A 72,089-nucleotide genomic window follows, 5' to 3' on the forward strand; every position below is an offset into this window, starting at 1 on the left:
CTGAAAAGAAGAAATGCTGCTCGCACAGACAGAAAGCCAGATGGTAAAATTCAGTTTAGCGGTGAGAGAGAGGAAATTAATCTTATTTACGCCCAAGTTCAAAAGGTTAAAACATTTTTGGGAGAAGGAAATCCAAACAAAGAGCTTGTGGACACTATCTTGTGCTTTTTTTTATTGACAAAAACATTGAAGCTGATTTATTAGAGCGCCCTGGTGCCCCCGCGTCCCCAGTGCACTTTGGCCTGTTCGTGTTTACATCGCGTGCCACGCGTTGTGCTATTTTTGCTAAGCCCCGCCCCTTTTTCTGTTGCATTATGGGAGAGGCCGGATCGGCCGTGACGTGTTTAAGAACAAGCAAAACTGAAACTGAAAAGAATCTCCCAATTTTGCGACCTTGACAGAGTTTTTTTTTCTCCATATGACATCAAAAGAGAAGTGACGCACAAATGTAAATGTCATCAGATTATTTGGCCCGATTATTTTACACCAAAGAGAAGGATGAGGAAATCTTTCGCAAATAAAACTTGGAAAACAGTTCCCGCCAAAAAAGTCGCTGAACCAATCAACGGAAACCACTTTGACAGAGTGAGACCCGTGGATGATGACAGATGTAACTGCAGTGTGCCCGCTCCCCTTCTGCAGAGGCATGGGGCCAGAATTGACCTCATGTTGTAATGCATGTCAAAAGCGATATTTGAGTAGTGCCAATTTTAGGACAAAATAAAAGACATTGTTGAAGATTTGAGATATTTGGAAGCTCTCTCTCTCTCTCTCTCTCTCTCTCTCTCTCTCTCTCTCTCTCTCTCTCTCTCTCTCTCTCTCTCTCTTCCTTTCAATCCCCCCCCCCCCCCTACTTTCTCTCTCTCTCTCGATCTCCCTCTTTTTAACTATGTCTCTCTCTCTCCGTCTCCTCTCTTTATCTCTGCCTGTCATGATCAGTTTGTCTGTGTCTCTCCTCTCTTTCTATGTCAATCAATCAATATGAGGCTGATATCGCGCGTATTCCGTGGGTACAGTTCTAAGCGCAGGGATTTTTTTGATTTTTTCTGTAGTTTTTTTAATGCAATTTATATCGCGCACATATTCAAGGCGCAGGGATGTATTTATGCCGTGTGAGATGGAATTTTTTTGGCACAATACATCATGCATTCACATCGGCCAGCAGATCGCAGCCATTTCGGCGCATATCCTACTTTTCACGGCCTATTATTCCAAGCCACACGGGTATTTTGGTGGACATTTTTATCTATGCCTATACAATTTTTGCCAGGAAAGACCCTTTTGTCAATCGTGGGATCTTTAACGTGCACACCCCAATGTAGTGTACACGAAGGGACCTCGGTTTTTCGTCTCATCCGAAAGACTAGCACTTGAACCCACCACCTAGGTTAGGAAAGGGGGGAGAAAATTGCTAACGCCCTGACCCAGGGTCGAACTCGCAACCTCTCGCTTCCGAGCGCAAGTGCGTTACCACTCGGCCACCCAGTCTCTCTCTCTATGTCTGTCTGTCTTACCTCACCTCCTCTCTCTCTCTCTCTCTCTCTCTCTCTCTCTCTCTCTCTCTCTCTCTCTCTCTCTCTCTAATGCAGCTGATGGTCTCTGTGTCAGTGTCTCAAGTATGTATGTCAGTGTGTGTCTCTCTCTGGATCTGCACATTATCACGTCAATGACTTTCATTTGGCGGGAAGTCTTTTATGGGGCCTCAAACTAAACTCTGATCTCCTCGGATAAGATCAATTTTTTCTACTGAAATTGATCTTATCCGAGGATCGGTTAACGTGTCCCTCGGATAAGATCACGAATTTTTTTGGTCCCAAGGGGGGTCACCTTATCCAAGGAGTACTGTATGTGGCAAATACAGCGGATGGTTAACCATCTCCAAGCCGCATTAATCATTTGTTGCCATGGAAACCAAGGACTTTCGGGCAGGGTCGGTGTCTTAACGGAGCAATATCCCTTTCCAGAGGGTTTCTCGGTGCTTAGCCTTGATTATATATGCTCTCTTAGTTGACTTGGAAGTATGAAAAAGAATTCACCGGTTACTGTCTCATCAGATGCCATCACCTTTTTAAGGGCAATTGACCCCGACTTTCTTTAGGTGGGTATAACGGGAGCCAGTCGTTTCGGCCCAAAGACGTTTTGGCCAAAGTCGTTTCGGCCCCAATTTACCAGGACATTTCGGCCCAATGGGCGTTTCGGCCCTAGGACGTTTCGGCCCTCATTTACAAATTTTGTTTTTTCTTACAAACTCATTTACAAATTTTGTTTTTTCTTACAAAAATTCGCATTTGCGATTTTGCTGTTGTGATTGGAAGACAACCCCTACCGGTGAACTCATTGAACCCCATGCAGTTTCCTGTTCCGGCGCCTCCGGTCTGCCATATTTGAAGTGATGTGGCACGGCAATCTTGTTCCATCAGTATCGGCTAAAATACCGTCATGTCGCACAATGCCATCATTGGGTAAATATTGTTCAGTTTGTTTCCATTATTAATTTTCTGTTCAGGAATAAGTACATTAGTCTTGTAGTAGGGAGTTTAGTGTTTTGTACGGTTTTTTGTTGTTGTTGCTTTAGTTTGATCATGTTATGTTTCAGTGTTCGCCATGATGTGCATACTTTTTGAAAATTTCATTTCACGGGTTGATTAGAGTTCAGTGTGTCAGATTCCAAGTAAGAGTGGTATTTTGTACATGTTTGCCTTTCATTTAAAATGTATTGAAAGTTTTGCACATTCTCAATGCTTCTCAATCATGACTGATGTTCTCAACCAGCACTGACTGACTGAGGCCAACGGTATTTGCCTCATGCCTTGACAAATCATGGTTGATAAACATTGATACAAATTCATTGAGGAACAGAATTTCCTCCACTCAACATTATTATTATTCCCCAGTGAAATCAACAGACTGTTTGTTGTGTGTGAATCGCCATATATGTATTTTGTGTATGATTTGAATATAGGTGCAAGGGCAAAGGGAGTTAATTTGTTTACGTCTTTGTACCTATCTTGAGTGCTGTGTGTGTGCGTAGTGCGAGTGAATTAGTAAACAGAGATAGAAGATTTCATGACTTTAAAATTAACAAAAAAAAACTTAAAATTTAACCCGACATTGTTGTGACCGGCACGGTGGCCTAGTGGTAAGGCGTCCGCCCCGTGATCGGGAGGTCGTGGGTTCGAACCCCGGCCGGGTCATACTTAAGACTTTAAAATTGGCAATCTAGTGGCTGCTCCGCCTGGCGTCTGGCATTATGGGGTTAGTGCTAGGACTGGTTGTTCCGGTGTCAGAATAATGTGACTGGGTGAGACATGAAGCCTGTGCTGCGACTTCTGTCTTGTGTGTGGCGCACGTTATATGTCAAAGCAGCACCGCCCTGATATGGCCCTTCGTGGTCGGCTGGGCGTTAAACAAACAAACAAACTTGCCTTGACTTGATCAGTGGTTGAGGCACATGAGCTAGGGCCTGTTCACTGTTCTAAAGTTGATGGGGAATGAATACAGACTGGCTCAGGAACCGGCAAGTCGGTTGTGGAGCCCTAGTACCATCTCAATTTTGTTAGTATATTTTAAAAATGTGTTTAACTCTATTTTGTTCCTTTTTAACACTCCTTCCTTTTATTTTGCACTAAATCTATTCCTTTTTATTCTGAAGCATTTTGGTGATGGCACTGAGATTGCAACAACAACTGTGATCACTGCCTTTCGTCCTAGAATCAGCAATAAATTGGTTTCAGTTGTGGTTAGTTGTCGTGCAGGAACGCAGAAGAAGTTATGGTTAAACATGTAAATCTGCTTCGCATCGAGTTACTCTGCCAGGATCTCTGACAATTGCGAACCGCATCTCTTGATGTACTGTCAGTCGCTGCCTAGGGATCGCACTGTTGATGAAATACAAGTCTTTCTGAGTCTTCTTCTTCTTTTTCTTCTGTGTTGTTACAATTGAATTTTTGAAGAAAATCTTATTGGACGGCAAAAAATATAGGTAGCTTGTGGAGAGTGCGGGTCTCCGAGCCTGGGGGGTCTGCAGCCGACTTTGTGGTTGTCCAGCCTAGGGGCTCCGTAACCGACTGGCTGGTTCTCCAGCCACAGCTAAAAAGATATGTCGGTGTCACTGACACTCACCAAAACCGACTGGCTGGTTCTCCAGCCACAGCTAAAAAGATATGTCGGTGTCACTGACACTCACCAGTAGATCTCTATTCTCAGAATGCTCACTCTGAATGTAAAATGTGTATGGCATTTGTATAAAGTGCTCCGGACAGTGGTAATGGTATGTGTGGTCGAGAGTTCAAGTCTTGCCCTTGCTGATGTTTTTTTTTAAATTTCTGCAATTTATAACCTTTCTAATATTTGTACCTTCTTAACTAACTTTTATTATATTTTTTGCTCTCCTCTTCTTTAGTCCAAAGCATGTATTCCAATGTGTTTGGGTGGTTTCTACCAAAGTGAGGCAAAGATCGCTAAAACAAAGCTCACGAGTGCTTGCCAAAAAAAGTTGTTCCTTTCATCAGTTACATAGAATACAAACATCAATTTTGATGCATTTTTTGTTTGTTTGCGTGTGTGTGTGTGTGTGTGTGTGATCGTATTGTTACTATACCTTCTCCTTTCTCTCTCTTTCTGGATCACCCACACTGATTTGTGACCCTCCACCACGAAATGAGTGAAAACAGAGATGAGTAAAAGTATTTACAGATAGTAACAATGGGAACATCCGATCATTTGTTTCTCAGGTAACTCGTAGCTTGTGTGGAAGAAGGTTCGGGAAACAAGATCTTTTTTCTTTTGGTGATTATGTTACGGACTCTCTCTGGACTCTCACACACGGACTTAAAGACATACACGTCTTTCTCTCTTCATTCCATCCAACAGACGACATGGCGACACTGAGCAGCAGAATACTGGCATGGCAAACTTTATTCCTGTTCGCTTCCTCCTCGTCTTCGCCTACCGACCGAAGCCGGTGGTTACAAGCCACAATACAAAGTTGACTACATCTTGTCAGTTAGTGGAGCACACTCAAAAATACGTCCACTCTCTCTCGTGTCTCAAAAGTTCTCTCTTTCTTTCTTTCTTTATTTGGTGTTTAAAGTTGTTTTCAACCATTCAAGGTTATATCGCGACGGGGAAAGGGGGGAGATGGGATAGGGGAAAGGGGGGAGATGGGATAGAGCCACTTGTTAATTGTTTCTTGTTCACAAAAGCACTAATAAAAAAATTGTTCCAGGGGCTTGCAACGTAGTACAATATATGACCTTACTGGGAGAATGCAAGTTTCCAGTACAAAGGACTTGACATTTCTTACATACTGCTTGACTAAAATCTTTACAAACATTGACTATATTCTATACAAGAAACACTTAACAAGGGTAAAAGGAGAAACAGAATCCGTTAGTCGCCTTTTACGACATGCTGGACAGCATCGGGTATATTCTTTCTCGTCCCAACCAATATGGGACTCCCCCTAACCCGCGGGGGGTAAAGTTCTCTCTCACACGCTAGTATGTACATACATAATCAAACTTTAGCTAGAGTCACAAACATCCAATCAACAGGCCAGCGGCAATTTGAGCTACCCGTCTCTTTCTAGGAGAGCGGCTTTAGTTCAAAGGATCAAAGACTAGTCAGCACATGGACAAAGACGGCTAGGCGCGCTTAGGATCTACCGGTGACTGGACATATGTATCTCAAAATTTAACAGATAATGGCATTACACAAAACATAAAGCGATCGGCAACATGAACTACAAACACTAGACTGGGCAATGACAAAAACGTTACTCTATGATTGTCACACTTGTATCACTACACTGAGATCACCATGCACTAGCTAAGATCACAAGCAGCTGAGATCACTAGAATTACCGAGATAACTTGTAACTGAAACATGACTACAGAGGTGCGTTGCATAGAGCGTTTCGATCTGTTCGCGAAGAGACAAACAGTTTTCATGTTGTAGGAAACGCTATGTTCGCGGCGAACTGTTCGCGGCGAACTCAATTCTACCCTCTCTACCTATTTTCAAGTAAATGGACCCATCTCTTCGCTGACAGCCGAGTCAATGCATGTATATTGGGGGCGATCATCCGAACAGTCGCTTTGTACTTGGAACAGCCCTCCCTACCCGCACTGACAAAAGTAGACGAGTCCAATCGCTTACAGCTCAGTCCATGAGTACATTTTAGGGGTGACGGTATGCAGTGGCCCTCAGGATATCTGTGTGTGTACGTGTGTGTGTGTTAGAGTTTCGTACCCCACGTGGAGAAGCAGGGCCTTTCCTTTTTTCTTTTGGTGGTCAGATTTGACAGTTAGATTTCTTGTCGAGTCCGTGGAAAAGCGTTGTGGTCTTCATTTCTATATATATATATGTTACAGTCAAAACGGGAAATCAGTCATTACGGGTAATGACTAAAAGTTTTAGTCATTTCCGGAAATGACGGTTTTGATCAGTCATTACTGGAAATGCCTAAAATCTTTAGTCATTACCCGTAAATGACTAAAAATATGCTCTAGACATTACCAGTAATGACTGAACATGAACTAAATGTTCTGAGATGAATCCCATTATTACAAAAATTGTGAGTCTTCATAGTTTGCTCCCCCACAATCATCTAATTTTTATCCAATTATGCATGATATTGTGTTTCCATACAATATTTAACATAAGTCAATATTAAACTTAGTAATAATTCAAAAATCAAGAAAAAACACATTAAATTTATTTGGTTGTAAAGGCTATAAAACACACAGAGTGGTAGACACGAAGGTTGCACCCGTGTGTGCGAAAGCCAATTGCTATAAAACGCGCACTAAATGCGTGTACTTCTCAGATCGGCCAATAGAAATGCTATATAGAACGCACTCCCTTCGCCATAAAGCGCTCAAACCCCGAACCGCATAATCTCTCAATCTATTCGCAACTCTGATGTTAAACATTTGTCAATCTTTTATTTCAAATACACATTAGATAAAATGAACAGAAATTTGGAATAAAGAAAAGATAAAATGAACAGAAATTTAAAGAAAATGGAATTATCTCTCTCTCTGTCTTTGTCTGTGTCTCTCTCTGTCTGTGCCTCTCTCTCTCTCTCTCTTTGTCTCTCTCTCTCTCTGCCTGTCTGTCTGTCTCTCTCTCTGTCTCTCTCTCTGTCTCTGTCTCTCTGTCTCTCTCTCTCTCTTTCTCTCTCCCTCCCCCTGTCAATACCCCTTGCAACTAAACCGTCTTGAACACACACTTTGACGCTGTAATGACAAATACACATTCGATAAATTGAACAGAAATCTGGAGTAAAATAGAATAAATCAATGGAAAATTGAAGTAAATGACACACACACACACACACGCACGGACACACACATGCACGGACACACACACACACAAACACACACACACACACACACACTTCATTTGTTGTGGCAGTTCATGCTTTGGTGGCAGCGACTGTTGCATTTTATCTTTGATTTGTAGCACTTGCACCTGTTAGTGCGACACTTTTTTGTTCCTGCACAGTTGCACTTGATATAACCCTGCCCACCACTCTGTGATCCGCGAATAACTGTTTCTCGCAGGCTCAGGATTGTGTCACAGTTAAGGTCTGCCGTATCCAGGAGTTTTTGTGGACATAGTTCAAACCCACTCCTTTCATACGAACCTTTTAGAATCCCATGTTTTGTTGCAAGAGTGTACGTGTTGTTATCTCGCCTTTTAGTCATTTCCGGAAATGACGGTTTTGATCAGTCATTACTGGAAATGCCTAAAATCTTTAGTCATTACCCGTAAATGACTAAAAATATGCTCTAGACATTACCAGTAATGACTGAACATGAACTAGCAGTCAGGCAATAAGGGTAAAAAATATTCACAAAGTTTAGTCATTTACGGGTAATGCCTAAAGATTTTAGGCAATTCCGGTAATGACTGATCAAATCAGTCATTTCCGGAAATGACTAAAACTTTTAGTCATTACCCGTAATGACTGATTTCCCGTTTTGACTGTAACATATATACGACTAGTGTCTGTGTGTCTGTGTGTCTGTGTGTGAGTTCGCGATGCACGGCCAAAGTTCTCGATGGATCTGCTTCAAATTTGGTGGGCATATTCAGGTACACCATGCACAAAAGCTGGTCGATGAGATATTTCACCACGTGCTCTCAGCGCGCAGCGCTGAACCGATTTTGGTTTTTCGCGCGCAGCGCTGAAGCGATTTTGGTTTTTCTCTCGATCCATTCCCAGTAACTCTTCCTTATCTTCTCCAGTGTTTTCAGCCGCGTTTGTCTCCCTTCCTCCGTGTGGTGCGCCGGCAAAGCCGGCGTACACCCGGCAAAGCCGGGTCCCAGGCTCTACTTCTTCCCGGCGAAGCCGGTACCCGGCGAAGCGGGTATTCATCTAGTAATTCAATAAAGGTGAATGTTTAGGAGTAAAAAGCCCGTGTGCGCGGGCTCTCTCTCTCTCTCCGTGTCTCTGTCTTTCTCTTTCTCTCTCTGTTCGTCTGTCTGTCTCTCCCTCCCTTTCTTTTTCTTTCACGATCTCTCAACCTGTCTCTCTTTCTCTCTCTCTCTCACTGTCTCTCTCTCTCTCTCTCTTTCAGTCTCTCACGATTCGTCTGTCTGTCTCTTCCTCCCTTTTTTCTCTTTCTCGATCTCTCTGTCTCTCTCTCGCCCCCCTCGCCCTTCCGCACAGACGCGCGCGTACACACACACACACACACGCACACACACACACATATATGTTTACATACACACATACACACGCGCGCACTCACTCACACACATTAACATAAACCAACAGTGATACACACATAAACACAAACAAGCACGCGCACACACACACACACAGCCATTGCCATACGCACACGCAAATACACCCACACACTTCATTGCACGCAGATATGAAGGTGGGGGAGGGCAGAGAGAGAGAGAGAGAGAGAGAGAGAGAGAGAGAGAGAGAGAGAGAGAGAGAGAGAGAGAGAGAGAGAGTTCTTTTCCTCTTTATGCCTCATCACAATAACACGCAAGTGTCACTATCTGCACACATTCTTCTCGCTCTGACTTTTTGTGGACGTCAGCCTTTTAAAACTTGACTCTGTCCGATCTCGTGAAAAAAGCAGACAACGCGATCTTGCAGCAAATACAAAACAAGTCGCGTAAGGCGAAAATACAATATTTAGTCAAGTAGCTGTCGATCTCACAGAATGAAACTGAACGCAATGCCATTTTTCAGCAAGACCGTATACTCGTAGCATCGTCAGTCCACCGCTCATGGCAAAGGCAGTGAAATTGACAAGAAGAGCGGGGTAGTAGTTGCGCTAAGAAGGATAGCACGCTTTTCTGTACCTCTCTTTGTTTTAACTTTCTGAGCGTGTTTTTAATCCAAACATATCATATCTATATGTTTTTGGAATCAGGAACCGACAAGGAATAAGATGAAAGTGTTTTTAAATTGATTTGGAAAATTTAATTTTGAAAATAATTTTTATATATTTAATTTTCAGAGCTTGTTTGTTTGTTTATTTGTTGCTTAACGTCCAGCCGACTACGCAGAGCCATATCAGGACGAGGAAGGGGGGGATGAAGGGGGCCACTTGTCAAGCGATTCCTGTTTACAAATGCACTAACCCATTACTTGTGTCCCAGCAGGCTTTAGTAAAACTAAATTAATACCTACTGGAAGATTACCAGTTTCCAGTATGTTAAAATAGGCTTAACCTATCTACTGCTGGACTTACATCAGAACACTAACAGATTAAACTATACATGAATCGCGAGACAAGCGGCAAGAGAAGAGATTTTTGGAAAAAATACAGGTGAATGAGCAAGAAGGCAGAAAAAAGAAAAGAATTCATGAAGAAAAAGAGAGCATGACAGGAAAGAGGAACCAAAAATCTACCTAACAGCAAACTAGAAAGCTCCTGCGGTTCCAAAAACAGGAGGGGCTTTTAATTTCATAACCGCAGTGCCCCACTGCGGGATTTTCAGAGCTTGTTTTTAATCCAAATATAACATATTTATGTTTTTGGAATCAGAAAATGATGGAGAATAAGATAAACGTAAATTTGAATCGTTTTATAAATCTTTATTTTTTTTTTTTACAATTTTCCGATTTTTAATGACCAAAGTCATTAATTAATTTTTAAGCCACCAAGCTGAAATGCAATACCGAAGTCCGGGCTTCGTCGAAGATTACTTGACCAAAATTTCAACCAATTTGGTTGAAAAATGAGGGCGTGACAGTGCCGCCTCAACTTTCACGAAAAGCCGGATATGACGTCATCAAAGACATTTATCAAAAAAATGAAAAAAACGTTCGGGGATATCATACCCAGGAACTCTCATGTCAAATTTCATAAAGATCGGTCCAGTAGTTTGGTCTGAATCGCTCTACACGCACGCACACACGCACACACATACACCACGACCCTCGTTTCGATTCCCCCTCGATGTTAAAATATTTAGTCAAAACTTGACTAAATATAATGACACATGCAGTAGCGTATTTTACTACCAAAACACACACAAACAAAATAATACACCCACACAATTCATTACACGGAAATAGGAAGGTGGTGGGGAGGGGAAAGAGAGAGAGAAAGAGAGAGAGAGGGAGAGAGAGAGAGCCGAGCGAGACAAGAGACAGAGCAGAGAGAGACAGAGACAGACAGACAGACAGAGCAGAGAGAGACAGAGAGAGAGAGAGAGAGAACCAAGAGAGCCAAGAGACAGAGAGAGTTCTTTCTCTCTTATGCCTTATTCTCTCTTATGCCTTATCACAATAAGCCACAGGGGTCACTTTCTGCACGCATTCTTCTCTCTCTGAATGTTTAGGGTCGGCAGCCTTTTCAATCATAAGTTCGATCTCGTGAAACAAGCAACACACACACACACACACACCCTCACATACACATGCACATTATGTTCACCCAGGAACACACACACACACACACTCACACAACCTCAAACACCCCCCCCCCCCGACACACACACATCCACACACACGAACATAATACTTTCACACACACACACACCACCCTTAATAGACACTCATATACACTAACGCACACACACACACACATGCATTTATTTATTAAGGAGATTTCTATAGCGCATAACTAAAAGCACAATGCACACACACAAACACACACACACACACACCCACACATGCACACGCACGCCCTCACCCACACACATTAGCGTACACGCACACACACACACACACGTGCATACACAAACACACATAAACAAGCACAAACACACAGACACTCACACATACACTAACGCGCACACACACGCATGACACACACGCACACACACACACACACACACACAAACGCACGCATACACGCACACACACTTACTACACACACGCACACACACACACATACATACTCGCACAATCACACGCGCGTGCGCGCGCATACAAATACACACAGACACACACACATGTATGCACACACATATATATACACACACACACACATGCACAAACACAAACAAATACACACACACCACCCTCAACACACACACACACACATACATACCAACGCACACACGGACAAACACACACGCGCGCGCGCACACACACACAAACATGCACTTACATACACTCAGACACATACACACACACTGACACATCCAGACGCACACACACACACATACACACACGCACAACCTTATACACACACACACACACCATAAAACACACACTAACACACACACACACGCACACACACGCAAATACACACATTTATGTATGTGTGTTTGCGCGCGCGCGAGTGTGTGGGTGTGTATGTTTGTGTGTGTGTGTGTGTGTGTGTGTGTGTGTGTGTGTGTGTGTGTGAGTGAGAGAGAGAGAAAGAAAGGGAGAGAAAGGAAGAAAGAGAGAGAGAGAGAGAGTCAACCGGAAAGCTCAGTACAGTGCAATAGTTTTTGGCGTGCCACCTCTCAGGTACGTTACAGAATGCTCCAGAATGCTCCCCGCAAACCCCCGTTTCCTAGACCATTCTCGGCGAGCGTTCGCAATTGTTACGCTATAGTACCGAGCGCTTGCTAACGCTCTCGAGCGCCACAACAAAACTATGCGTTGCATAGAAAACATTCGCAAACGTTCTGTGGCGCTCTGCCTATGCAACGCACCCCTGGTACCTCCGGTCATATAGTATCTTCGACCGCTAGTATAGTGGAAGCCCCCTTTTAAGACCCTGCCCCCAAATTAAGACCTCTTTCCACGAAAGGCTTCATATTTGTAAATTTACACCTATTTTAAAGGTCCTTGTCTACATTTTTATACCGAAATCGCCATTTGACCATTAAAATGCAGAGTCTATTATCTACAATTATCAACAATACACCCCCTTTCGATCAGGAAAGACGAAGCCACAGTGTAGCCGTTTGAAAATTCACTGTAGTATTCCAGCGTAGTACTCATGGTAGGATATCCTTATTTGGAAAATGCCAAACACAAAACTCCTCTCAAATCCCGTGCATTTCCTGCGTTTAAAAAACAAGAAGGGCAAAGCCCATACGACTCACATGCTTGACCTTGACCTTTACATGACCCTTCAGGGTCAAGGTCAATAACTAAACCTAGCAATGACATCATACACTAAGAACTGCTTTACACATTTTTCCTACCAAAATACATGTGACCTTGACCTTGGGTCAAGGTCATGCAACACAAAGCTGTTAATTCAAGACATAGGAAGTACAATGGTGCTTATTGGCTCTTTCTACCATGAGATATGGTCACTTTTAGTGGTTCACTACCTTATTTTGGTCACATTTCATAAGGGTCAAAGTGACCTTGACCTTGATCATATGTGACCAAATGTGTCTCACGATGAAAGCATAACATGTGCCCCACATAATTTTTAAGTTTGAAACAGTTATCTTCCATAGTTCAGGGTCAAGGTCACTTTAAAATATGTATACAATCCAACTTTGAAGAGCTCCTGTGACCTTGACCTTGAAGCAAGGTAAACCAAACTGGTATCAAAAGATGGGGCTTACTTTGCCCTATATATCATATATAGGTGAGGTATTCAATCTCAAAAGCTTCAGAGAAAATGGGAAAAATGGGAAAAATAGCTGTTTTTTTAGACATTTATGGCCCCTGCGACCTTGACCTTGAAGCAAGGTCAAGATGCTATGTATGTTTTTTGGGGCCTTGTCATCATACACCATCTTGCCAAATTTGGTACTGATAGACTGAATAGTGTCCAAGAAATATCCAACGTTAAAGTTTTCCGGACGTCCGGATGGACGACTCGGGTGAGTACATAGACTCACTTTTGCTTCGCATGTGAGTCAAAAAGCGTGGACAGCGCTCCAGTGTCAAACCGTTGCTGCACTTGTTTGGGCGTGGCTTTTAGTATAGTGACATGAATTTGATTGGTCAGTATTTGTAGGCAAAGCACATGTTCTCAGCAAACAGAAAACAAAATATTGGAAGCGTGAGTCACGCAACCCAAAAATACAGATTAACCCTTATAGCACGAGCTCGGATAGTACGAATTTCGTCATAACTCGACTTTTTTCTGGGGCCCTGCAAACTGCTCTCTTTCATAGTAAATAAATTATTGATAACTCGAAGCTTCATTAAGACGAATATATTGATAACTCGATGTTATTTCACGACCCCTTGACCCCAAAACAGCCCTCATAAGTCGAATAAATGAAGAAAATGAAAAAAATCTCACCAGAGTGACACCTGAGTAGTATTCAAATACATGTAGGCAATCAAATGCTGAATGGAAACAAACATCAGAGCCCACGCTTTTATACTGCTAACAGAGTGACACCTGAGTACTATTCAAATACGTACTGTACCACTAAGTACATGTACGCACACTGAACTGTCACTAACAATTTCGCTCAGGCTGAGCTTTTAGAGATGTTTTCATTTTCATTTTCTTCATGGCAGTATACGTGTGTAAAAGCCTGGGCTCTGATGTTACTGTAGTTTTCATTCAGCATTTGATTGCCTACACGCTACTGCCACATCTTAACATGGACGGAACACTTGCATCAGCCTCTCCTGCCAGAGGAGAACAGCCTTCTACCTCTGCCTCCCCTGCCACAGCTCCCCAAAGGCCAGCCACTCCTCGGCAAAGTCATTCTTGCAAAAGGAAATTGGACACTCAAACCCTAGAGACCAAGTACAAGGCAATCCTTGAAGTGGAGAAGGGGTTCAAGGAGAAAGGCCAAATTGCCAAAGAATTTAACGTCAAGCCAAACACACTCTCCACCTGGCTGAACCAAAAGGACAAGATCAAGTCCAATTATGAAGCCTCCAACTTCTCCCCAGCCTCTAAGAGGATGAGAACTGCACAGTACTCAGACGTGGAGAAAGCTCTGGACGTGTGGTTCAAACTTGGAATCTTCCCACCATACCTTCATGAAGCAGAAGAGCATCAAGGACTTCTTCAACCATTAGTTAAACGGTATTGTGACTTTGTATTGAAATTGGATAACTCGAATTCTTTCTAACTCAAATTAATTTCCCTGACCCCTGAAGTTTGAGTAAACGAGGTTGCACTGTAAAATCTTTTTTTACATATATTTTTGTTTCTCTAAATTTTTTCCCCATCTGACATAACATTTTAGCGAAATCTAACCATAAGATTATTGGAAAAAAGCAAAAATGTAGACGACCACCTTTAAAAATCCCTCCTTTTCAAGACCCAATTTTATCAGATTCTTTTTTTCTTTATTTGGTGTTTAACGTCGTTTTCAACCACGAAGGTTATATCGCGACGAGGGAAAGGGGGAGATGGGATAGGGGAAAGGGGGGAGATGGGATAGAGCCACTTGTTAAGTGTTTCTTGTTCACAAAAGCACTAATCAAAAAATTGCTGCAGGGGCTTGCAACGTAGTACAATATATGACCTTACTGGGAGAATGCAAGTTTCCAGTACAAAGGACTAAACATTTCTTACATACTGCTTGACTAAAATCTTTACAAACATTGACTATATTCTATACAAGAACCACTTAACAAGGGTTAAAGGAGAAACAGAATCCGTTAGTCGCCTCATACGACATGCGGGGTGCAGAGAAATAAGGATGTGGAAAAGAAGACTTTTGGTAAGTGAAATAAAGGTGATGGATCCAGTCAGGTAGAAATAAGACAACAAGAAAAGAATTGGAAAACTGCAGGGAATAGTAGGGAGAGTTTTCTTGGAAGGAAATATAGGTGAAAGGACTGGTAAGGCAGAAATAAGACAAAAGAAGAGAAGAAACAGAACCGTTAGTCGCCTCTTACGACATGATGCTATGCTGGGTAGCATCGGGTAAATTCTTTCTAGTCCCAACCAATATGGGACTCCCCCTAACCCGCGGGTTTTTTTTATCAGATCTTTAGGAGGTATTAAAAGGGGGGTTCCACTGTACATCTCCAGTAGCTCAGTCCCACTGTTTGTTTGTTTTTGTTTGTTTGTTTGTTTAACGCCCAGCCGACCACGAAGGGCCATATCAGGGCGGTGCTGCTTTGACATATAATAATAATAATAATAAATGAGCATTTATATAGCGCAACATCATAACTTTACAATTATGCTCTTTGCGCTTGACACATTTAAAATTAAAACACAGTTATACAAGCATTTACATCTACATTCATAGTCAACAACGCTTAATTAAAAGCATACACCTTCAAACATACATTACAAAAGATTCTTCCACTAACTAAATATAACGTGCGCCACACACAAGACAGAAGTCGCAGCACAGGCTTCATGTCTCACCCAGTCACATTAATCTGACACCGGACCAACCAGTCCTATCAAACACTTAAAAGGCATTCATTTCCAGGCAAATCAACAGTTAACACACAGTAACTCCTCAAGCCATGTGGCAGGATGCATAACTCATGAAGGCGTTAAAACTAATACTATTAACTAAAATACTTTCTTTCTTTCTTTCTTTATTTGGTGTTTAATGTCGTTTTCAACCGTTTAAGGTTATATCGCGACTGGGAAAAGGGGGGGATGGGATAGAGCCACTTGTTAATTGTTTTTTGTTCACAAAAGCACTAATCGAAAAATTGCTCCAGGGGCTTGCAACGTAGTACAATATATTACCTTACTGGGAGAATGCAACTTTCCAGTACAAAGGACTTAACATTTCTTACAAATGCTTGACTAAAATCTTTACAAACATTGACTATATTCTATGCAAGAAACACTTAACAAGGGTAAAAGGAGAAACAGAATCCGTTAGTCGCCTCTTACAAAATGGGTCTCCCCCTAACCCGCGGGGGTCTAAAATCTTTACAAACATTGACTATATTCTATACAAGAAACACTTAACAAGGGTAAAAGGAGTGACAGAATCCGTTAGTCGCCTCTTACGACATGCTGGGGAGCATCGGGTAAATTCTTTCTCGTCCCAATCAATATGGGTCTCCCCCTAACCCGCGGGGGGGGGGGGGGGGGGGGGGGGGGGGGACTTTTTGATTAATGGCGCCCACAAAGTAATGATATTCCTTCTCACACACACTCACACGATTATGGTGACCAGTTTCAGTTAACATCATGTTCAATTAATTAGTCACGCAAAGTTTTCTTGCTTCGTAACTACTCATGGGTTAAGGTTTGCAATTACCACACTGAGGTTGAACGAAAGCATGCGGTCCCAAAGTATGCACATAGATCAATCTGATCTCAAAATGGTCAAAATGATAGCGTTTGTTTGTTTGCTTAACGCCCAGCCGACCACGAAGGGCCATATCAAGGCTTTCTTTCTTTCTTTATTTGGTGTTTAACGTCGTTTTCAACCACGAAGGTTATATCGCGACGACCATATCAAGGCAGTGCTGCTTTGACATATAACGTGCGCCACATAGGCTTCATGTCTCACCCAGTCACATTATTCTGACACCAGACCAACCAGTCCTAGCACTAACCCCATAATGCCAGACGCCAGGCAGAGCAGCCACTAGATTGCCAATTTTAAAGTCTTAGGTATGACCCGGCCGGGGTTCGAACCCACGACCTCCCGATCACGGGGCGGACGCCTTACCACTAGGCCAACCGTGCCGGTGTGACTTTAAACTCCCTTTTTGGTAAAATGTTGCTGTTCATTGAGGGCAGGCATGAGTTTTTTCTCCAGTATGTTTTAACATGTGGTTTTTTAAACTCACCTTGTGAGCAAATTTGGCTGTACATTGTTGGCAGACATGTGGCTTTTCTCCAGTATGCCTTAACATGTGCATCTTTAAACCAACTTTCTGAACAAATTTGGCTGTACATTGTTGGCAGGCATGTGGCCTTTCTCCAGTATGCGTTAACATGTGCTTCTTTAAACTTCCTTTCCTAGAAAATGTTGCTGTACAATGAGGGCAGGCATGTGGTTTTTCTCCAGTGTGCGTTAACATGTGCATCTTTAAACTCCCCTTGTAAAGAAATTTGGCTGTACATTGTTGGCAGGCAAGTGGCTTTTCTCCAGTATGTATTAACATGTGGGTCTTCAAATTTCCTTTCCGAGATAATTTTGCTGTACAATGAGGGCAGGCATGTGGCTTTTCTCCAGTATGCGTTAACATGTGCTTCTTTAAATTTCCTTTCCCAGAAAATGTTGCTGTACAATGAGGGCAGGCATGTGGTTTTTCTCCAGTATGCGTTAACATGTGCATCTTTAAACTCCCCTTGTAAAGAAATTTGGCTGTACATTGTTGGCAGGCATGTGTCTTTTCTCCAGTATGTATTAACATGTGGGTCTTTAAATGTCCTTTCTGAGAAAGTGTTGCTGTACATTGAGGGCACACATGTCGCTTTTCTCCAGTATGAGTTAACATGTGGATCTTTAAACTTCCTTTCCAAGAAAATTTTGCTGTACATTGAGGGCAGGCGTGTGGCTTTTCTCCAGTATGCATTAACATGTGCTTCTTTAAACTTCCTTTCCGAGAAAATTTTGCTGTACATTGAGGGCAGGCATGTGGCTTTTCTCCAGTATGCGTTAACATGTGCATCTTTAAACTCCCCTTGTAAGCAAATTTGGCTGTACATTTATGGCAGGAATGTGGCTTTTCTCCAGTATGTATTAACATGTGGGCCTTTAAATTTCCTTTCTGAGAAAATGTTGCTGTACATTGAGGGCAGACATGTGGCTTTTCTCCAGTATGAGTTAATATGTGGATCTTTAATTTCTTTTTATGAGCAAATGTTGCTGTACAATGAGGACAGACATGTGGCTTTTCTCCTGTATGCCTCAACATGTGGTTGTTTAAATGTTTCTTGGCAAATTGTGCTGTATACCTGGACCCATCTAATTCGTAACTTCCTTCTTTCTCTAAAGTTCTACTTCTCGTAATGATGGTCAGTCCGAGCATTGCTCCTTTGTTCTTGGTATTCTGGCTTGTCTCTTTGTCCAGTGATCTCTTTGTCTTATTTGAAGAGACTACAGATGTACCTGCAGTAGCTGAACATGTTTCCACCTCAATTGATTTCACTCTTGCTATCTCACAGCCGAACATGTCAGCGGATTTCAAGTCACTGTGTTCCATACTCTCAACGTTTTGTGCTGAGTCTACTGGCTCTTGTTTGACTTGCACTTGACAATCACAGCCTGTAGACACAGGAGAGAATGCAACGTCTGGTTTCCTGTCCTGTTCATCTTTCACATCGCCAGAAACAATACTCGTGCCACGCTCACACAAACTTGTAGCATGGCTGTCTTCAGCATCTGAACTGCTCGTCTCAGTCAAAGCTTGGAATGCCTCTGTCTTGACCTCAGCTGCTGAATTGCTCGTCTCAGTCAAAGCTGGGAATGCCTCTGTCTTGACTTCAGCTGCTGAACTGCTTGTCTCAGTCAAAGCTTGGAATGCCTCTGTTTTGACTTCAGCTGCTGAATTGCTCGTCTCGGTCAAAGCTGGGAATGCCTCTGTCTTGACTTCAGCTGCTGAACTGCTTGTCTCAGTCAAAGCTGGGAATGCCTCTGTCTTGACTTCAGCTGCTGAATTGCTTGTCTCGGTCACAGCTGGGAATGGCTCTGTCTTGACTTCAGCTGCTGAAAAAGAGGCACATAATTTTTGTGTAATCCATGTGTGTCACAATGAAAAAAGCAACACAACCAGAATTTCCAGATGTGTCAATAAGAAACGCAAAAAAATGTGTCATTGCTTGATTGACAAAATCTCCAACAGTTACAGAGTTAAAATTATTAAACCACAAAAGTTTAATGAAGGCATGTTTGACCTTGCTTTTGTGTGATTATTTTGATGCTGTGACTGTTTTAACACACGGGACAAGCAGGTTTATTGTTAAACACATAATGCGCGCTTGCTGCCAGTCTCACTTTTGAAACAGCCAGGATGCCAAGATTGACACCACCAAAATGCCAGGTCGATTTGCAGCTGGGGGTGATCCAGAAGCGCTGGCATGTGCTTTAACCTTTGCCGTGCTTCCTGGGTTCACCTGTACCCAGAGAAACACTAAACTCATTGTAACTCTGGAACCATTAAAGGTATCGTTTTGAAATTTTAAGTATCTCTCACACACCTAATTTGCTCTCTGTCTGCAAATTTTTAGTGTGTACATGACAAAACATTAAAGTCAATTGATTATGATAATTTACATAAACACTACCGATGGCGCGGGTTCACACAAACCCATACTTTTAAAGAGTAGTAGTGATTGTAACTATCCCTCTGCCGACGGCGCGGGTTCTGCTACACCCATAATTACCAATAGAGCGGCGGAACAGTGTCTGTCTGCCTGTTTGTCTCCAAGAGACTGTCTGTCTCTCTGTCTGTCTGTCCGTATCTCTCTTGTCTGTATGTCTGTTGTCAGTTGCTCTGTCTGTCTGTCTGTCTATCCGTCTATCTGACTGTCTGTCTATCTGACTGTCTGTCTCTCTCTCTCTCTCTGTCTCTCTCTCTCTCTTAGTCTCTCTCTCTCTCTTAGTCTCTCTCTCTGTCTCTCTTTCTTAGTCTCTCTCTCTCTTTCTTAGTCTCTCTCTCTCTTTTTTAGTCTCTCTCTCTCTCTTTTTTAGTCTATCTCTCTCTTTCTTAGTCTCTCTCTCTTTCTTAGTCTCTCTCTCTTCTTAGTCTCTCTCTCTCTCTTTCTTAGTCTCTCTCTCTCTTTCTTAGTCTCTCTCTCTCTCTCTCAGTTTCTTAGTCTCTCTCTCTCTTTCTTAGTCTCTCTCTCTTTCTTAGTCTCTCTCTCTCTCTCTCTCTTTCTTAGTCTCTCTCTCTCTTTCTTAATCTCTCTCTTTCTTAGTCTCTCTCTCTCTCTCTCTTTCTTAGTCTCTCTCTCTCTTTCTTAGTCTCTCTCTCTCTTTCTTAGTCTCTCTCTCTCTTTCTTAGTCTCTCTCTCTCTTCGTCTCTCTCTCTCTTTCTTAGTCTCTCTCTCTCTCTCTTTCTTAGTCTCTCTCTCTCTCTCTCTTAGTCTCTCTCTCTTAGTCTCTCTCTCTCTCTTTCTTAGTCTCTCTCTCTCTTTCTTAGTCTCTCTCTCTCTTTCTTAGTCTCTCTCTCTCTCTTTCTTAGTCTCTCTCTCTCTCTTTCTTAGTCTCTCTCTCTCTCTTTCTTAGTCTCTCTCTCTCTTTCTTAGTCTCTCTCTCTCTCTCTTTCATAGTCTCTCTCTCTCTTTCTTAGTCTCTCTCTTTCTTAGTGTCTCTCTCTCTCTTTCTTAGTCTCCCTCTCTCTCTTTCTTAGTCTCTCTCTCTTTCTTAGTCTCTCTCTCTTTCTTAGTCTCTCTCTCTTAGTCTCTCTCTCTCTCTTAGTCTCTCTCTGTCTCTTTCTTAGTCTCCCTCTCTCTCTTTCTTAGTCTCTCTCTTTCTCTTTCTTAGTCTCTCTCTCTCTCTTTCTTAGTCTCTCTCTCTCTTTCTTAGTCTCTGTGAGTGCACATGCATTTTAAGGAAGGCAGACCCTACGTCACAGACTCGCTTGCAGGAGGTACAAAGGAATAACTCACGAAAGAAAGAAAGAACAAGAAGATTTATGGTTGTTTATTTAGTTAATTATCCAGCCACCATTTCTATGAACTTAAATTCGTTTCGATATTCGGTAAAAAACTGCAAATACACACAAAAAATACACATATAAGTCACAGAATATAATATCAATCCTTACAATAAATTAAACCCTGCAATAGAATACATAAACCACAATTCAACTAACATTCACCTGAAAACAATGAAATAATCTACAAACATTTAATAACATACAAAAATGGCCGACAACCCTTAATCCTAAACGCCAGTCTCCAAAATTGTTAAGTAAAGAAACATACAACTGCGACAATAACAATCCCGTTTAGAACACGTACACATGACTACAATTATCGAAAAGACATAAACGGTACCTTCCTAAAACTGTTGACATTCAAAGGAGAAAAATAACAACACCTGCCAAAACTACTACGCACTAAACTATCGAAAACTGAGACAAACAAACAGACAAACATTAGAAAACAACAAGTCTTAACTAACAGAACAATATTTTACCTTTGCGCCATCAGGCAGGGACTGTTCCTCATGAACACACAAATCCGTGGAAAACACGAGTATAAAAACACAGCGGGTTCGCTACTAAACAAAAAGCGACCTCCTCCCTTCAGACTCAGAGACGTACTAACGAAAAAGAACAGTTTATCCTCGACATCGACTTGATATGCTAATGAGGCTAACAAGAAGAGCAAACGCTCGATCGAGTCACTTTCGCAGTTCTGAATATTATATGAGGCATCAGATGGACAGGAAGAAATTGCTATTCACAACACAATGAGTCACGTTCACATAAAATTTGAGCCCGGTCACTTTTATAGTTTCCGAGAAAAGCCCAACGTTAAGTTGTGTGTTGCCGAACAGAAAAGGCTAGTTATCTCCCTTGTTTTTCTGATAACGTTCGTAAAAGGCTACAGATGTAAATACTTTGATGTAAAGAATAATCCTACAAAGTTTCAATCACATCCGATGAACTTTGTCAAAGATATAAAATGTCTAATTTTTCCTTTGACGCTGACCTGTGACCTTGAAAAAGGTCAAAGGTCAACGAAACCATCGTTAAAGTGTAGAGGTCATTGGAGGTCACGACTAAACAAAATATGAGCCCGATCGCTTTGATAGTTTCCGAGAAAAGTCCAACGTTAAGGTGGTGTCCGGCCAGACTAACACTGACCGATTACATAGAGTCACATTTTCTCAAGTGACTCAAAAACCAAAAACTACTCAAAACTAACATTTGGACACACCCAAAACAACGCTGCTATAACAAGGTTCGAAAACGTTATGGCAAAAAGATAGACAACATACCGAAATAAATACACCCCAAACTACGCCTGATACCTAAGAACATGGACTGCACGGATCATGACAAGCCAAAACAGGGTCGCCTGTTCATAACTGCGGAAAAGAGCAAGTCATAGCCGCTCAAACACGTGCTAACTAAAACTATGCCAAGTTGGTCAAAATACAAGGTGAGCGTTAATCAAGCCTTGTGACCTTCGTGCATCCAGAAAACACAACAAACTACGATGCTTCGTCGAGCACACGTACGTCACGCACATAACACGTGGACGAAACCAAAACAACAGTCACACATGAAACCGGCCGTGAGCAACGGCAGGCACAGTCTCTCTCTCTCTCTCTCTTTCTTAGTCTCTCTCTCTCTCTTTCTCAGTCTCTCTCAGTCTCTCCCTCCCCCTCCCCTGCAAGAAGTCGGTGAAGGGAGAAACTCGATGCACCCACCGAAGTAGCGCTGTGGGTTTCCCTGAACCCACCCCGTCGTTAGAGAAATAAACGGTAAAAACCCTCTTTCAAATGTATGGGTTCAGACAAACCCGCATCGTCGTTAGAGAAATAAACGGTAAAAACCCTCTTTCAAATGTATGGGTTCAGACAAACCCGCATCGTCGGGCGTGTGTAGTCAAAAGCGGCATCCGGCAAAGGTTAACCGTGCATATGTTAACAGTTTATCACCTTCTGCAATATTCTGGTGACATTGGAAGCACTGCAGTTATGCAAGGCGGTGGAATTTTTTGCATTACCCCAATAAGACAAGATCGCAATTTCCTGAAGCAAATGTGTAAGAAAAATAGGAACAGGCTCGGTACATACTGTGCATGCCAATTGGCATGCATTCACCTATTTTTGTTGTGAATACCTTTGCTCTAGCCCTTTAAAGGCACAGTAAGCCTCCCGTAAACCATCACAGAGCTCCCCGAGCGTCTACATACAGTGCAAGCATACTTCCATTTGAACGCTCACCGAACGGGAACATCCTGGCTGCTTTCTGTCGAGCGTGAGAAATTTTCAAAGAATTTATTTTCGTGGACTTAGCCTTTAACGATACTGGCGCCTCATTTTGGTGCTGGCTGTTATGAATATTCAATACCGGAAATCACTCCCGGACAGTATGCCTCCCGTAAACTACTATCAGGCTTTTATAGTACACACAGTACAAACACCCTTCCATTTGAACGCTCACCAAACGGGAACATCCTCGGTGCCCTACGTAAAGAGCGAGCAATTTTTAAAGAATTAATTTTGCAGATTGTCAAAAAGGAGTTACTTTCCTTCGGGTCTCATTCAGAAAAGCCCGGAAGCAGGGTCACGCAAGGGTCGTAGCAGACGACGGTTTATCAGTACATATCGCCGTTCCTCTCAACAGTCAAAAGCCATCACTGAGTTCTTGTGAACCACAGCCGTTTGTTTCGTGCATAAAAACGTGCTATTGTAGATAAGCTCACATCGAGTCGCATTCAAATGACTAACTGACGACTACATGGTGAAAAAGGGAAACTGGATCACACGGGTTCACAATGGCTCAGGGGTAAGATAAACCACGCAAAAATAAATTCTTTGAAAATTGTTCGCTCTTTACGGAGGGCACCTAGGATGTTCTCAATCGGTGAGTGTTTAAATGAAAGGGTGTTTGTACTGTGTGTAAAAGCCTGACCGTATCTGTGATGGTTTACGGGAGGCTTACTGTGCCTTTAACAGTGTAAAGGAAGAAAACCGTGTTTTTATCATGGCACCTTGTTGTGACCTGTTTTTGTGGAGCGGTATTTGTAAAATAGACTGTTCCTTGGAAGAAGCATGCACGAAGTACGTGATCAGTAACTGATTGATTGTAAATAATAGTCTCACCGAACCCTGTTTTATGGAATGTTGTTGGTTGGTCAATATGGTGACCTTTTACCTTTAAAATGAACTATTCCATGTTAGGATTTTGTTTTCTATAAATATTACTGTTTGACTTTCTCTCATCAGTCGGTCTGAGGGTTTTACGGAAGAATTTGGATATTTGTTCTGTAAATGTATCAAAGTTAACAAGTGAACCAATGGAGTGTTTCTTGTGATGTTTTTATTATAAAGTCAACGTAACGTGTTTGGATACAGTTTTATCTAAAGTTTGTGAATAGTCTTGTGCCCTTCGTTTGAGAGTCTACACGTTTTGGTACTCTGGACAACGCACACAGTGCATAAGGTAATTTTGTTGTTATGTACTTGTTTGTGTTGTATTTTGGTCGCCATTTTGTAATTTGTTTGTTTGTTTATTTGTTGCTTAACGTCCAGCCGACTACGCAGAGCCATATCAGGACGAGGAAGGGGGGGATGAAGGGGGCCACTTGTCAAGCGATTCCTGTTTACAAATGCACTAACCCATTACTTGTGTCCCAGCAGGCTTTAGTAAAACTAAATTAATACCTACTGGAAGATTACCAGTTTCCAGTATGTTAAAATAGGCTTAACCTATCTACTGCTGGACTTACATCAGAACACTAACAGATTAAACTATACATGAATCGCGAGACAAGCGGCAAGAGAAGAGATTTTTGGAAAAAATACAGGTGAATGAGCAAGGCAGAAAAAAGAAAAGAATTCATGAAGAAAAAGAGAGCATGACAGGAAAGAGGAACCAAAAATCTACCTAACAGCAAACTAGAAAGCTCCTGCGGTTCCAAAAACAGGAGGGGCCTTTAATTTCATAACCGCAGTGCCCACTGCGGGAGCCATTTTGTAATTACTTCATGAGTTTTTATGTATAACGTGAGTTGAGGTAGTATCTTTTTTTTGTAACTTTGAATAACGCAGGAACGTTGTCTTGTAGAGATCTTTTAGTATGACAGTTTGTAATTGTATTCTTGGCCTGATGAGTCAACGTTTGTATTTTCCGTAACGTAGCCATTTTGGTTTGTAACGCATTTATGCTAAGTTTCTTGAGTATTCTTAGTGTTTATTGTTTTTAACGTAAGAAACGTAATCCTTTCTTAACCTTTGCCGGATGCCGCTTTTGACTACACACTCCCGACGATGCGGGTTTGTCTGAACCCATACATTTGAAAGAGGGTTTTTACCGTTTATTCCTCTAACGACGGTGCGGGTTTGTCTGAACCCATACATTTGAAAGAGGGTTTTTACCGTTTATTTCTCTAACGACGGGGTGGGTTCAGGGAAACCCACAGCGCTACTTCAGTGGGTGCATCGAGTTTCTCCCTTCACCGACCTCTTGCAGGGGAGGGAGAGGGGGAGGGAGAGGGGGAGGGAGAGACTGAGAGACTAAGAAAGAGAGAGAGAGAGAGAGAGAGAGAGACTAAGAGAGAGAGAGACTAAGAAAGAGAGAGAGAGAGAGACTAAGAAAGAGAGAGAGACTAAGAAAGAGAGAGAGAGAGAGACTAAGAAAGAGAGAGAGAGACTAAGAAAGAGAGAGAGAGACTAAGAAAGAGAGAGAGAGAGACTAAGAGAGAGAGAGAGACTAAGAAAGAGAGAGAGAGAGAGAGAGAGAGACTAAGAAAGAGAGAGAGACTAAGAAAGAGAGAGAGAGAGACTAAGAAAGAGAGAGAGAGAGACTAAGAAAGAGAGAGAGACTAAGAAAGAGAGAGAGAGAGAGACTAATAAAGAGAGAGAGAGACTAAGAAAGATAGAGAGAAATAAAGAGAGAGAGAGAGACTAAGAAAGAGAGAGAGACTAAGAAAGAGAGAGAGAGAGACTAAGAAAGAGAGAGAGAGAGAGACTAAGAAAGAGAGAGAGAGAGAGACTAAGAAAGAGATAGAGAGAGAGACTAAGAAAGAGAGAGAGAGAGACTAAGAAAGAGAGAGAGAGAGACAAAGAAAGAGAGAGAGAGACTAAGAAAGAGAGAGAGAGACTAAGACAGAGAGAGAGAGAGACTAAGAAAGAGAGAGAGAGACTAAGAAAGAGAGAGACAAAGAAAGAGAGAGAGAGACTAAGAAAGAGAGAGAGAAAGAGAGACTAAGAAAGAGAGAGAGAGAGAGACTAAGAAAGAGAGAGAGAGACTAAGAAAGAGAGAGAGACTAAGAAAGAGAGAGAGAGAGAGAGACTAAGAAAGAGAGAGAGAAAGAGAGACTAAGAAAGAGAGAGAGAGAGAGACTAAGAAAGAGAGAGAAAGAGAGACTAAGAGAGATAGAGAGACTAAGAGAGAGAGAGAGACTAAGAAAGAGAGAGAGAGACTAAGAGAGAGAGAGAGACTAAGAAAGAGAGAGAGAGAGACTATGAAAGAGAGAAAGAGACTAAGAAAGAGAGAGAGAGAGACTCAGAGAGACTAAGAAAGAGAGAGAGAGGGACTAAGAAAGAGAGAGAGAAAGAGAGAGAGAGACTAAGAAAGAGAGACAGAGAGAGAGAGAGAGAGAGACTAAGAAAGAGAGACTAAGAAAGAGAGACAGAGAGAGAGACTAGAGAGAGAGACAGAGAGAGAGACAGTGAGAGAGAGACAGAGAACAAAGAACAAGAACAACAAACAAACAACAAATCTTTAATTGTCTAAGGCCACAGCCCCTTACAATAGTGGTTAAAATAACAGCAATAGTATCTGCACAGTTATAAATTATAGTCACGCATAAAATTCAACAAATACATTAAAACCCTGATGACATATCACTGAACCTCATTTATAAGGGTTCGTCTCTTCTGTAGCATGAAGAACACAAATCTGCTGAAGCTGTTCATCACATTTTCCTCATTATTGCCACAGAAATACACAAGTTGTTGTTGCAGCGTCTTAGAGTTCGAGATTTTCAAATACTTTGCTCGAAGGTCTTGATAAAAAGGACATAAAAATACAACATGGTGTTCATCTTCTCTATCAGCTGTACAGAGAGGACAGTTTCTTGTCGTTTGGTTTGGTGCGTACCGAAACTTGTGAGCGTTGATTTCGGATACTCCTGCGCGGAAACGAGTAAGAGCAACTCTGTACTTAATATCTTCGATTAATTCAATGTATTTCTCTTTTTCCAAGCATGTTTTGTAACAATTATAAATGTCAAAACGTTCACTGCATTCTAAAAAGGAGAACCATTCTTGACAAAAACAATCTTGTAAACGTCTTTTAAACTCTTGTAAGAAACACTTCTCATTCCCAACCGTTCCGTACATCCACACAGCAGCAAAACCATTACAACATAAAAGACTCTGCACATGTGAGACCCAATTTGTGTGGCCCTTCGATGCCAAATTACATAAAGCTTTATATGCAATCTTGGAATATCTTGAATCAGGTTGCTTCAGCAGTGTAAACCAGTATTTCACACATCTGACTGCAGAGTTAATATACAGCGGATGTCTTCCCAATTCACCATACACAATGTTGTTTGGAGTTCGAATTGTCACTTTCAGAAACTTTTTACACGCAAACAGGTGGACCCTTTCCACAGAGTCATACTTTCCATATCCCCATAGCTCTGAACCATACAAGAGCATAGGAGCGATCCGTGCGTCAAACAGTTTGAAAAACACCTTTGCCGAATGAGAGAGAGAGAGAGAGAGAGAGAGAGAGAGAGAGAGAGAGAGAGAGAGAGAGAGAGACAGTCAGATAGACAGACAGCCAGATAGACGGATAGACAGATAGACGGATAGACAGACAGACAAACAGAGCAACTGACAACAGACAGACAGACAGAGAGATACGGACAGACAGACAGAGAGACAGACAGTCTCTTGGAGACAAACAGGGAGAGACACTTGTTTGTTTATTTGTTGCTTAACGTCCAGCCGACTACGCAGAGCCATATCAGGACGAGGAAGGGGGGGGGATGAAGGGGGCCACTTGTCAAGCGATTCCTGTTTACAAATGCACTAACCCATTACTTGTGTCCCAGCAGGCTTTAGTAAAACTAAATTATTGTTTGTTTGTTTGTTTATTTGTTGCTTAACGTCCAGCCGACTACGCAGAGCCATATCAGGACGAGGAAGGGGGGGATGAAGGGGGCCACTTGTCAAGCGATTCCTGTTTACAAATGCACTAACCCATTACTTGTGTCCCAGCAGGCTTTAGTAAAACTAAATTAATACCTACTGGAAGATTACCAGTTTCCAGTATGTTAAAATAGGCTTAACCTATCTACTGCTGGACTTACATCAGAACACTAACAGATTACAGAATACAGAATACAGAATACAGTATTTATTGAGCCAAGTGACATTAAAAAAACATTTAAAGCACAAGGAATTTAGCGTAGTGTTGGTAAAATCACGCACACACACACACCCACAATTAAACTATACATGAATCGCGAGACAAGCGGCAAGAGAAGAGATTTTTGGAAAAAATACAGGTGAATGAGCAAGAAGGCAGAAAAAAGAAAAGAATTCATGAAGAAAAAGAGAGCATGACAGGAAAGAGGAACCAAAAATCTACCTAACAGCAAACTAGAAAGCTCCTGCGGTTCCAAAAACAGGAGGGGCCTTTAATTTCATAACCGCAGTGCCCCACTGCGGGATACTGGAAGATTACCAGTTTCCAGTATGTTAAAATAGGCTTAACCTATCTACTGCTGGACTTACATCAGAACACTAACAGATTAAACTATACATGAATCGCGAGACAAGCGGCAAGAGAAGAGATTTTTGGAAAAAAATACAGGTGAATGAGCAAGAAGGCAGAAAAAAGAAAAGAATTCATGAAGAAAAAGAGAGCATGACAGGAAAGAGGAACCAAAAATCTACCTAACAGCAAACTAGAAAGCTCCTGCGGTTCCAAAAACAGGAGGGGCCTTTAATTTCATAACCGCAGTGCCCCACTGCGGGAAGACAGACACTGTTCCGCCGCTTTGGTAATTATGGGTGTAGCAGAACCCGCGCCGTCGGCAGAGGGATAGTTACAATCACTACTACTCTTTAAAAGTATGGGTTTGTGTGAACCCGCGCCATCGGTAGTGTTTATGTAAATTATCATAATCAATTAATTTTAATGTTTTGTCATGTACACACTAAAAATTTGCAGACAGAGCAAATTAGGTGTGTGAGAGATACTTAAAATTTCAAAACGATACCTTTAATGGTTCCAGAGTTACAATGATTTTAGTGTGTCTCTGGGTACAGGTGAACCCAGGAAGCACGGCAAAGGATTAATCAATGAGTGTTTGGTTATTGTAACTGTTTTGTGTTTATTTTTTCCCTGTTTGTTTTTGCGTTTTGTTTATGCATTTTTTTTATACCTTTGCCATGTCTAATAATTTGTTTTTTTTTCTATTTTTCTTTCTGCTTAGTTTTTTTACAGCAATACATATTACTGAATATCGCAATATGCAGATTTAATAAACCAGTATTTTTGCGCGTTTATATCGCTTGTAACCTGTGTTTGTCATTTCGAATGAAAAATTTCTAGTACCAGCCTCGCACACGAAGGCGCGCACACATACATTGGAAACTACAGTTCATTTACACGATAAGTTGATTTTGGATGATTTGTTGAAAAGTCACTTTGTGAAACGATAAAGGTTCATTCCTGTGCAAATGTTTTTTCCTTTGTGTTTGAGACCCCCCAAAATGAAGTTGAAAACAGGGTTACGTACGCATCGAATGTTGTCACGCTCACTTAGATTTGTCCAACCTCTGTTACAATAATTCTTTTGCAATCATGTCAACAACTCAAGTGCAGAAGATACAGAAAATGCATTCATTCAACCGAAGACACGCTTTGGACGAATTTGATGCCGCCGAGTTTTTTTGTGTCACACGTGATGCGTTCGTAACTGCTGTTTTCATTATAAAGCTAGAATCAATTCAACTGAATAAAAGCATACATTTTCACGTTTGCCCCTTTGTTAATCCCCCAGCCATATAGATGCGTGACGCTTTTTCACACAATTTTTCGTGAATAATGACGCCTTTCACAAAAAAAGAAGAAGTTGACATTTTGGAAGGGTACATTCGTAACGCCCTTTGCTATCGGCAGAGATGCAGACCCCGATTGCTTGGACATAGCCAATTTCTCCCCATCTATATATATAAACGACTTGTGTCTGTCTGTCTGTCTGTCTGTTCGCGATGCACGGCCAAGGTTCTCGATGGATCTGTTTCAAATTTGGTGGCCATATTCAGGTACGCCCCGGACACAATCTGGTCGATGAGATATTTCAACACGTGCTCTCAGCGCGCAGCGCTGAACCGATTTTGGTTTTTTTTCTGGATCCATTTCCAGTAACTCTTCCTTATCTTCTCCAGTATTTTCAGCGTTTATCTCCCTTCCTTCGTATGGCGCGATACAGTATGAGAAGCAGCTTCGGATATTCTTGTTCCGTTACTATTTTTAGAAGGTCACCGCAGTGTCCAGAACGCTTTCCTTGCACCCGTAAGTTGTCCTCACTGTAAAAGTGCAAAGGTCAAATCAATTTATAGCCACGCGAAAAATACACTGTCATCTATCTCTATATATTTATACACATGGATAAATATATACAGCTTCTCTGTGTGTGTGTTTGTGTGGGTGTGTGGGCAACACCTGTGGATTGTAGAGTTCTGTTTGTGATGTGGTCTGGCGGCTTTGCTGTGTCTGTATGTTTCTCTGGGCTGGTCAGGGACTCGGACATGGGGCTGTGGGTATAACTCTAAGCCCAGATAATCACATCAGCGTGTTTCAGTTTGAGGTCGTCAGTGACTCCCGCCATCCCTCCTGATTGTAGCGACTACGCTCTAGACAACATATCCTCACCCTAGGCTCACTAGTCGCCAAACTGTACATATTGTTTTTATTACCACGGCCTTTGTGGCTCACATCTTAATCCTTTTATTTTTAAAAAGTTTTGAGATTTATTGTTCGTGTTCCTCTTACTTGCTCAACTATTTGCTTTTATTGGTGATCCTGAAAGGTTCCACTTTTTAACTCGTTTTGAATTAAAAAAAAAATCATTTTACAAACCCGTTATTCAAGATATAGAATACAGACTTATAATTCTTACCAAGAAACATCTTAACCACTTTTCATTTTAACAAATTCCACAGAGCATTATCAACTCAACCCCACCCCCTGCCCTCCTCTCCTTATTTTTTATTTCTCTCTTTTTTCTTCTTTTTTTTGAAAGTGGACAAACACTCAAGTCCTTAATGGCTCAAAACCGTAGGACTTTTAATATTAATTTTAACGTGTCTGTATGTTCTGGCTTTCCTCTGAGAAGCCATAGGACTTTTAATATTAATTTTAACGTGTCTGTATGTTCTGGCTTTCCTCTGAGAAGCCATAACAGTTTTAAAAGGGCTTAGAGATAAGCTCTAAATTACTCAATCCTGTTTGAGTGGACTACGCCTCCAAAAGTGATTGTGGTGTTTTGGCACTCGGTTACATTCGGCGGCGTCGACAAGGATGGGACTCGACATGATATGATCAGGAATGGCATTATTGCCACTGAATCATTTTCGTGCTGTTCCCATTCCACGAATCTGGGAGGGACCTAAGCTTGGCGGGTCCATGGTTCTTCGCCGGTGTACGGTGCGCCACTCAAGCCGGGTATTTGGCTCTACTTCTTCCCGGCGAAGCGGGCTACCCGGCGAAGCGGGTATTCATCTAGTTATGATTATGTACGTGCCAATGTTTATTTGAAAGTATGTACACACACGAAAAATTTTAAATGATAAAAAAAATATGTTGGAACAAAATATTGAAAAAGTATTGAGAAAAAAATATTCAAATAAAATATTGAGAAACAAAAATCAAATAATTTAAAAACCCTCCTTATAGATGCTTATCAAGCACTAATGAGTACAACATTCAATTACAGCCGCACTCGCCTAAACGAAACATGCTTAAGCAAAAAACTCGGATATCTGAAACCAAAACCAGACCTCCCTCTTGTAAGACTATTTCTAATTCGGATAAGCCAAACTCTGTCAAAAAATCGCTAACTCAAACACGGACATCTAAAACGTGATTTTGACAGATAAGCCAAACTCTAAACATTGTCGGAGAGACATTATTTAAATTTTTGCTTGAAACACGCTCAGAAAGTTAAAACGAAGAGAGGTACAGTAAAGCGTGCTATGAAGCACAGCGCAATCGCTACCGCGCCAAACAGGCTCGTCACTTTCACTGCCTTTTGCACTAGCGGCGGACTACGTTCAGTTTCATTCTGTGAGTTCCACAGCTTGACTAAATGTAGTAATTTCGCCTTACGCGACTTGTTACATTTAGTCAAGTTTTGACTAAATGTTTTAACATAGAGGGGGGAATCGAGACGAGGGTCGTGGTGTATGTGTGTGTGTCTGTCTGTGTGTGTGTGTGTGTAGAGCGATTCAGACTAAACTACTGGGCCGATCTTTATGAAATTTGACATGAGAGTTCCTGGGTATGATATCCCCGGACGTTTTTTTCTTTTTTTCGATAAATACCTTTGATGACGTCATATCCGGCTTTTTGTAAAAGTTGAGGCGGCACTGTCACACCCTCATTTTTCAATCAAATTGATTGAAATTTTGGCAAAGCAATCTTCGACGAAGCACGGGGTTTGGTATTGCATTTCAGCTTGGTGGCTTAAAATCTTAAATGAGTGAGTTTGGTCATTAAAAATCGGAAATGTGTAATTAAAATTATTTTTTATTAAACGATCCAAAAACAATTTCATCTTATTCTTCGTCATTTTCTGATTCCAAAAACATATACATACAGGCAAATCCGGATAAGACGAAATTGAAGGGACCGAATTGTTATTGTGTCCTATCCGAAATTTCGACTTGGTCATAGTACCGTGAACTACGAAAAAAATCAAAGAGACCGCTTGAGTATCAGTCAAACAACTTGTGATAATGCATGTTTCAGCTACTAGGTACTGCCCTGCCTTTGATCTGGCCCACACACAGATTTCCACTCTGTTAAACTCGGTCACTGACCGGTCACTGACCCCCATGCAGGAAGTGTTTCCTCTCTCAGATATGACAGGGGAACCACCTCTCATGGCAAAAACTGGGTCATTGACCCCTGGGAAGAAGGTCGTGTCTGTAAACAAGGCCACCCAATGCCTTTGATCTGGCCGCACACACAGAGCACACAAGACTGAACAAAGACTGAATGAGAGGCAACCCACAATTTGAATTCTTCTTCTTCCGTATAGTAACCACGTGGTTCACCCGTGAACACACACAAACACACACTGTGAGTACCACTCGCCTCTCCTTACTCCTCGCCCCCTCCTAACTTCACTTCATACTTTATTGCGTGCCGACTGACCAGTCGGTGTGGCGTCCGTGTAGAGAAGAAGGGAATAAGGTTACACAATGCGCTAGTGTGAGACGCCAAGTTTCGTGTTTCGAGTTGCTGTAGTAAATATAGAGTAAATTTTGTCTTTGGGACTGACTTTCTGTTGTGTGCTATCCGTCTTTCGACTTACGAAAGAGAAATCCCATTTCGAGCTCAGGGTACTTTGTACACATAGATAAAGAGGGATAATTCCGGACCAGAATTTCTTTGTGTGCTAAGCGAAGTTTTGACTTAACCGTTTGTGAGTTAGCTGGATTTGCCTGTATGTTATATTTATACTTTGTTTTTTTTTCCCCCGAATGCCAAAAAAAGTCTAGGGTCGCGCGAAAAAATAAGGTCGGTCGGGATACTGTAAACAAACTTTTTTTTGTTGTTGACCTTATGCATCTCTAAAAAGCTACTTTGTTCTAAAATTTAAAGTCACGAGAGGCCACCTAAAATGCTAAAATTCACTTTCGGCTGGGCCCCCTAGACCCCCAGCAAGGGCTCTTTGCACCCCGCCGGAGCCTTAGCGGCCCCTGGACCCCGGCCTTCCAAAATGTTCAGTCCCAGCAACATTTTGGGCTCCCACCCATGCCACTACCAACTTCATTGTTTGTTGAATGTCTTGATGAGCTACTCACAACTTTTGTTGAAATTGTAAATGATTGTTTGCAGTCTGGATCATTTTCCTCTGTTTATACATCTGCTCTTGTGAAACTGCTACTAAAAAACAGTCTCTTGATCCAAATCAGCTGAAGAACTATCGCCCAGTTTCAAATCTCCCATTTCTGTCAAAAATCGTGGAGAAAGCTGTCTTACAACAGTTACTGACTTGCTTGAATTTTAACAACCTGCTCAGTGTATCCCAATCAGCGTACCAACCGTTTCACGGTACTAAAACAGCCCTAGTCAAGATTATGAACGACATCCTGCATGCCCTTGATCACGATAAAGTGTCTCTTTTTTGACCTTGCTGGACTTGTCAGCAGCCTTTGACACCATCGATCACGCGGAGGGAGTCCCATATTGGTTGGGACGAGAAAGAATTTACCCGATGCTCCCCAGCATGTCGTAAGAGGCGACTAACGGATTCTGTTTCTCCTTTTACCCTTGTTAAGTGTTTCTTGTATAGAATATAGTCAATGTTTGTAAAGATTTTAGTCGAGCAGTATGTAAGAAATGTTAAGTCCTTTGTACTAGAAACTTGCATTCTCCCAGTAAGGTGATATTGTACTACGTTGCAAGCCCCTGGAGCAAATTTTTGATTTGTGCTTTTGTGAACAAGAAACAATTGACAAGTGGCTCTATCCCATCACCCCCCTTCCCTCCGTCGCGATATAACCTTGAACGGTTGAAAACGACATTAAACACCAAATAAAGAAAGATATTTTTTTTATGTTTAAATAGTATGGTTTTTATTCATAGTTAACATGTAAAGCGCGGAGAGCACAATTTATTGTGTTTCGCGCTATACTTGGCCAAAAAATTATTGCAACAAATTTCAAACCCAAATTAAAGCATTAATCCCTGTGTCATTTTATTACCACTTTATATGCCAGAGAAGGCCGTTTACTTAACCTTCAGGATCATCATTTGGATTAAATATTTCTTTAACCGGGATCACGTGGCCGCCGCTCAAGTAAGGGTACCCTCAAAATCGACCAGACAAAAGCGGAAGATCCGAATGAAAAATTGACAAAAAATCACAATAGGCAAAACTTTGCAACTTTGACATACGAGAAGAAAGTCAAAACAATTATCTACCCTGAACAGATTTGTTTTGCTACCTTGCATATTTCGCGTGCCATGCTATTCCTACTGATTCTTTCTTTCTTTATTTGGTGTTTAATGTTGTTTTCAACATTCCTACTGATGCAGGTGTCGATCGCAAGAGCGGTCAAAAACGGGACAAGGCCTCTTGCGGGAAGCAGGGTGCGGCTGAGCGGAGGTCCTAGTCTGCTTAGACTGAGCCTGCTTAGGCGCGGCCTGCTTCTGCTGCTTCAGTGACTGAAGAGCAAAGGAAGAGAACTGAGTGTCTCTGTTGCTCTCAATCTCCTGCTTCCTGGCATCAGAGGCCAGGTGGCCGAAGAGAGAGCCCTCGACAAAGGGCGTTCCTTGTCGACTCCTCAGTGAACTGGGAGTGGGCAAGGAACAAGTCCCTTCTGCATGTGCCGCGTGGGCTTAGTGCAGAGAGGACAACCTCATCTGCTCTTCGTTCACCCTAGCAAGTGTTGAGAGAAGAGTGGAGATGTCTCCCGCATCCTGCTCTTTACTAAGAGTAAAGGGCGCCAATGACTCCGTAAGAGCCCAAGAAAGGGCTCTAAGGAGCGTCTCCGAAATGGAACTAAGTTCCAAGAGCTGTCTGCCAACTTCTACAGAAGAGGAAAGAGTCCGCTCAGAAAGAGGCAAACAAGAGTCCTTCTTCAAGGGCTTCGTGAGAAGCGGGAGAAGTTCCGGTGTGACCTGCAAAGGTGCACACGGAAGGGCAAACAGCGAAAGTAAGTTCCGGGACAACTTTGGAATAGGCAACTTCCTCTGAGCCGCGAGGGGCACGAAGGAGGAAGCCTGAACAGGAGAGGCGAGATATTCCAGCGCCAGTTCCGGAGCTGAACCGTGCGGAACCAGCAACGGAACTGAGACCGAAGGGAGACTGCTGCCGGAAGGCATGGTCTTGGCGAAAAGCCTTGAGAACTGAAACGCCACTGAGGGCAACTCAAGAAACCGGAAGTAGCTATTTTTCTCCTTCGCCAACCGGAAGTCAGCCATTGCTGAAGGCGCGGCCGCAGAGGGCTTTGCCGAAGACGCAGCTCCTTCCGGAAAATAGCGGGACGTGACCTCCGCGGCAGCCTCAAGGGCAACCTTGAAGCTGGCCGGAGCCCCCGAGAGCGTCTGCTCATCGTCATCGGACCTGGAGTCCGAAGCGACCAACGAAGAGGGGGGGGGGGGGGGGGGTGGCGCAAAGCCACCAGAACCCAAGAAAGGACGCTGCATAAAGAGGCAGGAAGACTCAAGTCCGTCCTGCTGGAAGTCAACCGAACTCATATCCTGACTAAGAGGAAGCTGAGCAGAGTCAAAAACCAAAGCTGGAGGCCGTGAGGCATCAGCAGACCCCATCACCGAAGTGTGTGGCAGCTGCTGGCTCACCTGAGGTCGGAAGCCTGTAGAAGCCGGAGAATCCGGGCGGAGTCGGAAGTGCATCTGAAACAGCGGCGCTATGCCAGATCTGTTGCTGCACAGAGTGAGGGCTGAAGCCCAGAAACCCATAGGTATGACCTTGAGTCAAACCGGAAGTGACAGTAGCCTGTGCACTCAAGGAATGACCTATATGACCTTGAGTCAAACCGGAAGTGACAGTAGCCTGTGCACTCGAGGAATGACCTGTATGACCTTGAGTCAAACCGGAAGTGACAGTAGCCTGTGCACTCAAGGAATGACCTGTTAATCGGTGAACCTACGCTTCCGGCCGGAACCGGAAGCGCAGCTGTCGCGGACGACTGCTGACGTAAGGCAAGGCTCGAACCGGACGTGACAGTAGCCTGTGCACTAGCCGATGAACCTTTTACTTCCGGCCGAAGCCGGAAGCAGCTGTCGCGGACGACTGCTGACGTAGGTCGAAGCTCAAACCGGACGTGACAGTAGCCTGTGCACTAGCTGAAGAACCTCTACTTCCGGCCGAGGCTGGAAGCAGCTCTCGGCTGGAAGCAGCTGTCGCGGACGACTGCCGACGTAAGTCGAAGCTCGAACCGGACGTGACAATAGCCTGTGCACTAGCCGGTGAACCTCTTCCTTCCGGTCGAAGCCGGAAGCAGCTGTCGCGGACGACTGCTGACGTAAGTCGAAGCTCGACCGGACGTGACAGTAGCCGGAAGGGCAGCTGCCGTAAACGGCTGCTGCAGACACCAACCTTGCTGTGACAGGATCCCCGGAGGGACATGCACTGTTGCGTTACCGCAAGCGGAAGGCAACAAATGCCGGCCAGGAAGAGAAGAAGAAGGTCCCCACAGGGACAGTCCTGAAACGTCAGGGCGGCCAGCAGCCTGGTCAAGAGAAGACCCGGAGTCTGAAGGCACAGGCATCAAAGACGCCAAGGAGAGAACATCACCTAACCCCCAGGCGTGGGGCAGAGCTGGCGACGATGTCCAACCGCGGCATAGCCTCGCGAACGAGGGTACCTATCTCTGGAAATAAGTAAGAGATAAGAGTAGACCCCAGAGCACTAGACTCTGGAGCCGAAACAGTAGTAAACGGCAGCCTTAGAGGCAGAGACGGACGAATGAGAGCCAGGCGGCAATTCGTCCGGAGCAGAAATCGGCAGAGAAAAACGAAGTGTAATTCTTGGGTCCGAAACTACAATGACAGAGTTCTTACAAGAAGACGAGGATGAGAGGATTAGGGCTTAGCAGGGCCCTTGCCCTTACCCTCAGCACCCCGCTATTTCTCATTGTCGGCCATGTTGACGCCGAGAGAAAATAAATAAACAACTGAAACTAACCAAGTCCGAACGGACGCAAAAATTTCAGAAGAAAGCAAACAGAGAAGCTAACACAAGCGTAGTAGCTACCAAAGGCAGCTACACAACAAGCTACAAAAGAGTTAAGCTCCGAGCACAGACGAAAACATCAACATAGCAAACAACAACGTGCTAGCAGAAATGGCGACCAAGAGGGAAGCCACAACTCCTGAAATTAACCAAGTCCGAACGGACGCAAAAATGTCAGAAGCAAGCAAGCAAACAAGCTAAGGCCAAAAAAAAAAAATTGTCTGTTTCTGGTAACATGGCTAAAAAAAATAGGGTCGGTAGGTCGGGATTTTTTTTAAATTTTTTTTTTATTTTTTTACCCCAAATGTAGACCAATAAAACTAACTTTAAAAATCGCGCAAAGAGACTGGATTCACTATACATAGAGACAAGACACTCAACACATTTACAAATCGTCAGCGGACTTTCGTTTTCACACGTTTTTGTTGTTCATTTTCTCACCCTGTCCTTTACCACCAAAAAAAACCCAACATATTTTGAGTTTGGAAAAAAAAAGTTTAGGGTCGGCGCCGAAATTTAGGGTCGGTCGGGTGACCAGAAACAGACAATTTTTTTTTGTTGGCCTAACACACGCGTAGTAACTACCAAAGGCAGCTAAACAACAAGCTACAAAAGCGTTAAGCGTCCGAGCACGGACGAAAACAACAACATAGCAAAAAGCAACGTGCTAGCAAAAAATGGTGACCAAGAAGGAAGCCAAAACAACCACTGAAAACTTCAAAGTCCAACGGACGTAAGAAATTCTCAGCAGAAAACAACAACAAAGTCAAAGGACTAAAGGAAAGATCTCACCAGCTGGAAACAGCCAGAAAGCAGACAGGAGCCGAGGCCGGTGGGTGTCAGTAGACAACCAGCCAGAGCAAAGCAAAACACGACCTGTCTTCTCAAGTGATAGAAGTCGATTGATGCACGTGGTAGGCACCAATGGTGACGTAGCTCACCCACTAATGGGAGGCAACCGCGGGTGGCAAGTACCATGGTGCTGTCACTTTTTTAGTTGGGGTTGCTTCCCTTATACCTAGACGGGTAGCTTTTATCATACCTAAGCATCTCGAAGTGTGTCAATGCTATTATGTGATTCGGAGTAAGAATATGTAACTTAATGTGTGTTTACAAGCAGAAAAGCATATCAAAGTCAAGAATCGTGTTTTTCTTTTTCTATTTTCAGCTTGTAGCTTCCTACAGACACTTAAAGCAACAGTGTAGTACCACTCAGAGTCCCATATCTTGTACTTTATTTTTGACCATCTGTGCAACACTTTATGGACCCATAATCTGAGCTGTTCACTTATACAAATTTGATTTTAATGATAACTTTAAAGAGCAAATAAGGTACCTAATTTTTAAGCTTCCAAGCTTAAATTCAATCCCACAGTCCGGATGTCCTCGAAGATTATTTGACCAAATTTAAATTAAATTTGGTTGAACAATTAGGGCGTGAGAGTGCGGCATCAACTTTTACTAAACAGCGGATATGACGTCATCAAAGATATTTATCAAAACAAAAACAAACAAAACAAGAAGGGCAAAGCCCATACGACTCACATGCTTGACCTTCTGCTTTACACATTTTTCCTACCAAAATACCCAAGGTCAAGGTCATCCAAGGTCATGCAACACAAAGCTGTTAATTCAAGACATAGGAAGTACAATGGTGCTTATTGGCTTTTTCTACCATGAGATATGGTCACTTTTAGTGGTTCACTACCTTATTTTGGTCACATTTCATAAGGGTCAAAGTGACCTTGACCTTGATCATATGGGACCAAATGTGTCTCATGATGAAAGCATAACATGTGCCCCACATAATTTTTAAGTTTGAAACAGTTATCTTCCATAGTTCAAGGTCAAGGTCACAGGAGCTCTTCAAAGTTGGATTGTATACATATTTTGAAGTGACCTTGACCTTGAAGCAAGGTAAACCAAACTGGTATCAAAAGATGGGGCTTACTTTGCCCTATATATCATATATAGGTGAGGTATTCAATCTCAAAAACTTCAGAGAAAATGGGAAAAATGTGAAAAATAGCTGGTTTTTAGACAACATTTATGGCCCCTGCGACCTTGACCTTGAAGCAAGGTCAAGATGCTATGTATGTTTTTTGGGGCCTTGTCATCATACACCATCTTGCCAAATTTGGTACTGATAGACTGAATAGTGTCCAAGAAATATTCAACGTTAAAGTTTTCCGGACGGCCGGACGGACGGACGGACGGACGACTCGGGTGAGTACATAGACTCACTTTTGCTTCGCATGTGAGTCAAAAAACGTCTTGGGATATCATACCCAGGAACTCTCATGTTTAGTTTCATGAAGATCGGTCCAGAAGTTTACTCTGAATCACTCTACACGCACACACACACACACACAAAGGCCACACCCTCGTCTTGATTCCCCGTCTATGTTAAATCATTGTCAAAACTTGACTAAATGTAAAAAACAAACCACTAAATAAATATTAACTAATGATAGATTATGATTAAAAATTCCTTTTTCCACTGTGATACCGCAGAAATTCCCTTTACCGACCCCCGTTTCTACGACTACATATACTACCTTTTTACGACCGATTTTGCCACCACATATGCATTTTAGTTTTTACTATATAATGAACCCCCAGTGAACGACTCGCCCCAGCACATGATTTACTGCTATTAACTTTCATTTCAAAAGCCTGTATCAAGCAAGCAATTAATGAATGTAACACAAAACACAATATCAGGTCACACACTTACTGCTTGGCATTGTGTCCATCTCATCAGAGGCTGCAGACGGCTCTTCGACATCATACTCGACCTTCACCACCACAGTACACGGCTGCTTCCTCGACTTCATCCTGATATGTTAGCTGGTTGTCCTTACCTGGTGGACATACAATATTCACACAAGCTATGTTTTATCACAACTGATTTTTGTTTTTAAAGCTGTGGTCTATTTATGACTTTCCGGGGCTACAAGGTTGAAAAATAGGGATAAAATCATGTAAGATAACATTTCCAATTAGACTTGTAGTAAAGGACAGTGTTCAGTCAAGGCTGAAATTGTCAGTGGTTGCTGCAGAATAGTCAATTGTTGGGAAAGGACAAAGGAATAATGGATACATTTTTAAGATCAATTTTATACCGGATTTTTATTTATTTTTTTTTCTTCTGGAAATTGGTTGTGTTTGATTTGTCAATGGTGAAGCAGCATGGTGTGATCAAAGGGAGAGAATCTGTTTTGTTTTTCTCTCCAATATTCTAGGTTGCAGTTAATGCAAGTTGTAGTCACAGCTACATTGTGTTATTGCAATTGACTTATGATTACACGATCAAAGGGAGATAACCTGTTAGTGTTTTGTTGTGCATTGTGTTGTGTTGGGCTGAACTTGTTTCAGTTTTTGTTTTTTTCCAAGATTTGATGCTGCAATGAAATCAATGCGTAGTCAAGGCTACATTGTTTTGTGATTGCAATTTAATTTTGATGGTATGTTTTGTTTTTTCCAAGATTTGATTCTGCAATGAAATCAATGCGTAGTCAAGGCTACATTGTTTTGTGATTGCAGTTTAATTTTGATGGTATGTTCAAGAACCTCTTAGGTGTGATTGTGTGTTTGTTTTGTATGCATGTAAAAGATAAAGAAGAAGATTGCTGCCAGGGGACAAATTCCGGACATGTACATTATTTCCTGATTTTTTTTATAATTTTTTTTGGGGGGGTGTATGGTCGTTGCTTTTGGTGGTTGTAACGAAAAGGGTGAATGTATTTGGCCACGACAAATATTTTAGATAGTAACCTTTTAGCCTAAACGTTTTTGACAAAGGCTTAAATGAAATTGACTGAGGATCTTTTTTGCAACTTGTGGTTTCAGTGTGATGGTTTTCAGTGTGTAGATAGGTTGTCATTTGGCACCCTATGTTTTGGCGAGCGTTGTGCACAGTTTATATTTTTGGATATAGTGTGGCTTCCCATTGATGCACCGTACGATTGTCTTTGTGGTTTTTTGCCATACGTTTTTGTCTTTAAGAATTCTTTTGGTGGTAAAGAATTGTTTGTGCAAATTGGCTTGTAATATTCTGTCGTTGATGACACTTGGTCAACGACGTGCATGTCCCGGGGGGTGTATGTGAGACGATGACTGTCCATGACATTGTTTGCACGCTTGTTGGTTTGTTTTGCGCATTGCACTAATAAGATGTGTGCCTGTATGATCACGTGATCACGTGAGACCGCGAGACTTGTGAAAGATCTCGACAGTCGAGCGGGAACCTTTGCGAAGTAAAGAACAAGAAATGATTTCACTTGCTCGACTCACTTTTATTGCGTTTGACTGAGAAGCATTCACCAACCAACAACCACCAGAACAAATAGAACAACAACACCACAAAAACAAACTCAGTAAGCTAAAAAGAATAGACATACAGAAAAGCATGTTATCCTGCTCAGCGCAACCACTACCGCACTATTCTGCATGGCTTGGCGATTTCACTGCTTTTCCCACGAGCGGTGGACTGACGAAACTACGAGTATGTGGTCTTGGTGAAAAAAAGCAGTGCGTTTAGTTTCATTCTGTGAGTTCGACAGCTTGATAAATGTTGCTATTTCGCCTTACGAGACTTGTTACTTTTGTGGCTGAAAATAAACTTGTTGACTTGACTTAAAATTGTGTGTCTGGGTTTTGTAAATAAACACAGATCAATAGATTGTGGCATCACATGATCTGTCTTTGTTGTCCAAACATTTCTTGTAGTCCGGGGCACAAAGTGACCCGACCCTTCTGTAACTCAACTACAAAAACAAACAAAAAACAAAAAATTAGCCACAGCTATACGCCAGCGCATGTTTGTAAAACGAACTTCTGACACCATTGTAGTGACAGCCGAGCTGTAAACATATAACAAGACGAGACATTTCACGCATCCACTCTATCGCTCCGACGTACATGAAAACACAGGTGGTAAAACTCTTGTTACGGCGCGCTGTCAGTGTGTACGTCAGTTCAGTAGGGATCTTCAGTCAACACTAACTAATAAGCCCGCCGAAGCGTGGCATATTGCTTCCGGTCACGGGAGGGGAAAAGGGAGTTGTTTCCCTTACTCCGTAAGGGAAACCCACAAAGTGACAAACACTACAATAATGAAACGACCATTCTCGTCTCGAACAACATCATGAACACAATAAATGAATAATTATTCAAAGTTGTTGCGAAACAACACTGCAACACCTTTACTTCCATAGTCGCATCCTGCTACAAAACACTCAAAGCCCCACTGTGATCTTACAGTGTTCTCCTGATCGTATTTCAAATGTGTCTCTTGCAACAAAAATATGTTACCGTTTTGCTCTCTCAAAAAAGGTAGTTTGTTGAAATGCTTGGTGCCATTTGGTTTAGTGAAGTAGACAAACCGTGAAAACAAAAACACCAGACTTACTGACACTGACCACAGGCGGAGGTATCGTCCACTGGACTACTAGTAGTCCAGTGGACGATACTTCCGCCTGTGCACTGACACAGTACGAGACAACATGGGAGAGAAAATAGAACGAACAAACAATAAAACAATGGCAATACTGCCGCGTTTAACAAGAAGAGCAAACGCTCGATCGAGTCACTTTCGCAGTTCTGAATATTATATGAGGCATCAGATGGACAGGAAGAAATTGCTATTCACAACACAATGAGTCACGTTCACATAAAATTTGAGCCCGGTCACTTTTATAGTTTCCGAGAAAAGCCCAACGTTAAGTTGTGTGTTGCCGAACAGAAAAGGCTAGTTATCTCCCTTGTTTTTCTGATAACGTTCGTAAAAGGCTACAGATGTAAATACTTTGATGTAAAGAATAATCCTACAAAGTTTCAATCACATCCGATGAACTTTGTCAAAGATATAAAATGTCTAATTTTTCCTTTGACGCTGACCTGTGACCTTGAAAAAGGTCAAAGGTCAACGAAACCATCGTTAAAGTGTAGAGGTCATTGGAGGTCACGACTAAACAAAATATGAGCCCGATCGCTTTGATAGTTTCCGAGAAAAGTCCAACGTTAAGGTGGTGTCTACGGACGGCCGGCCGGCCGGACAGACTAACACTGACCGATTACATAGTCACTTTTTCTCAAGTGACTCAAAAACCGCTCGTGACAGCCACGACACCGGAATCTTCGCCATTACAGAAGCACGACTGAAAGTTACACACATTACGCACCATTGGCTATTACAAGTCATGTGTTAAAAGGTGTAGTCTTCGGAATGCCGTGCGTGGCTGGACAACCACAAAGTTGGCTACGGACCCCCCAGGCTCAGAGACCCGCACTCTCCACAAGCTACCTATATTTTTTGCCGTCCAATAAGATTTTCTTCAAAAATTCAATTATAACAACACAGAAGAAAAAGAAGAAGAAGACTCAGAAAGACATGTATTTCATCAACAGTGCGATCCCTAATCAGCCACTGACTGTACATCAAGAGATGCGGTTCGCAATTACGGTCAGAGATCCTGGCAGAGTAACTAACTCGATGCGAAGCAGATTTACATGTTTAACCGTAACTTCTTTTTCTGCGTTCCTGCATGACAACTATAACCACAACTAAAACCAATTTATTGCTGCTTCTAGGACGGAAGGCAGTGCCAGTGATCACAGTTGTTGTTGCAATCTCAGTGCCATCACCAAAATGCTTCACTGTTCACAATAAAAAGGAACAGATTTAGTGCAAAATAAAAGGAAGGAGTGTTAAAAAGGAAAAAAAGTTAAACACATTTTAAAAAATACTAGAGACATCCAGATTCATCTTCGTCAAATGTTCGTGAGTTCCAATCTTCGCGAGTTTGTTGAAGTGGTGACGTCACATCCCGTCACCACTTTCCAATTTCGGTCCAGGTTTACGCAAAGTTCTTCGTGCGCGTTCCTCTGTTTTTCTTAAAGGCATATGTACGCGCTCCCGTGTTTACAAAGTGTAGTTTGCCCATAATCGATGTCAAACGCACCATAAGACCATGTAATGACGATATGTCGCCATGCGCGGACCATATACATGCATTACAGCTTGTTTTAGAGTCTCAAAAACTTTGGATGTAAACAAAGACGCGGAGTTATTTCCCTTGCGTCAACGCTACCTCTGTTGGCAAATCTATAAATAGGACGATCCAGATCAAAATGAAAATTAACATATCTCAACATTGAAGGGGTCCTAGACCACAATATTTTGCAGGGAACTTAATTTAGCATGTCTCCAGCTGTTGGTAAAGCAATTAGCGTGTATAGTCATCAAGTACATATGGCTTTAAATTCAACCCATGATCCAATTGTTGAACCTTTGTGTATGGATGACATTTTAAATAATCAATATTTGTTTTGTGCACTTGAGGCTTGATGGATCTATGGCTTTGTCAGTATGTGTTAGCTAATGTTGGTAAAATACCCATTAACATTATTTAGGACAATGAGACACACACACACACACACAGTAACCACCATCCCCTAAAAACAAAACAACAACAGACAAACAAACACAAAAACCAACAATGCATACCTATGCCTACACCAGCACATGCTGAAGGACTATGAGTATGAGTAACAAACACATACTTGGCGGCATACTTTTGTGTGCTGGCGTATATTGATTTATACAAGATGTCATCCCTGGAATGTTATGAATATATACTATGTGATCCAGACACTGAGACAGGACCAACAAGTCAGTCACAGGGGCGAACAAAGCGACTGCTGACCCCCCCCCCCCCCCCCCCCCCAAAAAAAAAAAAGCCCTCTCTCTCTGCATTCGCTGCTTTCAGAATGCCATAATTTAATGCAAAATCGTAAAACGTGCTGATCTTCGAACGTTTAATGCTGGGTACACAAGCAACACTGAAACAAAAAATTCTGAAAAGCGAACCACACGCGGCACTTGGCAGGATATGTCGCCCGTCGACTGAAGTTCTGAGTTTTGTGTGGGTATCCGTGTTCGTGCACTGCCACTAGGCCTCCAAAATGAACAGTTTACAGATGCACTGTCCACAGAAGCGTCGTAAAGATATTAAACTTTAACACTGCGCATATAAAACATATTTTTAACGAAAGTTATGAAAAGGACTAAAAGAACTCACGAAGATTGCTGATTGAGGTTCGTCAAACAGGCCTTTTTCCCCACGCAGATCCCGATCTTCGGCAAGCAGAGATGGGTGCGAAAAACCAAGCGCATGCGCATTGAGGCACAAAGTTAAAAATAGAGAGGAAATCCCCACGACCGACGAATATAGAGAATGTATGTATGTCTCTGGTCTGACGAAGGTTGAATCTGGATGTCCCTACTAACAAAAATAAGATGGTAGGGCTCCAAAACCGACTTGCCGGTTCCCGAGCCACTCCGTATTCATTCCCCATCAACTTTGGAACAGTGAACAGGCCCATGGCCATGATTCGATTTCGAGCGCAGAAATTCGTGCCGAGTGTTTTACGCATGCGATCCGAGGGTGCAAGGTTTGCTGGGATATATGAACATCTGAATTGAGTAAGATTCCATGCCAATTATAATACTCTTGCCGTTTAAATTCATCCTTGTTTTATTTTACCGCTGCGTCTTGTATTTGTTTGAATTAGGCAAAAAAGACATGTCCATGGAGGGGAGGTCACTACCACATGTTTCCGGTATCAACGCAGATTTCGCGACTTCACAGGAATGCAAACTCGTGCCATAAATTGTTATAAAGCCATCGGTTAAACGGCAATGACTGAGCCTTTCACACAGCGGACACATAGCTTCAAGGAACGGTGAGTGGTTTCGACAGGTAGTTTGAAAAAGGAACAAAATCCGCTAAAAGCCTCACACTCACAGTCACGACTACCCCGGACTACAAGAAATGTTTGGACAACAAAGACAGATCTTTTTTTTAATTTTTTTTATTCAATTAATAAAACACAACAGATCATGTGATGCCACAATCTATTGATTTACAAAACCCAGACTTTGTGCCCCGGACTACCCCGGACTACAAGAAATGTTTGGACAACAAAGACAGATCATGTGATGCCATAATCTATTGATCTGTGTTTATCTCCGAGTACGCTAGTACTAGGGCTCAGCAGACGTGTGTGTGTCTGTCTGTCTGTCTGGACTTAACAGCTTATTGCTGGGAAACTACTGGGCGCATAAATATAGCGTCATAAAAAGATTACGTCACGGTCGAAAGTCTTTGACGTCAATTAATGCATCATCCCTGTAGTTTTTTTTCTCTCGCGCGGTGTGTGTGTGTGTGTGTGTGCGTGCGCGTGCATGAGTCTGTACTCGTGTGTGTGTGTGTAAGAAAGAGAGAGGGAGTGTGTGTGTGTGTGAAGAGTGCTCGGGTCCAGCGCGAGCGTTTTTTTATCAAGCTGTCGAACTCACAGAATGAAACTAAACGCACTGCTTTTTTCACCAAGACCACATACTCGTAGTTTCGTCAGTCCGCTCGTGGCAAAGGCAGTGAAATCGACAAGCCATGCAGAATAGTGCGGTAGTGGTCGCGCTGAGCATGATAACATGCTCAGGGTTCGACACTAGCGGGGGCGGGGGGCGGAACACCCCAGAGTCATGTGTTCCGCCCCAAACATTGCTGAAGCTTGGGGCCCACTCCGCCCCAGGATAAATTCCAACAATGAAAAACCGAAAATTCTAATGCCAGAGCCAATCACTAAAAATCGCCAGTCAAAGTCGTCACTGAAATTTGCGTTACGATCAATGCCGCAGTCAAGAAAAGAAAACATTGAAATCGTCGAAGGACAATGCCGCAAGGGAAATAACTCCCAGATGAGATTGCGCTCTTTAGCGTGAGAGATAAGTATCGCCTTCAAATGCCAAACGCAAAATGTGGCGACACTTCCCTGGTGTAAAAAGACATGGAAATAAAGATGAAGAACAGGGTGGAGAGAAACGAAACAAGTCGCGTAAGGCGAAAATACAATATTTAGTCAAGTAGCTGTCGAACTCACAGAATGAAACTGAACGCAATGCCATTTTACTCGTAGCATCGTCAGGCCACCGCTCATGGCAAAGGCAGTGAAATTGACAAGAAGAGCGGGGTAGTAGTTGCGCTAAGAAGGATAGCACGCTTTTCTGTACCTCTCTTTGTTTTAACTTTCTGAGCGTGTTTTTAATCCAAACATATCATATCTATATGTTTTTGGAATCAGGAACCGACAAGGAATAAGATGAAAGTGTTTTTAAATTGATTTCGACAATTTAATTTTGATAATAATTTTTATATATTTAATTTTCAGAGCTTGTTTTTAATCCAAATATAACATATTTATATGTTTTTGGAATCAGCAAATGATGGAGAATAAGATAAACGTAAATTTGGAGCGTTTTATAAATTTTAATTTTTTTTTACAATTTTCCGATTTTTAATGACCAAAGTCATTAATTAATTTTTAAGCCACCAAGCTGAAATGCAATACCGAACCCCGGGCTTCGTCGAAGATTACTTGACCAAAATTTGAACCAATTTGGTTGAAAAATGAGGGCGTGACAGTGCCGCCTCAACTTTCACGAAAAGCCGGATATGACGTCATCAAAGACATTTATCAAAAAAATGAAAAAAACGTTCGGGGATTTCATACCCAGGAACTCTCATGTCAAATTTCATAAAGATCGGTCCAGTAGTTTAGTCTGAATCGCTCTACACACACACACAGACAGACAGACACACACACACACACACACACACACACACACACATACACCACGACCCTCGTCTCGATTCCCCCCTCTACGTTAAAATATTTAGTCAAAACTTGACTAAATATAAAAAGGAGACCGATGCAGCCAAAAGCGCGAAGCGCTGTCGTAATTTCAATGTCAAATGGTTGAAAGAATTTCCCTGGCTTCAGTACGATGAAGAAAAACAGACAATGCATTGCCGCACGTGAATACTGAGAGTGGGCCCCAGATTTTTGTTTTCCGCCCCAGCAATTTCCATCTCTGGGGCCAGTGGGGCCCCAGGCCAAATAAGTTAGTGTCGACCCCTGATGCTTTTACCGCTTTTATGTGAAATCAGTGGGGACAAGGCAGATGAGACACAGTTCACACAATTAACAATAACATACAAGCAAACAAGAGGCGAAGCCTTCAAGGCTCACGTAAGAAATCGACAAACAGTAACACAAACTCAATCACTCCGTCACACATACACACACACACACACACACACACACACACACACACACACACACACACACACACACACACAGAGTAAGCATAGGTGAAACTGTGCAAGAAAGCGAGACCCTGGATCTGCCAAGTAGTCTCGGCCCGCTCACAATAACAATGACCGAGACTTTCAGTAATTCCTTTGCGTGACGTCTAACCCTCTTACGTCATAATGTGACGTCTTCAAATAGTTTCTATCACACACGTCAAACACTTTTGACCGAGACTGACGTAATCCATAGACTCGGAAATGTTAAAGTTTCTATCACACACACACACATGCACACACAGACAGACAAAGTTTATCATCGCATAGGCTACACTTACGTGAGCCAAAAACAACAGAGTCAATGCATAGTGTTGCTGCAGTAGGCCACCGAAGTGACAATTATTTTATTAAATTCTGTAATTATTTTACCTTACCTATGTTTTTCAAGAATAGATAGTTGATTGCCCAACCTGTTAATTAATTTAGTTGGGGATTCTCATGGAATCCAACAATTGAATTTTATTATAAAATCTAGAGAGTCCATAAAGCTTTTGGGGCTGTTCCGCCATAACGCTGACAATTGAAACGTTAGTTTGATATTATTTAGATATATGTTTATGCCAGATGCCACAGTCGCCGGCTGCTCAGCCCAAAAACCGCTCAGGGCGAAAGGGAAGTAGTCTGGACCTGGTGCAACTGTGGACTATAGCTACGGTTTCGGTTCCAGACCAATCAATAATGGGACTGCACCGAAGCTCAAACGGTGGTGCCAGCACACCCTGGCAGCATGCAGAATAAAAATTGTCAGAATCAAAAGTGAATAGGAGCCAATAACTTAATAAGGGCATGTAATGTAATAAACCATGGACAGAATTATGTTTCTAAATCGATTTCGGACAATCAATTTTAATAATAATTTTCATATTGTTAATTTTCAGAGCTTGTTTGTAATCCAAATATAACATATATGTATATGTTTTTGCAATCAGAAAATGACGAAGAATAAGATCAAATTATTTTGACGACTAAATGTAACAAAACACATCATCGGGGCGCACAGTTCAATCAGTGCTAACAAAAAACAAACAAAAAGAAAAACAAAACAAATGAGTATTTAACACAACAATAAATATCGATTTAAAAGACAATCAATAACTGAATGAAATTGAAATCATACACGTACATCATACTACATAGGGAAAAGAATATAATATAAAGGGAAAGCGTGTGCTATCATTCCCAGGAACTCTGATATCAAATTTCATAAAGATCGGTCCAGTAGACTCTGATGTCAAATTTCATAAAGATCGGTCCAGTAGTTTAGTCTGAATCTAGTCTGAATCGCTCTACACACACTCACACACACACACACACGCACACACAGACAGACACACACACACACACACACACACACACACACACACATACACACACACACACACACACACACACACACACACACACACAATCGTCCGTGTGTGTGTAGTCAGGGGCAGTGGTTGAAAATAAACTTGTTGACTTGACTTAAAATTGTGTGTCTGGGTTTTGTAAATAAACACAGGTCAATAGATTGTGGCATCACATGATCTGTCTTTGTTGTCCAAACATTTTTTGTAGTCCGGGGCAATCCGGGGGACAAAGTCTGGGTTTTGTAAATCAATAGATTGTGGCATCACATGATCTGTTGTGTTTTATTAATTGAATAAAAAAAAATAAAAAAAATAAAAAGGCAAAAAAAAAAAAAGGATCTGTCTTTGTTGTCCAAACATTTCTTGTAGTCCGGGGTAGTCCGGGGCACAAAGTGACCCGACCGGGGTCCTGCTAATTACCGTCAACTGACAACTACCGTCAACTGCCGTTACGGAACTATAGCGTCAACTTTTTGTGTGTCTTGAACTTCTTTTTTTTCTCCTAAATGCAAGTGGCTGAGTTCGAAACTTGCGAAGGTAGCGGAATCGGTATACAGACGTTTTGCACTTTGACGATTCGCCACAAGGAAAAAGTTCGAATCGTCAGCAAAAGGTGCGAATCGTCATAATGATAGGTGCGAATCGTCACAAGGAAAAAGTTCGAATCGTCAGCATAATAAGGTGCGAATCGTCATAGTCATAAGTGAGCGATTTTGGTGTTGTTGTTTGGCGCAAAGTAAGAATCCGGGGCAGAGTTGGAATAATCCGGATTTCCCGAAACCTCATTTGATTTCCAACAAAGCGCCGCATTTCCGGAAACGAGCTGCCTCGTTCTAGAAATGGCAACCCTTCGACTGCGGACAACGCGCCACCCTTCCTGTTGCGACCCATCTCGTCACCGGCGCTTTTCCGGAAATGACCTGCGCTTTGTTGGAATTCCAACAATGGCCGCCATTGTAGGAATTCCAACTTTGCGCTACGCGATTCTAGAAATGTACCGCGCGCATAGTGAGAATTCTGCTCTTTCTTAGAATGCGATGTAAAATGATACAAGTCATGATGGCCTATAATGATCCTTGTGTTTTAAAGTGATCAATGCTTAGCCAGTCTTGAAAAAGCAGATGCATTGTATAACGCACCAAACCAACCGAATTACAAAAAGCAAAAACACTTTTGATAACTTCGGCGGGCTGTAACACAGTTCAACAACCCATCCAGAGACTGTAGAGTATACAGATCTGTATACTCTATAGTCTCTGACCCATCCCACTCGACCAAAACGCACCAATTTTACGTAATTTTTAACGTTTCAGATCTTACATTTTACAACAACAAAAACACAACAAGAGTGTTCCGATATAACTTTTCACTGGTAACTATCGATTGCAATAATTTTTTACTCAGTCCAGACTGCTCAGTCTTAACCAGAGAGTATGTCTCTGGTCTTAACTGATTATATTAAACTCACACAGTCTCTCTGGGCTGCAGAGACAGCATTACGTCCCTTTACTGAGTAGGCTCTTGTCACTGCATGGTAATCTAGGCTCTTGAAACGTAATGTGCAAGTCTGTGCGCTATATTGATGTGATTGATTGTTGCAAAATGTTGATTCAAATTAAAGATGATTTTAGCCTGTTGTAACAAACTAACACTCTACTCTGAGAATAAAAAATCATTGTGTTCAAAATAGATCGAGACAGCAGCAATTAGCTTGCTGCATGCGCTGAGTGTCACTGTACCCCCACACCCCCAATTCAAGACTTCCTCTGTATTAGACCTTGCTTTTTCATATACCTTATTCATGACCTGTGATAAGGGTATACTTTTTTGTGCCAGTCGAAGGGTTGCCATTTCTAGAACGAGGCAGCTCGTTTCCGGAAATGCGGCGCTTTGTTGGAAATCAAATCAGGTTTCGGGAAATCCCGATTATTCCAACTCTGCCCTGGATTCTTACTTTGCGCCCAACACTTCCTTTCAAGCGTTTCTGCTTCGGCAGTATTTTTTGTGAACGCAGTGAGTGGCGACTCAGTGCGCTATCTGTATTGGGTGAGCGCGCTCGGCGAAAAATAACAGACCAGTATTTAAATACAGATTAACACACACACACACACACACACACACACACACACACACACAGTCTCTCTCTATCTCTCTCTCTCTATCTCTCTCTCTCCACTCTCTCTCTCACTACAAACTAAGAAACACACACACACACATATCATATATATATATATATTTTTATTCTTTGTTATTTTTCCATATTTGTTTGTATATATATTATATATGTTCGCGTATGCATTTCTGGATCTGCAGGCTGGTACAGAGCTACTATACCTTTAGGCTTTTTAAAATTTTCCTTGTTTTAACCTAATTTTTTGGTTAAAACTTGTCTAAATTTCAAAAAATTTTCTTCATAAATATCAGGTCCACATTTTGGCCTTAAATCAAAGTTTCCCTTCACAGATATCCCTTTGGGGTTGTCAGATGAGGGTAGTCTCCCTTGCCAACATAAGCTACCATTCAGAGAGTGGTTGGCTTCTTAGTTGGATACCATGGGTTGACGCCTTACGTCATCAGTACCACATGACCACTGGTAAAACACATAAGTGTCGAAACACGTGTCTGGTTTAAGTACCAAAAACAATTATCCTCCTCAGGACTAGACGTTGTGATACGTCCTCCACAGAAGGACTTTGCTCTTAAGTCTTGGTCCCCCTTGAGGAGGGTCTGATGCTCCCAATAGGCTGTCTGTGAAGGGATACTTTCTTCTTACTCTTCTTCTGCTTGAGAGAATTAAACAAATCTCGGAAGAAAGTCTCTGCTAACTTTCAACTATCGATTGGTTTTTTTCACAATTTCTTTAGTTTTAACCCTATTAAAGATATAAGACAATGACGTTTCGCACATCTTGGAAAAAAAGTATGAAACGTCATTCTGAAAAGTGCGAAACGTCATAAGTAAAATGTGCGAAAAGACATAAAAAGTGCGAAACGTCATGTCCAAGTTGTAGATTAAGTGCGAATCGTCCGAAGTGCGAACCGTCAAAAGTGCGAAACGTCTGGTATTCGCGGAATTGCCATTTGGGGCGACAAGCACGGGATTTTTGTGATTCACGAAGTAGAAGTGGATGACTAGGACAAAGTGAAGTATTGGACATGCCTGGGAAAAGTAAGCCTGATTCATGCTACATGCACCCTTATATTTGTGTTGAGAGCCGGATTATCGACGAAATCGATGAAACAATTTCAATGCAAGGGAGGTAACTCTTGTTACTCGAAAGCACAAGTATTGATGACGTCATGTGATTAGTGCTTCCGCTCCTTCGTAAATCCTCGCAAACACGAAAATAAAGCCATGAACGGTGAAAGTTGCAAATATAAGTCAAGATTGCAAAAAATTATGTAACAAAACACGATCTAAGGACGAATTTTCTTATTTTTGATGAGGTTTTCGGAGACGAGTAGTACCGCCCAAAATGGCGATTCCGCTACCTTCGCAAGTCACTTTTTCGAACTCAGCCACCTGCATTTAGGGGGAAAAAAGAAGTTCAAGACACAAAAAGTTGACGGTAGTTGACGGTAGTTGCTGATGGGTTTTTTTTAAATTTCTGCAATTCATAACCTTTCTAATATTTGTACCTTCTTAACTAACTTTTATTATATTTTTTGCTCTCTTCTTCTTTAGTCCAAAGCATGTATTCCAATGTGTTTGGGTGGTTTCTACCAAAGTGAGGCAAAGATCGCCACAACAAAGCTCATGAGTTAATGATTCCGAATCAGCCATCATTGAATGCACCCACGAACCAAGTAGCATGAATCACTAGTCCCAATTCTAGAAGCGGTATTTATCAACAAAATGTAGTACATGTATACATAAATCATTAAAAACAAAAAACAAAAAGCATAGCTTGTGTGAATATTATATGTCCACCAGGTAAGGACAACCAGCTAACATATCAGGATGAAGAGGAAGCTGCAGTCTACTGTGGTGGTGAAGGTCGAGTACGATGTCGAAGAGCCGCCTGCAGCCTCTGATGACATGGACACAATGCCAAGCAGTAAGTGTGTGACCTGATGTTGTGTGTGACCTGATATTGTGTATTGTGTTACATTCATTGATTGATTGCTTGATACAGGCTCTTGAAATGAAAGTTAATAGCAGTAAGTCGCGTGTTGGGACGATTCACGCACTGGGGGTTCATTATATAGTAAAATGCATACGTGGTGGCAAAATCGGTCGTAAAAAGGGAGTAGTCGTAGACAGACCCCCCGCGGGTTAGGGGGAGTCCCATATTGGTTGGGACGGGAAAGAATTTACCCGATGCTCCCCAGCATGTCATAAGAGGCGACTAACGGATTTTGTTTCTCCTTTTACCCTTGTTAAGTGTTTCTTGTATAGAATATAGTCAATGTTTGTAAAGATTTTAGTCAAGCAGTATGTAAGAAATGTTAAGTCCTTTGTACTGTAAACTTGCATTCTCCCAGTGAGGTCATATATTGTATTACGTTGCAAGCCCCTGGAGCAATTTTTTTATTAGTGCTTTTGTGAACAAGAAACAATTAACAAGTGGCTCTATCCCATCTCCCCCCTTTCCCCTTCCCCTTAGGCTAAGGACTGGGTGGCCGAGTGGTAACGCACTTGCGCTCGGAATCGAGAGGTTGCGTGTTCGACCCTGGGTCAGGCCGCTATTTTCTCCCCCCTTTCCTAACCTAGGTGGTGGGTTCAAGTGCTAGTCTTTCGGATGAGACGAAAAACCGAGGTCCCTTCGTGTACACTACATTGGGGGTGCACGTTAAAGATCCCACGATTGACAAAAGGGTCTTTCCTGGCAAAATTGTATAGGCATAGCTAAAAATGTCCACCAAATAAGATAAGAGATAAGATAAGATAAGATTTGATATAGTCCATGAGGGTAACCTCACAGAAATGCGGGCTGCCTTCTCGATCTCCCGTGTGACTTGGATCTGCTGGCCGATGTGAATGCGTGATGTATTGTGTAAAAAATTCCATCCCACACGGCATAAATAAATTCCTGCGCCTTGAATATGTGCGCGATATAAATTGCATATAACAAAAAAATGTAAAAAAAAAATTTAAAAATCCCTGCGCTTAGAACTGTACCCACGGAATACGCGCGATATAAGCCTCATATTGATTGATTGATTGATTGATATCCCATCTCCCCCCTTTCCCCGTTGCGATATAACCTTGAATGGTTGAAAATGACGTTAAGGGGAGCCCAGCCAGCAAGACATTAGCGGCCGATAATCGGCCGAACACCCTTCAAAAAGTCGGGCCGGTGACGTCAAAACATACGACGCGGGTGTTGGCCCGACTAACTTTTGCAAAGAGGCAACGAGGCGACCGACAGGCGGCCGAACACCTGCACTATGGCGGCACGCATCCGGTCCGATGTTAATCGGCCCGATGACTTGTTGGACCTGCGGCCCGACACCTTATGCCGACATCGGGAAGATATCGATTTCAGCGGGAAGACATCGGGACGATGTCGGCATAAGGTGTCGGGCCGCAGGTCCAACAAGCCATCGGGCCGATTAACATCGGACCGGATGCGTGCCGCCATAGTACAGGTGTTCGGCCGCCTGTCGGCCGCCTCGTTGCCTCTTTGCAAAAGTTAGTCGGGCCAACACCCGCGTCGTATGTTTTGACGTCACCTGCCCGACTTTTTGAAGGGTGTTCGGCCGACTATCGGCCGCTAATGTCTTGCTGGCTCAGGGCATGCAGCTACAGATACAGCAGTATGTACCAAACCCCCCCCCCCCCCCCCCAAGTGTAACAGTGCAAAATTCACTTACAGGTACAGCAGTACAACCCCCCCTCCCCCCAGTGTTACAATGGACAACACACCTACAGATACAGCAGTGTGTACACCCCCCCCCCCCCCCCCCAGTGTAACAGTGCAAAACACATCACCAGCTACAGATACAGCAGTATGTAGAACCCCCCGCCCCTACCGCCCTCACTGTAACAGTACAAAACACACCTACAGCTACAGATACAGCCGTATATACACCCCCCCCCCCCACACAGTATTACAGTATAAAACACACCTACAGCAACAGATTCAGCAGTATGTACAACCCCCCAAGTGTAACAGTGCAAAAATTACTTACAGCTACAGCTACAGCAGTATGTACACCTCCCCTCCCCCTTAGTAACAGTACAAAACACACCTACAGCTACAGCAGTATGTATACCCCCCCCCCCCCCCCAACACACACTTACAGCTACAGATTCAGCGGTATGTACAACCCCCCCCCCTCCCCCCGTGTAACAGTGCAAAAAACACCTACAGCTACAGCAGTATGTACACCCCCCCCCCCCCAACTGTAACAGCACAAATCGCACCTACTGCTACAGATACAGCAGTGTGTACAACCCCCCCCCCTCCCCCAGTGTAACAGTGCAAAACACACCTACAGCTACAGATACAGCAGTATGTACAACCCCCAACCCCCCCACCACTGTAACAGTACAAAACTCATTTACAGCTACAGATTCAGAATTATGTACATCCCCCTCCCCCCGCTGCCACCACTGTAACAGTACAAAACATACCTACAGCTTCAGATACAACAGTATGTACAACACTCAACCGCCTTCCCCCGTGTAGAGTGCAAAACACACCTAGAGCTACAGCAGTATGTACAACCCCCCCCCCCCCCCCCCTGTGTGCAAAACACACCTACAGCTACATATACAGCAGTATGTTCAACCCCCCCTCCCCGCCTACTGTAACAGTACATAACACACCTACAGCTACAGATACATCAGTATGTACAAACCGCCCCCCCTCCCCCAAGTGTAACAGTACAAAACACGCCTACAGCTACAGATAGATCAGTATGTACACCCCCCCCCCCCCCAAGTGTTACAATGCAATACACATACCTACAGCTACAGATACATCAGTATGTACACCCCACCCCCAAGTGTAACAGTGCAAACCACACTTACAGCTACAGATTCAGCAGTATGTACTCCACCCCCACCCTCCCCCCCCCCCCCCCCCCAGTGTAACTGTGCAAAAATCACTAACAGCTACAGCAGTATACCCCCCCCTCCCCGTACAGCTACAGCAGTATACACCCCCTACCCGTACAGCAGTTTGTACCACACCCCCCCCCCCCCAAAGTGTAACAGTGCAAAATTCCCTAACAGCTACAGCTACAGCAGTACAACCCCCCCTCCCCCCAGTGTTACAGTGGAAAACAAACCTACAGATACAGCAGTGTGTACAACCCCCCCCCCCCCCCCCCCAGGGTAACAGTGCAAAACACATCACCAGCTACAGATACAGCAGTATGTAGAACCCCCCGCCCTTACTGCCCTCACTGTAACAGTACAAAACACACCTACAGCTATAGATACAGCCGTATATACACACACCCCCCCTCCCCTCAGTATTACAGTATAAAACACACCTATACTGCAACAGATTCAGCAGTATGTACAACCCCCCAAGTGTAACAGTGCAAAACTTTCTTACAGCTACAGCTGTATGTACACCTCCCCTCCCCCTTAGTAACAGTACAAAACACACCTACAGCTACAGCAGTATGTATACCCCCCCCCCCCCCCCAATGTAACAGTGCAAAACACACTTACAGCTACAGATTCAGCGGTATGTACAATCCCCCCTCCCCCAACCCAAGTGTAACAGTGCAAAAAACACCTACAGCTACCGCAGTATGTACACCCCCCCCCCCCCCCAACTGTAACAGCACAAATCGCACCTACTGCTACAGATACAGCAGTGTATGAATGCAGCTCATTGAACGTTCAAAGACCTAGTCATGAGTTTCTTTCTGCGGGATATTTTAAGTACCCGCTATTATAGCACACATCTACTAGACATCAGAAAATGCCTTTTCATATGTTTACCTGCGGGACGTATCTGGTGCCTGGCAGAACAGAACTTTCGGTCTGCCAGCTATTGTAGCTGCAGGCTAGATACTCGCAAGATGTTAACTGTGAGTACATTTACCCACCACCTTAATTAGCAATCTGCTATCTATGTGAGTTGAGTAAGAATATGTAATTTAATATAAAATTTCAAAAATAAATTTTGATTTAATTAATATACTTACCAACTCACATATTGAATTCCCTCCCAGCCTGCCCCGCAAATTGTTTAAAGGGGTATATGTTTCAGAACGGAATGAGTGTTACCGGTATACATCCCGCTAAGGGAGATAACCACCATGGACCATGCCTTATATGGCATGTGGTTTTTGTTTTAGAGTTATCTCCCCATGTTACCATGTAAGAGTGCTTCAATGTCTTAGCAACCAAACGAAGTTATTGCTATCTATGTGAGTTGGTAAGTATATTAATTAAATCAAAATTTATTTTTGAAATTTTATATTCTAGCTTTATAACATGGGTGAAACTAGCCTGTCAATTGACTGAAATCTGTCAATCTGAAAATAAGTCTGACGGAAATTCCATCAATCCGCAATTTTGAAAAAAAGAAAAAAATTGAGAGAAAAAACCCCAAAAATACTTGCGGAACGCGTTTTCAAAATGCCATAGTGAACCGGTTGCAGTTTGCCTGCAAACGGAAGCGCTTTTGCCCGTGCTCGCGGTAAACCCCGTAGGTGAGGTTTCTTCGCTTTCGGATTCGCTCTGCATCACGATAAAAAAAAAGTTCTCTCACGTTTTGGCAGGCATTTTTGGGGGGTCTCAAACACACAGGAAAAAACATTTGCACAGGAATGAACCTTTATCGTTTCACAAAGTGACTTTTCAACAAATCATCCAAAATCAACTTATCGTGTAAATGAACTGTAGCTTCCAATATATGTACCGAGCCTGTTCTCATTTTTCTTACACATTTGCTTCTGTGAAAATTTCATTTTAAGTGACCGACGTAAGAATTCACCAGCTTTGAAGAATGACTCAAATGTATTGACATATCTGGAGATTCTGGTTGTGTTGCTTTTTTCATTGTGACACACATGGATTACACAAAAATTATGTGCCTCTTTTTCAGAGCCATTCCCAGCTTTGACTGAGACGAGCAATTCAGCAGCTGAAGTCAAGACAGAGGCATTCCCAGCTTTGACTGAGACGAGCAATTCAGCAGCTGAAGTCAAGACAGAGGCATTCCCAGCTTCGACCGAGACGAGCAATTCAGCAGCTGAAGTCAAGACAGAGGCATTCCCAGCTTTGACTGAGACGAGCAGTTCAGATGCTGAAGACAGCACTGCTACAAGTTTGTGTGAGAGTAGCGCAAGTATTGTTTCTGGCGGTGTGAAAGATGCATTCTCTCCTGCGCCTACAGGCTGTGATTGTCAAGTGCAAGTCAAACAAGAGCCAGTAGATTCAGCACAAAATGTCGAGAGTATGGAATACAGTGACTTGAAATCCACTGACACTTTCGGCTGTGAGATAGCAAGAGGATCAGTTGAGGTGGAAACATGTTCAGCTACTGCAAATAAGACAAAGAGATCACTGGACAAAGAGACAAGCCACAATACCAAGAACAAAGGAACAGGGCTCAGAACGCCCATCAGTAGGAGAAGTAGAGCTTTAGTGAAAGAAGGAAGTAACGATTTAGATGGGTCTACGCGTGGAGCAAAATTTGCTCGCAAAAATAGTTTGAAGAGCCACATGTTGACACATACAGGAGAAAAGCCACATACCTCCCTGCAGTGCTCGGCAACATTTGCCCAAAAACCTCATTTAGAGGGCCACATGTTAACACATACTGGAGAAAAGCCTCATGTCTGCCCAAAATGTTCATCAAAATTTGCTCAAAACGATAATTTGAAAATCCACATGTTAACATATACTGGAGAAAAGCCACATTCCTGCCTTCAGTGTACAGCAAAATTTGTTCAAAAAGGGAGTTTAAAGAGGCATATGTTAACACATACAGGAGAAAAGCCACATGTCTGCCCTCATTGTTCAGCCAAATTTGCTCACCAAGTGAGTTTAAAGAGGCATATGTTAACACATACAGGAGAAAAGCCACATGTCTGCCCTCATTGTACAGCCAAATTTGCTCACATAGGGAGTTTAAAGAGCCACATGTTACGGCATACTGGAGAAAAGCCACATTCCTGCCCACAATGTACAGCCAAATTTGCTCATAAACTTAGTTTAAAGATGCATATGTTAACACATACAGGAGAAAAGCCACATGTCTGCCCTCATTGTACAGCCAAATTTGCTCAGAAACCTCATTTAAAGAAGCATATGTTAACACATACAGGAGAAAAGTCACATGCCTGCCCTCAGTGTACAGCAAACTTTGCTCAAAAAGGAGGTTTAAAGAAACATATGTTAACACATACAGGAGAAAAGCCACATGTCTGCCCTCATTGTACAGCCAAATTTGCTCAGAAACATCATTTCAAGAGCCACATGTTAACACATACTGGAGAAAAGCCACATTCCTGCCCTCAGTGTTCAGCAAATTTTGCTCAAAAAGGGAGTTTAAAGAAGCATATGTTAACACATACAGGAGAAAAGCCACATGCCTGCCCTCAGTGTACAGCAAACTTTGCTCTAAAAGTGGGTTTAAAGACGCATATGTTAACACATACAGGAGAAAAGCCACATGTCTGCCCTCATTGTACAACTAAATTTTCTCGGAAACATCATTTAGAGAGCCACATGTTAACACATACTGGAGAAAAGCCACATTCCTGCCCTCAGTGTCCAGCAAAATTTGGTCAAAAAGCGAGTTTAAAGAAGCATATGTTAACACATACAGGAGAAAAGCCACATGTCTGCCCTCAGTGTACAGCAAAATATGTTGAAAAAGGGAGTTTAAAGAAGCATATGTTAACACATACAGGAGAAAAGCCACATGTCTGCTCTCATTGTACAGCCAAATTTGCTCATAACTTTAGTTTAAAGAGGCATATGTTAACACATACAGGAGAAAAGCCACATGTCTCCCCTCATTGTACAGCCAAATTTGCTCATAACTTTAGTTTAAAGAGGCATATGTTAACACATACAGGAGAAAAGCCACATGTCTGCCCTCATTGTACAGCAACATTTGCTCAAAAAGGGAGTTTAAAGACCCACATGTTAATACATACTGGAGAAAAGCCACATGTCTGCCCTCAGTGTACAGCAACATTTGCTCGGAAACATCATTTAGAGAGCCACATGTTAAGGCATACAGGTGAAAAGCCACATCTCTGCCATCATTGTGCAGCAACATTTGCTCAGAAAGGGAGTTTAAAGACCCACATGTTAATACATACTGGAGAAAAGCCACATGTCTGCCCTCAGTGTACAGCAACATTTGCTCAGAAACCTCATTTAAACAACCATATGTTAACGCATACAGGAGAAAAGCCACATATCTGCCCTCATTGTACAGCAACATTTTATCAAAAAAACCATTTAAAGACCCACGTGTTATTACATACTGGAGAAAAGCCACATGCCTGCCAACAATGTACAGCCAAATTTGCTCGGAAAAGGAGTTTAAAGACCCACATGTTACGGCATACTGGAGAAAAGCCACATGCCTGCCAACAATGTACAGCCAAATTTGCTCAGAAAAGGAGTTTAAAGAAGCATCTGTTAACACATACAGGAGAAAAGCCACATGCCTGCCCTCAGTGTACAGCAACATTTGCTTTTAAATGGAGTTTAAAGACGCATATGATAACGCATACTGGAGAAAAGCCATGACCTCCGAAAATCTGGGATAATCAAATATTAAAATGGAGGTGAATTTACAGAGGTTATGAATATGAAAAGATAATCTGAGTAATACGATCATAAAGGGGAGGGAGTCTTATATTGGGGGTCTTAGCAACCAAACATTCTCCAAGGATCAGTTGTCAGGGTTTAGGGTAGTCAGTGAGGGAGAGTGAGAGCGGTGTTGTGTACAGTCCGACTGAAGAGTGAAAAGTCACTGCCACAAGATCGGCATGCAGTCAATAAAGCCAGACAAGAAGAATGATTATGACATGCGGCTCTATCTGCTGGTTTTTTATTCAAACTGGTTTTCAACGCTTATTCTCACAAAGCATCTGCACACCTGCCTCTGTGCTGTGTTTGTGTGGCTGCTTTCGTATGATGTCAGTGCATGGTGAGTGCGTTCACTGCCTTGTCACCACTTCCCCACCTTTTCAGAATGTTTTCTTTGTCTTGGATAATTCTTTGAATTTGCGATTTTCCAACATCAAGACTTTTTGCAATCGCGATGGCAGTTTCTCCCTTTTTGTGTCTGTTCACAACATTCACTCGATTTCAGTCGAGAGTTAAATATTTTCTTTTCTTTGTAGACGCCATGTCGATCTCCACTGCTCTTCTGTCCAAAGACTGTCTATTCTGACTGAATTGAACGGTGTGTGTTGGTCACGTGAGTTTGTTTTCTCGATGATTGGTTTGTGATGTTTACTCAGCCCACCCAACCATCACACCTCTCAGCGGTTAATTAGTGCCTTTGCTTACGCGAGACGGTTATAACTGGTTATAACCGGTTTGCCAGTGATGCGTTACGCTGACTGAGAGTCTTGGCTTTGCCTGACAAAGTCGTTACACAAGCTGTTAGGTCGGTCCTTAGACGTTAGAGCGGGGTGGTCGCTACACTGGTGACAACTATATAAGGAAACACATCGGTTAAAAAAAAAGGGTCGTTGTGGTGGGGTAGTCCTTAGAGAGGGGGGTTCCACTGTATTATCATCATCTCTTTCCTAGATTTTCCCACCGACAGAATTGGCTTTTGTCTTGAATTCAGTACCTCACACGTACACGGTAATTGGTGTGACACCTCAAGCGGACCTTCTTCATAAGTGTACAGTGTCTGCTGACAAGGGACACGAGGGTCTGTGGTTGAGCAACTTTATGGTTTAACCGGGTGGACTGGAGGAGTAGCAACAGCATGTGAACCACTTTAGAAATGACTTGTAAAGGTTGCAGTCGGTCAAATCAAAGAAGAGAAAATGTGAACGTGGGTCTTGAGAAGATATTACCATCCTAATACTTTACTTTGTGCAAGAATCAATCACGCGTACAGCATTACAGATGTCCAGCTGTAGTCTACATTGTACTGTAAACTTCACAGCGGCCTTATCGGCTTCCTCGAGTGACGTCACAGCAAGGCTAACGCTGCGGCGTCTTTCTTGTGCTGACAGAGTTGTCGGTCGCGGATTTTGAGTCGTTTCGGCCTGCCAACTGCTTCGTTTTTTTGCGGATTGTGAGAACTAGCAGAAAGTTTCACGCATTTTAATGGTTTACATGACGATTTTTTCTTTTTTTAATCAAGAATTTTACGTCATTGGTCATTGTTTACTTACATTCTCATTCATTTCACTGAAGAAGGGCGTGGCCCGAAAGTCTTTGGAACTTGGTGTTTACTGTGTTTTTTTCTAATTAAGCATTTTAATGGTTTCAAACTAATGATGAAAGTGTCTTCTTCTGGACCAAATCAACAGTCTTTAGTTGAATCAACTCGGAAAACTCTTAAACACGTTTTTGCACGCACCTCCGCGCATTTTTGAGACCAGGCAACCCGACAGCTGCCCTTTAAACTAACCACTCACCGGAGAGCACCCAGCAGACTACTCGGTCAAAAAGTAATAGCAGAGAGACTGGTCAAGTCTCCTGTCCCTTGCTTGTAAACCACAAGTGAATGAATCTAGAAGTATTGAATTTTGACACGTTGGCAGCCTCTTTGTTTTTGGATTTAACCTTAGGGTCAGTTACTCCAACCAAACTATTTTATTTTTTTTTTTTAAATATTTTTAAAACAAAATTTTTTTCTCTTTTTATCCCCCTCAAAGTGAATTTGACGCACCCACTTGCTAGCAGACTTACTCTGATGATTCTCTTTCTGTCTCTGCCACACTATAGTGATCTGAGATACTACAGTATATAACATCCTGAGACACCAGTGATTTCAGCTAATGGTGATATATAACCTTGAATACCGGCACGGTTGGCCTTGTGGTAAGGCGTCCGCCCCGTGATAGGGAGGTCGTGGGTTCGAACCCCGGCCGGGTCATACCTTGGCAATCTAGTGGCTGCTCCGCCTGGCGTCTGGCATTATGGGGTTAGTGCTAGGACTGGTTGGTCCGGTGTCAGAATAATGTGACTGGGTGAGACATGAAGCCTGTGCTGCGACTTCTGTCTTGTGTGTGGCGCACGTTATATGTCAAAGCAGCACCGCCCTGATATGGCCCTTCGTGGTCGGCTGGGCGTTAAGCAAACAAACAAACAAACAAATATAATCTTGAATGGTTGAAAACGACGTTAAACACCAAAAAAAGAAAGAAAGAAAGAAAGCTAATGGTGATCTCAATATAGCCTGTGATCAAAGCTACTGGTTATCAGAGAAACAAATAATCAGAGAAAAAAAAAATGTATAATGGGATAAGGCTCTTTCCATGGTTACTGTCTGTAAATATATGTACATACCCTGTCTCTGTTTTCACTGAGTCGGGTTTAAGGAAGTAATGCAGCTCAAATTGCCTGCTGCACGTGAATTTAGCAGGACAGAGCAGCTGTAAAGAAATAGCCGTTTACACGTTTATTTCTGTTTTTGTTTTAAATAATTAAAGTGCTTGCCAAAAAAAAAGAGCAAAAATTAAAAAGACAGTAGTGTGTTAAATATGGTGAATATTTATGTATTTTTGTCAACATTGAAGATTGATTGGATGCGAAAAGTTGTTTGTGGTGATTCATGTTTGAAGAGATTTGTTATGGATATGTATCCAGAACTAAATATTGTGAATCTGGTTGGTAGCAATTATATAAAAGTGTTGAAAAATACGGTGGAAAAACAAGTTTTGGTAAGTTGTGTTAAAGCATTATGAAAAGTTATATGCAAAATGTTTACCTGTTAATATTGATGAATTTTTGTACGAATGTCTTTTTTGACTCACATGCGAAGCAAAAGTGAGTCTATGTACTCACCCGAGTCGTCCGTCCGGCCGGCCGGAAAACTTTAACGTTGGATATTTCTTGGACACTATTCAGTCTATCAGTACCAAATTTGGCAAGATGGTGTATGATGACAAGGCCCCAAAAAACATACATAGCATCTTGACCTTGCTTCAAGGTCAAGGTCGCAGGGGCCATAAATGTTGTCTAAAAAACAGCTATTTTTCACATTTTTCCCATTTTCTCTGAAGTTTTTGAGATTGAATACCTCACCTATATATGATATATAGGGCAAAGTAAGCCCCATCTTTTGATACCAGTTTGGTTTACCTTGCTTCAAGGTCAAGGTCACAGGAGCTCTTCAAAGTTGGATTGTATACATATTTTGAAGTGACCTTGACCCTCAACTATGGAAGATAACTGTTTCAAACTTAAAAATTATGTGGGGCACATGTTATGCTTTCATCATGAGACACATTTGGTCACATATGATCAAGGTCAAGGTCACTTTGACCCTTATGAAATGTGACCAAAATAAGGTAGTGAACCACTAAAAGTGACCATATCTCATGGTAGAAAGCCAATAAGCACCATTGTACTTCCTATGTCTTGAATTAACAGCTTTGTGTTGCATGACCTTGGATGACCTTGACCTTGGGTCAAGGTCACATGTATTTTGGTAGGAAAAATGTGTAAAGCAGTTCTTAGTGTATGATGTCATTGCTAGGTTTAGGTCAAGGTCAAGCATGTGAGTCGTATGGGCTTTGCCCTTCTTGTTATAACATGGGTGCAACTCTGCCGGCTACACGCCGGCAGCCGGTTTTTGGTTTCATCGGCTGCCGGCAGTGCTGGTTTTTGAAAAGTTGACGAGCATAATAATGATTCATGAATCACTAAGACTAGTAAGAGAGCACAAATTTTAGGATGAATAGTATGGTTTACTTTGTATGTTTTTGTTCCAGGAGAGTTTTTTTTTGGCATTTTAAATACTAAAAAAGGCCCCTGGACCCCAACTTTTGCAGGTTTTTGGAATTTTCCAGGTTGCACCCATGTTATAATGATAACATAGTGAGAGGTAAAAGAAGCATTTATTATAAGAGTTGGCATGAAGAAGGAATTGTACCTCGCGCCCCCTAATTGGCGTGGAGGCGCGTCCCCCCGGTGGTGGATGGGGGAGCCTTCTCTACTAACTTCTGAGAGAAGGTCGCATCACTCTCATTGCCGTGAACCTAATTAGGATCTTTTTCTTGTTTCTTCTCTATTTCTGCCTCCCCAAAGTCCTTTTACTTTCCTTTTCTCATCCATAAAATTCTTCACTTATTACCCTTGTTAAGTGGTTCTTGTATAGAATATAGTCAATGTTTGTAAAGATTTTAGTCAAGCAGTATGTAAGAAATGTTTAGTCCTTTGTACTGGAAACTTGCATTCTCCCAGTAAGGTCATATATTGTACTACGTTGCAAGCCCCTGGAGCAATTTTTTGATTAGTGCTTTTGTGAACAAGAAACACTTAACAAGTGGCTCTATCCCATCTCCCCCCTTTCCCTCGTCGCGATATAACCTTCGTGGTTGAAAACGACATTAAACACCAAATAAAGAAAGAAAGGAATTGTACATGTGAAACCCCCTGGAGCAATTTTTTGATTAGTGCTTTTGTGAACAAGAAACAATTAACAAGTGGCTCTATCCCATCTTTCCCCTATCCATCTCCCCCCTTTCCCCGTCGCGATATAACCTTGAATGGTTGAAAACGACATTAAACACCAAATAAAGAAAGAAAGAAAGAACATGTGAAACATTTAGTAAATTTGGAGGGTAAATATTTGAATTATCAAGAGTTTTCTGAATTATTTCCTAGTGTTAAAAGTGATATTTTGTTGTATTGTGGAATTGTATCCACTGTGAAAAGCTATCAGAAGAAATTGAATTTTAAGACATTGAATTGTCAGCATGAATAGTGGATAGTAGAGTGTGGTCAGTGATAAAAAAAGGAAACCATGTTGTGAAGGAGGTGTTTGTGCAGTCTAACGTTATTCCATCTGCGGTTTCAAAATGGAATAGCACCAGTGAAAGTAATATGAATTGGAAATTATTTTTTTTGAAACCATTTTGAAAGTACTGTTGATGTAAGTTTAAGGTGGTTTCAGCTGCGACTCTTACACGGGATTCTACCTTGTAATAAATATTTATATTTATGTAAAATTAAAAATTCACCGCTTTGCACATTTTGCGGGTATCATGAAGAGACAATTTTTCACTTATTTTGGGAATGTATGATTGTTAAAACCTTCTGGATTAAATTGAATAATGTATTGCACAAAGAATGTTTACATTGTGAACATTTGACTTTTTCAAAAGGATTGATAATATTTGGAAATGATGATAATGTGAACACTGATAATGTTTTAGATTTGATTATTCTTTTAGGAAAATATATTTATAAATGTAAACTTCAGGGCTCAGTTCCGCTTTTGAATGTTTTTTTTGAAAATATTAAAACAAAGATATTACATTGAAAAGAAATTGAATCGTATCAGGAATAGAAATACTGAATTTTTGTCAGAGTGGTTACCCTATGCGAATATATGTTAGGTTATTGACCAAGGCGAAGTATCCATTTCAGCTTAACTTTTTCCACAGTTTAAAATTGTAGGTTTTTATAAGATTTTAGGCAAGAGTGTGTGTGTATGTCTTATGTCTGTCTGCTTCACTTATCCTCTTACCTGTCTGTCACCCTGTCCAATCTTATGGGTGATGGGGTGTCTTGTATTTTAGTGACTTTTGACTATTGTAGGGTGGAAGTTCAAAAAGAATTTATTATTTGTATTATTACTTAAGAGTATATATTATAAATGATACCGACCGGCACGGTTGGCCTAGTGGTAAGGCGTCCGCCCCGTGATCGGGAGGTCGTCGGTTCGAACCCCGGCCGGGTCATACCTAAGACTTTAAAATTGGCAATCTAGTGGCTGCTCCGCCTGGCGTCTGGCATTATGGGGTTAGTGCTAGGACTGGTTGGTCCGGTGTCAGAATAATGTGACTGGGTGAGACATGAAGCCTGTGCTGCGACTTCTGTCTTGTGTGTGGCGCACGTTATATGTCAAAGCAGCACCGCCCTGATATGGCCCTTCGTGGTCGGCTGGGCGTTAAGCAAACAAACAAAACAAAAACCATCATTACCCCCCCCCCCCCTCTCACTCTCTCTTTCTTTTTATCAGTATTGTAATCTGCATGTGATGTTATGCTCCAACCTTACTTGTAGGCGAACGGTATGTTATATGTCCGTCTGTCGGTTATGTCCTAATGTTGTATATATATATATATATATATATATATGTCTTGAAAATCAGGGTCCATCAACCATTTACATATTTATTATACATGTTGAAGGATGATGAATGAATGATACATTGTAGACGGATGCATGTTATGGATTAAAAGCCCTACAATGATGTGCTTGGCAAATACAAAAAAAAATACAAAAAAGTTGTTCCTTTCATCAGTTACATAGAATACAAACATCAATTTTGATGCATTTTTTGTTTGTTTGCGTGTGTGTGTGTGTGTGTGTGTGTGTGTGTGTGTGTGTGTGTGTGTGTGTGTGTGTGTGTGATCGTATTGTTACTATACCTTCTCCTTTCTCTCTTTCTAGATCACCCACACTGATTTGTGACCCTCCACCACGAAATGAGTCACTTGTCACATCGCGCTGTTCTGCGCTAGGCTTAATATAAGTCCGGGGAGTGTCTGGTAACAGTGTGAGGGTCATCTTAGGCAGAGGCTTATAACTCAAACAGTTTTCCCTCTTTTCCAAAACGGTTTTCACCACTGGATAGAGCATAACAAACTCTATAGGAAAATGTACAAATAGGAAAATCATGCAAAGGTGACATGCGACTCGGTCCGTGGTGGAGGGTCACATTTGGCGGAACAGGGACATCTGATTCCCTAGGGAAGCTCGGGCACTTAAAATAAAAAAATAGCACTATCACAGTTCGTTTGGTTTGACATAAAGTTTAACAAGAAATTCATTTAAAAATTCGCAGGTTCATTCAGGTGTAAAAATCATCTCCAGACGCACATGATAATACATGATAATACACATGATAAATGTTGCTAGCACACAGAATAAAAAAAAACGTGGGTTAAGGGGAAGAATTTACCCGATGCTCCTCAGTATGTCGTAAGAGGCGACTAACGGATTCTGTTTCTCCTTTTACCCTTGTTAAGTGTTTCTTGTATAGAATATATTCAATCCTTTGTACTGGAAACTTGCATTCTCCCAGTAAGGTCATATATTGTACTACGTTGCAAGCCCCTGGAGCAAATTTTTGATTAGTGCTTTTGTGATCAAGAAATGGAAGCACTGTTGCCCGTGGTGCATGTTGTGAAGACGTTTGTGTTTTCCAGCTGGGTTGGCAATTGGAGACCAGTGGAGGCCACGTGTTGGGTGATGGACCCAGATTTTCAGTAGTTCTGTTGTTGTTTAAAAAAGTGTTACTGTTGTTAAATTGTTGTTCAGCCGGTAAGCTGAACTCGGTTGTGTTCTACAAATTTGTTCCACATTTGTTTACATATTATCTCGTTGTTCAATGGTTTAGAAGGTAAGCTGGACTTAAATGTTTGATACCCGTAAAACAACTGTTGCTGTTCAGTTTTGGATTGTAATTGATATAAAGTGGGTTTTAAGTTCCCTAAATTCATCTAATGTATATTGGGGAATGTACTCTTTTTATTCACATTGAGATTTCTATAATTCCATAGCGGGCCGTGGTATTCTCAAATCTTCTGACAAAGTACACAAGTTATTAAAGCATTGTATGACTCAATTTCTAATAGTGGCGTCAGCAAAATATAAACTTTTGCTAAGTTACCAAACAGTCTGGCCTGGCATAGTGCAGTTATGATAAAGTTGAATGGAACACTATATATTTTGATAAATAATAACATTGTTTGCAGTACCGTTATAGTGGGAGTTTATAAAGAAGAATAAGTTAAAATGTTATTTACTTGTTAAAGGCAGAGTAAGCCTCCCGTAAACCATCACAGATACGGTCAGGCTTTTACACACAGTACAAACACCATTTCATTTAAACACTCACCAATTGAGAACATCCTAGGTGCCCTCCGTAAAGAGCGAACAATTTTCAAAGAATTTATTTTTGCGTGGTTTATCTTACCCCTGAGCCATCGTGAACCCGTGTGATCCAGTTTTCCCTTTTCACAATGCAGTCGTCATAGTTAGTCATTTGAATGCGACTCGACGTGAGCTTATCTACAATAGCACGTTTTTTTTATGCACGAAACAACGGCTGTGGTTCACAAGAACTCTAGCGATGGCTTTTGACTGTTGAGAGGAACGGCGATTTGCACTGATAAACCGGCCGTCGTCTGCTACGACCCTTGCGTGACCCTGCTTCCGGGCTTTTCTTTTTTTAAACTTTCACAACTTCGAATTGTTCTGATCTTGTCTTGATGAAAAACGAATTCTTTTATGATTAAAGAATGTTTGTGTAACAAGCTGTCAATTTATTATTTAGATTTTAAAAGTTAGGTCTAGCGCAAAAACGAGGCGCCGTTGTTGTTAACGGAACAAGTCTACGAAAATAAATTCTTTGAAAATGTCTCACGCTCGACAGAAAGCAGCCAGGATGTTCCCGTTCGGTGAGCGTTCAAATGGAAGTATGCTTGTACTGTATTTAGACGCTCGGGGAGCTCTGTGATGGTTTACGGGAGGCTTACTGTGCCTTTAAGTGCCGGAAAGTAACATAATGGGTCAATGTTGGTTTAGAATGAATAAAACGAGGATTATAGTTGAGAGGCCGAGATTTGATTTGCAATATAATTTGTAATGGAAAAGGGGCTCTAATAAAACGGGGAGGAATATAAGAGGAACTGTAGGAGTTGGGTTGGAATATCAGAGAAACCGTGACTATCAAAAGGGTTGTGAATACCAAGACAGCTGACGTAAATAATATAGGGAAGGAATGACGCAATGGAAATGACGTGCAGATTCTCGACTAAGGAAAGGGCCGCAGTATATTAGAGAAACCACAACCAGAGAGACGTAAATGTCGACCCGCAAGGGATTTGCATATCAAGTAAGTTACCTTGGTAGAACATGGTCGCCTGTGCTTAGCTTGCCGTTCCAGCTTGCCGTTCCAGTAGATAATGGCCGCTAGGAACGGACGGCCATACTAGTCAAGGACTCGCTATGAGGCAATCCCTTTGTAACCCGTGTAAACATTACACCAGGGGCGACCCAAGATCCGAGTCCCGTTGTTTCCCATGTCCACTTAGAACAAACCGTGTTTGGGATTCTTCCATTTGTGTTGCCAGGGGCGACCCAAGATCCGAGTCCCGTTGTTTCCCATGTCCACTTAGAACAAACCGAGTTTAGATTTCCCCTTCCTGTTTTCAAAGTAAACTTGGCCATCCTGTGAGGCACTGTCAGGGACAGTAATTATAGTTAGCGGGACCATGTAGACGAAGTCAACGGTGGTGATCTGCGTAGTGTATACGCATACTTTGGGACAAGGTCTTCCACCCAGCGAGAGCCTCTAACACAATCAGTGTTGTAGACAGATGAAGATGGGAAGACCTCAGTGTTTCACATTCCAACATCTGACGGTGATAGTAACTTAGTAAGGGCTAGGCTGCGGTCTCGGTAAGCTGTATTGCACTGACATCTCTTTCTGTCTATGGAAATAAATG

General features: G+C 42.2%; 2 protein-coding genes across 2 annotated transcripts; one reads left to right on the top strand and one right to left on the bottom strand.

Moving 5' to 3' along the window:
• Window positions 1-16,426: 16,426 nt before the first annotated feature.
• Window positions 16,427-46,109, bottom strand: LOC138979605 (gastrula zinc finger protein XlCGF58.1-like). Its single transcript, XM_070352316.1, has 3 exons — window positions 46,019-46,109; window positions 40,672-40,798; window positions 16,427-18,999 (listed from the first exon to the last, which is right to left on the bottom strand). The coding sequence occupies exons 2-3, from the start codon at window positions 40,769-40,771 to the stop codon at window positions 17,072-17,074; spliced, it is 2,028 nt and encodes a 675-aa protein (XP_070208417.1). The 5' UTR covers window positions 40,772-40,798; window positions 46,019-46,109; the 3' UTR covers window positions 16,427-17,071.
• Window positions 46,110-54,428: 8,319 nt separating this feature from the next.
• LOC138979602 (zinc finger protein 585A-like) lies at window positions 54,429-64,497 on the top strand. The gene is made up of 2 exons (XM_070352313.1): window positions 54,429-54,553; window positions 59,513-64,497. Exons 1-2 carry the CDS (start codon window positions 54,457-54,459, stop codon window positions 62,176-62,178), a joined length of 2,763 nt encoding a protein of 920 aa, XP_070208414.1. The 5' UTR covers window positions 54,429-54,456; the 3' UTR covers window positions 62,179-64,497.
• The last annotated feature ends 7,592 nt before the right edge of the window (window positions 64,498-72,089 follow it).

Source organism: Littorina saxatilis, linkage group LG11 (genome assembly GCF_037325665.1).
Source record: "Littorina saxatilis isolate snail1 linkage group LG11, US_GU_Lsax_2.0, whole genome shotgun sequence".
Classification (NCBI taxonomy): Eukaryota; Metazoa; Mollusca; class Gastropoda; order Littorinimorpha; family Littorinidae; genus Littorina; species Littorina saxatilis.

Excerpts from the sequence above, each read along its gene's own strand:
- LOC138979602 (XM_070352313.1), top strand. The coding sequence starts at position 54,457 with ATGAAGAGGAAGCTGCAGTCTACTGTGGTGGTGAAGGTCGAGTACGAT. Across the intron at positions 54,554-59,512 it reads CATGGACACAATGCCAAGCA|AGCCATTCCCAGCTTTGACT; the intron begins GTAAGTGTGTGA and ends CCTCTTTTTCAG.
- LOC138979605 (XM_070352316.1), bottom strand. The coding sequence starts at position 40,771 with ATGAAGTCGAGGAAGCAGCCGTGTACTGTGGTGGTGAAGGTCGAGTAT. Across the intron at positions 19,000-40,671 it reads GATGGACACAATGCCAAGCA|CAGCTGAAGTCAAGACAGAG; the intron begins GTAAGTGTGTGA and ends CCTCTTTTTCAG.